General features: G+C 41.3%; 1 long non-coding RNA gene across 2 annotated transcripts; it reads right to left on the reverse strand.

The window, feature by feature from the left end:
• Positions 1–32,151: 32,151 nt before the first annotated feature.
• On the reverse strand, positions 32,152–54,991 carry LOC148542076 (uncharacterized). Of its 2 annotated transcripts, XR_015878253.1 has the most exons (5): positions 54,843–54,991; positions 51,851–51,909; positions 50,523–50,642; positions 35,854–35,967; positions 32,152–32,657 (listed from the first exon to the last, which is right to left on the reverse strand). It is a non-coding gene; the product is annotated as an uncharacterized LOC148542076 (long non-coding RNA). The 2 variants fall into 2 exon arrangements; XR_015878252.1 differs by lacking the exons at positions 32,152–32,657; positions 35,854–35,967 and having other exon boundaries at positions 50,373–50,642.
• Positions 54,992–64,238: the final 9,247 nt, after the last annotated feature.

The following is a 64,238-nucleotide window of genomic DNA, read 5'->3' on the forward strand; positions in this document are numbered from 1 at the left end:
CTGGGCGAGTAACAGCACCTGATAGGAAACTTGCCTGTCTTAAGGCAGTCTTTTCTCTATCTGTAGGACAATTAAGAGAGGATACAGATGGTATAGGCAATGTGGCGCTCCTAACCAGATGTGCCACATGTGCGTCCACTGACGGAGGAACTTCCCGTTTAGTGCACTGATCAAATGGAAAAGGGTATAAGGCTTTCACTTTTATTGTAATATGGAATTTCTTCCTCCTCTGAGGGGGATTCATGAGAGGAACCCTGTGTATCCCCCCCCCTCATCAGAAGATGTACCAGTGTGTGAGACCGACCGCCTTCTGGTCTTTGGCTGTACTGGCCTAGTCACCTGTCATGGCTGCTGAAAAGCTGCTAAGGATGAAGCATACATGTCCTTCCAGGATGGATGCATCGGGGGAAAAAACATAGTAGGTTGCAGTTGCTGAGGGGACCCCCACATTGCGGCCGGCCCAGGGGCCACCAATCTGTCTGCAACCTGTGCAATAATCTGGGAAAAGGAAGCCCAAGGGGGCTCCTGCCCAGAAGCTGATAGGTTTAACTGATGTGGTGACTCCTTAAAACAGTGGCCACATAATTCATCCTGTTTGAAATCCTGTGGGAATAACCCTGCTTTACAGGTCACACATGACACCAGCATAGGCGCTTGAGCCACCTGTCTTCAGCTTCTTTGGACATAACAATATCTCTATAGTGCTATGCAAAGTCTGAGTAAAAATGTGATAATGTTTCGCACCCAATATATCCCACACCTGTAGCAGAGGGTCAATGAGGAGAAAAGCTCTTTAGCAACTACCAATAGCCCAGGTAGTATATGGAGCTCTGTATGACCTGATCACTGCAGGAGAGGCATACAGGGAGACTGACCCAACCTCCTGAAAACTTAGCCATCGAGAGCACCTGAAAGTGGTCTCTGGCCAACTCATATAGAGGGAGGCTGGGAGGAGCAACCAGGATGTGGGAAGTTTGTAACTAAACCAGCGTCTGGGTCAGGGGAGGGCATACCTCCCCTTATGATGTATGGATGCACCTGGCACACTGACATGGCCGCCGCCATCAAGCCCCTGGCTGTCAGGATCCCTCATGTCCTGGTGGTCTAGTGCCGGAGACAGTTTACACATGGCTCTGCACTACAGCATCCTCCAGCGAGTCTCCACCGCCAGAGGCACGGACTGCCACATGGTTCCCTGCATCAGAGGCAACAGGGAACCCCTTATTTGCATCCGCGATGTTCCCGGATGCAGTCCTGGTCTGGTTAGGCCCCCCTAACCCTCCTTTAGGTGTGCCTGACCCTAACCTCCCCCCCAAGTGCCTACACCTAACCCTCCCTTCCCTGCAGCCTGAACCTAAGTCTCCCTGGTGGTTGCCTAATCCTAACCCCCCTTGCCCTAGCCTAACCCTCCTAGGGGGTGCCTAACCCTAAGTCCCCCCAAGAGCCCCTAACCTAACCCTCCCCTTCCCTCCCCCATGGCTGTCCGCGCCAAGCTTACCTTCGATCAGGATGCCGGGCATCGGGCTCTTGGCGTAGGTAAAATTACAGTTGTCGGGATTTTGATGCCTGTCATTAGACCCTTGCTGGGATTAGACAGTCTAAATGCCGACCATCGGCATCCCAACTGCATACCCACCAAACAGCAGAAAACTAACTGCCTGTAGCAAAGGGCGAGGTATGCATGAAGGGGGACCCAGGGCATCCTGGGAGCTGAAGCTTGTTAACTGTTTGGTGCCTGGATCACTCCAGCTACATACCCAAGGTAATTTATGTGGACCCTATGGACCCCGAAGAAGAAAAAATAGTTTTAAAAACCATAAGACACACACACCATATAAGTCAAATTTTATTACATACCTACCACACTCACACATACTTACCTACTGCCAGATGTTCGGTTCCCTTCTCCAAGTAGAATTGCAATGGGTTACCTGTTAAAAAAAATCCTATACTCACCTAAGTCCTTGCGCTGGTCTCCATAGCATCCACGGGTCTTGGCAAAATAACAAAATGTCACCCGGGCCAGTTCGTACTGTAGTGATGTATGTGTTACCACATACATCGCTACCCAGCTATTGACTGCACATCCCCAGGTCCGGCTCCAGGGGTCAGAGCACCATGTGCCAGCCCATCATATGGTGCCCTCTCATCGCGCGTGGGGAAGCAGCGCGCGCCCGAATTTGGGGGCATGGCCTAATTACCATAGGCCACACCCCTATGTGACGTTATTTGGAGGCGTGCCCGCATGACACGCCTCCAAATAACGTCAGGCTGGGGGTAAAGCCCAGCAATCCGTCACTGGCTGGGCTTCCCTCAACCCTCTTCCGTCAGTGAATGGATGCCGCGCGCATCCATTCACACTCCGGGGGTCCGGCACCACCACACAGCTGCGGCGGTGGGGGTCCCCAACCTCCCAATTAGACCACCCGGGGGCCAAAGTGGAGCAGCGGGACATTACTGTCCCGCTGAAATCGGGATGCTGGGGAAGGGTGCCACCCTCTAGGGGTGGCGCCCTTGTGCGACCGCACTGGTCGAACACCCCTAGAGCCGGCCCTGCACATCCCATGTGGAAACTGTTAGGAGCTGGATCCGCCAGCCAATCCGCAAACTGGGAAAGAGCCCTGGGCTTCAGCTTAAGCCTGAGGTGCACGGGAAAGGGGACACCTTAGTGCACTTGAGTGGAGGTTTCCACCTTACCTGAGATCCCTGGCTTGGGCTGAATGGCTTGGGGTGATAATGCTTTGGCCGGAGAGACTCACTGAAAGGGTATCCTGGCTGTGGCATTACACCCCAGCCAGATATGAGCCCAGCACTGGTTTTAAAAATAGGGAGAAACCTACACAATTTTTCCCAGCATTTTTGGAACCAGGACTGGCTGAGGCGCTCAGGGCTGGTTATGGGTTTTTTTTGGGTGGGGGGGCCCCTATGTCATTTTTTTTTCACAGTAACCCTTTTTTTACATTAAAAACACACAAGCAGCCTTCACATATGTCACAGATATGTGCATGCTTCTTGTTCAAAAGTGTTTGGCTGTGTTCACATACACCATTGAAAAAAAACACAATCTCAGCTAAACACGGCTCTTGGTAAATTTGTGTGTTTCAGAAGCCTAAAATCACCCAAGTTTCAGCGGTGTAAATAGAGTTTCTAATCGGCATAACTCGATCAGACACAATTCTTAGTAAATTTACCCCTTAGTACACAGCCTCCTACTTGAGAGATTAGGATACCTGCTATTGTGTTCACTCTGCTGTTTATATATATTTAGCTGTCCCCGCAAGGGGTTATTTTATTAAATAGTGAAACTATACAAATGTTTCCGCTTTTCCTTTTGAGAATTGTGAGAATTGATTATGTTGCATACTTACCTGGTCTTAATGAAATGTGAGAAGTTTGACCAGAGTGAAAGCAGCGGGACCATTTATCCTTGTAGTATCATGTTGGATTATCCTTGTAGTATCATGTTGGGGATCCTGGGTTGCCTCCAGGTGAGTTAGCTTTCACCTGGAGTTTATATGTTTCATACATCTCCTTCAATGTCTGACTAAAATGTTACAAACATTCTGAAGTGGACTGGTGGAAAAGTTGCCCATAGCAACCAATCAGCTTCCAGCTATCATTTTATAGAATGTAATTGATAAATTATTGGTTGCTATGGGCAACTTCTCCACTTGTATCAAACCTTATAAAGAGGATATCTCCCTCAAAGTTTTTCAAAGATAGCTGTTTTCCCAAGCAAATGTAGTGGTACCTACCAAGAGCCAGATTAAGACCCCATGTGGCCCTAGACAAGTTAAGTTTCAGATCCATCCTGCCCTCCAATGGTTTCTGCAAAAATCTCTTTTCTAGACAAACTAGCACCTTCCACTACCCATGAAAACATATTTATATGATATATGTTACTACTTACCACCTGGCAACAATCTCCGGCACAGCTAGTTCCAATGACATGCGGTGAGGTAAATGGCTGGGGAGGCACTGGCTAGTATCAGAGACAGATTTATACATACATATATGAACCTGAGGGCTCATGTGGGCATTATACAAAGATGCAGCAGTATATAGTGCTGGAAATTTGGTGAGTTTTTATCAGGGATGTGCGGAAAAGGGAGACCATTTTGGAGGCAAGTCATTTTTAATTGGGAAGGTAGTCATGTGACATATCATACATACAGATGATAATGATCTTGTATCTCCACAGCATAAACACGTTCCTTCAGAGTGACCCGCTCCGGGGACAGTGGCAGGTGGGGAGATTGACTGGGGCGATACACCTGTCAAACTGTAATGCAGGTGTCCTAAGGTGAGCTCAGGGAGGACAGAAAACTCCCTTGGAGCAGAAGGGCAAAATATATCACACAGAGTTCAATCTGGGGATCTTGGTGGCCACTGGATTGGACCTCTACTCTATGGCCAATTCACCTTTGGGCAAAAAATACACATCAAGATATTCCCTGACAATAAGTCCATAATGAGGTGGGGCACCATCTTGTTGGAAGAGATTAGGATATGACCCATCCTCTGATAATAATGAGGAAAAAATCTCTTCATCTAACAACCTCTTGTAATGTGCTGCTGTTATTGCTCCATCAATGAAGAATTGTCCCACAATATGGATTCCCCACAAACCACACCATACCAACTGTTTTGCTGAGCTTTCAACCATACAGGCATCCATCCAGTGAGGGCTTGTCTCTGACCAGTATCTGTGGTGCTGTTTGCCTCATCAATAAACAATACCTGGTGTGGAAAATGAGGGTTCTGTTGAAGTTATTGTGTTACCCAGTATGCAAACTCCACCCGATGGTCTGGGTCATCCTCAGTCAGGTTTTGCAACATTTGAATCTTGTAGGGGTGCCATTAAAGTGTAGACAAAATTCTTAAAATAGCCGTATGACTAACCCCACATTCATAATACAGATGAAGAGTGATACATTGTGGGCTCTTTGAAAATGATGCCAGCACAGCAGTTGGTGCTTCATCTGTAACAGTTATTGGACATCCAATTTTCAGTTTATCTGCAACTGACCTGGTTTCTTTGACTTTGGCAAAGAGATTAGCAATTGCACTGTGAGCAATGGGTGGCCTATTTGGGTGATGTTGGTTGAAATCATTTGCAATAGCACATGTGCTTTGTTCTCCAGATATCAAGACAATCTCAACACATTCTGTTTGTGTTAGTGCCATTGTCATTAATGTCACTACCTGCAAAAGAAAAGTTAGTTAAAACTAAATAAATAAAGATATACGTTAAACCGAAGAACACCTTTGCTTTCCTTATAAAATTCTGCATGTTTCATATGTCACAAGACTACCTTGCAAATTAAAAAATAAGAGTTGCATCCAAGATGGCCAACTTCAAGATGGCCACCATACTAATGACATACCATAAAATGTTTTCCCCACTCCCATATATGTGTTGACACTGGATTAATATTTCCTTACTCAATTCCTTTTTATGAAGGTATTTTTACACTTATGGACCACCCTGTATTATCTGTAAAATGCAAACGGCAGGCAGCCCTAGATGAGAGCCTGAAATACCTAGGGTAAGGGCAGTACACTAGTGGGCCAGTCTAACACTGGAGGAGACAGACATGTAAAGATTATGCATCAGGTAAAAGCTGTGCAGATATGCAAGAGAGCCAGACAGGGTATGTGCAAAATAATTAAGGATGTGCGTTGACCGCCGTGTTTTGGTTTTAGATCTGTATCTCCTTGTGTTTTAGATATGGATTTGGTATTGCCAAATCCAGCCCTTGCTTGTTTTTGTTTTGGATCTGTATTTTATTTAAAAAAATTATAAAATCTGCTAACATCACATACAGTAAATTGTTTTTTTTGTTCCTACAGTATTATTTACCTCAATAACATTAATTTCCACTTGTTTCCAGTCAAGTTTGACCACCTAACAATATTGTTTTCATCAGATTTAGGCCCAAAATTTGCACCAAGCTATTTGGCTGACTAAGCTAAGTGGCAGCAGTGGGCAGCACAAACACTTGGCAGTTCAACTTCCAACATGGCACATCAGGAAACAAATATTTTTATTATTCAAGAGGCCTAAGAGAGTTGGAGTATGTATGTAGTTGAAAGCAGGGAAATAAAGATTTGATTAGTAAAACATTTAATTTCCTTTTTAGATTCCGAAGCAAATTTATAAAAGGGAGGAGAGGCATTTACAAAAAAAAAATAGTTTACTCATACACATCAGTCCTTGCCCCAGAAGAATCCTTGAGCACTATGCCTGCTGCTGTGAGTGGATTTTCATCCCAGAAGGGGACCAGGAAGTCTACTAGTAGTGCTTTAAAAACAATTGTCTGTTAAACAATCCTTTGCAGGGACATTAAAAAACTTAATTAGTGGCCTCCAAAATGCCGTTGTACCCACTGTCCACTTAACCACAGATATGTGGACAAGCTGAACAGAGCAAATGCAAGATTTAAGGTTTGTCTTATGTTGTGTCTTTCTTGAGAATCCTTGAGAGCTATGCCTGCTGGTGCTACTGCTGGAAATGGATTTTCATCCCAGAATGGATGAAGTTGTTGTGACTTTCTTCCCAATGGACATAGACCTGAAGAGATGCAAAGAGCTGTTTGTAAGTAAATTGTCAGCTCAAGAGGCAGGTGATGCAGCGGTAGCTTCTCCTTCAGTTTCTCCAGCAAGTGCATCTGCCGAGAAAAAACTAAACTTTCCCCAAAAAAACCACTGGTGATGCAGATGAGTCAACACAACCAAGTTTTTTTTGTCTTGTGCCCAGGCATGTGAATGGGCTTTTCTTTGTCATGGGCAACAAAGGTTTCATCCACTGGTGCCTAATTTACACAAACAACATCCTCATCATCAACATCCTCATCATTAACATCCTTATTAGCATCAACTACACAAATATCCTGCTCATCCTGGTGCATTTCCACAGAAGCAACCTCGATTTCTATGTCAGCATGTTCACTTGTGCTTATTTCATCATGAGAGGAAGAAACACCAGTCATGAATAAAGGCTTTAGCCTTTCCTTGCCACTTCATGTGATGAAACTGGCATATTGCCAATTTTATGTCTTCTGCAGCTAACTTTTCCTTTGATGATTTCTTCTTTTCCACTGTAAAAGATTGGTTTTTGATTTTAGATGCCATGACTTAAGTCCTGTATGCCCTTGGGCATCGGCTTTAGTAGATGATGTAGATGGACTAGTATCGTCATGACTGGTGGCACTGGCAGCAGCTCCAGCATTAGTATGTGATTCCTGCTCTCCTCTCAAGACTCAACTGATCGTTCTGCATATCAACAAACACAAATGAAGTGGGGTACAGCACACACACATCAATTTGTACCAATTTTAAATATTAAACTGCGGTATCAATGACCTACAGTGTCACAAGATTTTTTATGAATAAGAAAAGAATAACACAATGCGCTTTCACTTACAGTGTCACAAGATTACTTATTTATGAATAAGAATAACACACTGCACTACCACTAATAGTGTCACAATACGTGGACAATAAACTGCGCTCTGGCCCACAGTATCACCAAACAATAATAGCGCAGCTAAGTTGCTAACGTGCACACACACACACATACAAAAAAAGCACTTTTCTTTTTTTGGACACTAGAGAAGAGCACTTCTGTATGAGGCAGCAGCCCCTTGATGAACAACACAGACAGCACCCCTTTTTTATGGACAACAAAGCACCCCTGCTGGGTGCAGACAGACCACCTGCAGAGTCACAAATATGTGAATGATAAACTGTGGCAGTGTCACCATACAATAATAGAGCAGCTAAGTTGCTAACATACACACACAAAAAAAAGAAGAAAAAAGTACTTTTATTTTTTTTACACTTGGGAAGAGCACCCCAATTGACAGAGCACCCCCTTGGACAACACAGTACCCCTTTATGGACTGCAGCCCTAGCCTCGTGGACAGGACAAAAACACAGCAGCAGCCACAGTTAATTGACAGGACAAGTGACACAGTAGCTGCAGCACCCACTGCTAGCTTCTCTCTCTTGATTAGAATCCAAAACCCGTGAGAATCTGACAGCGGGAGGATGACACGTTTTGCCTTGTTTTCGGATCCGAGTCAGGAAGGAAAACCAGAGCCTAGCTCGGTTCTCACCTCGGATCTGTTAGTTTGGGTGGGTCCGGTTCTCTAGCTTGGTTCTCGCCTCGGATCTGTTATGTGGGTGGGTCCGGTTCGGGGGAGCGGGAGGTTTGTGAAATAAAAATAGGAGCCTCTTGCAAGAAGCGGGAGGGTTGGCAAGTATTGCATTAACCCCAAGAGGTCGGTCTCAAGAGAACTGGATCCCTCCAAAAAGAAGCTCAGCGAAGAGAGATCAAGAGACAGCTCTGTTGAGGGGCCATGATGAGTCTTGCAAGATGCATGAAAATGAAGACACAAAACTAGTTGTAAATGGAAAAGGGGTCTGTCCCAGGAGAACTGGATTCCACCAGACAGGAGCTCAAGGGAATCCTGTGTTAATAAATAAGCATCTCCTCTGACCATGCAGTCATTCTCTCTGTGCTACTCAGGTGACTTTGCTCTTCCTTTATTTCTCTGATGCGTATTTATAGGCATACATGCGAATGGTCTACAGTCACAATGTAGATAGTGACTAAGCAGACAGGAAAAAGCTGACACCGGGATCAAGATGCAGTTGAGAAGCTAGTTAAGAGTATTTTAACTGTACAGACATAATAACTTTAAACATGCTCCTAAAGAGGCATACTGCCCACACGGTTCAAATGCTTTAGGTAGCATTTTAACCATGTGGGGATCACAGCACCATTTATCATGTGTCCCCTCAAAGATGGTATTTACATAATGTAACCCCTGGTTATGTTGTAATGTTGGTGTTAAGCTGGGGACACACTATATGATCTATTGTCTTATAGTTTGTTCCAATGTGGATCGGAATGATATATCGCACACATTGTATCATGTGTATACCCAATCCATTGTTATCTGCCATAATTCATTGCATCGTCCCATCTGCTGTACTGCACATCAGATGAGACAATGCAATGAACGATGTGGTGCACATTGTGTAGTGTGAAGACAATCGCATGACTACAAGATAGATTGGTCCAATCTTTTTTCTGAAAACATCACCTGAAGTACCAGTGATCTACATGATGATTGCATAGTGTGTAGAGGGGAAATGACTAATTGGATACAACCCTCCAACATAGTACATCGTGCCATTGTTCGGAAGATTGCATCGTGTGTACACTCTATATCTGGTGTTCTGTGATTTAGTAAAATTGGAATGACAGGCACATCATTTGTAACATTGTATAGTGTATATCCAGCTTTTGAAAAACTAAGAATATTTGTTAATTTACAAAAGTAAGGATAGGATTATAAGGTAAACTTCATAAAAAAATGTGATGTATATATGTAAGTAATAATATGAAATGTTTATACACCGATCAGCCATACCATTAAAACCACTGACAGGTGAAGTGAATAATATTGATTATCTCATTACAATGGTAACTGTCAAGGGTTGGGATATATCAGGCAGCAAGTGAACACTTGAAGTTGATGTGTTGGAAGCAGGATAAATGGGCAAGTGTAAGGATCTGAGTGACTTTGACAAAGGCCAAATTGTGATGACTAAACAACTGGGTCAAAGCATCTCCAAAATAGCAGGTCTTGTGAGATGTTCCTGGTATGCAGTGGTTAGCACCTACTACCAAAAGTGATCCAAGGAAGGACAACCGGTAAACCAGCGACAGGGTCATGATGCGTGATGGGAGTGAAAGCTAGCCTTTCTGGTTCTATCCCACAGAAGAGCTACTGTAGCACAAATTGCTAAAAAAAAAGTTAATGCTGGCTATGATAGAAAGATGTCAGAACACACATTGCATCGCAGCTTGCTGGGTATGAGACTATGTAGCCGCAGACCGGTCAAAGTTCCCATGCTGATCCCAGTCCACTGCCGAAAGCATCTACTATGGGCACTTGAGCATCAGAATTGGTCCATGGAGCAATGGAGGAAGGTGGCTTGAACTGATGAATCATGTTTTCAATTACATCATGTGGACAGCCGACTGCATGTACGTCTATTACCTGGAAAAGAAATGGCACCAACAAGCACTATGAGAAGAGGAGGCAGTGTGATGCTCTGGGCAATTTTCTGCTGGGAATCCTTGAGTCCTGTCATTTATGTGGATATTACTTTGATGTGTACAACCTACATAAACGTTGCAGACCAAGCAAACCCCTTCATGGCAATGGTATTTCTTAATAGCAGTGGCCTTTTTCAGCAGGATAATGCGCCCCTACCACACTGCAAAAATTGTTCAGGAATGGTTTGAGGAAAATAACAAAGAGTACTGTACATGGAGGGTCATTCAGACCCACTCGCGAGCGGCAGTACGCTCGCAAGTGGGTCGATGTTCCCCACTGCACATGCGCACGACGGAGGGAGCTCCGTCGTGCGCATGCGCGAGACCCGGGGAGCGACGGGCTTTCCATCGCTCCGGGTCTCGCACCAAAGGGGGCATGCTGTCGATGTTGATTGACAGCACGCCCCCTTTGGTGGGTGTGCCGGGGGCGTGCCTGCCAGACGGAGTACTGTCTGAAGCAGGCCCCACTGACATCACTAGTGATGTCAGTGGGAGTGATTTTGGCACTGACAGAGCCAATATCACTCCAGGGCTTGTGGCAGGGAGACCCTACCGCAGGTCCGATGGTCGCGATGGTCTTGACCATCTTTTTGGCCGCTCGCATATGCTGTGGGTGGTCACCCACAGCTATACGAGCGGCCAGGAGGCCGCTCCATTTTCATGGAGGAGGGCCCTGATTCAGAGCGAGCGCTCTGGTCAGAGCGTCCGGCTCTGAATCAGGCCCATGGTGTTGACTTGGCCTCAAAATTCCACATATCCCAATTAGATCAAGCATCTGTGGGATGTTCTGTAAAACTAAATATGAGCTATGGAGGCCCCGCCTTGCAATGACCAGGACTTAAAGGATCTGATGCCAACATCCTGGTGCCAGATATCCCAGGACACCTTCGGAGGTCTTGTGGAGTCCATGTCTCGATGGGTTAGAGCTGTTCTGGCAGCACAAAGGGGACCTACACAATATTAGGCAGGTGGTTTTAATGTTATTGCTGATGGGTGTATATTTTGATGTATAAAATCGGCTATGCAGGATTTGGTACATGAGATTAGATTTATCACATTTTGGAAATTAGTGACGAACAGATAATTGTTAATTATGATACGTAGCAGAGTTTTTATTTTTATAATTTAAGCTACCCAAGAAGGTACTTTGCTATTGACACACAGGGCCTGATTCAGACCCGGTCACTATTTACGGCCGCTCGCTGTCAAAAAGGGGCCGTCTATGCAAATCATGTGCTCATCTTTGCGGTGTAAGGACGCCTCTATGTCTAAGCGAGCGACGGCATATTGCGCTCGCAAGTGTCTAAAGACGCCTCCTTGCCACTCGCAACACACGTCATCGAAGGATTAATCGGTATCACATGAGAGCCATCGGGGCTGCTCGCAGCGCTTGAGGTAGCCTTACCCTCCCGGAAGCACTGCGAGCAGTTCAGGGTAAAAAACAGCCAAGTGACGTGTTCAATGACCCTACTTTGCTAATTATGCACACCCATTAAACTCCATTCTGACGGTGAGACACACGTGCATTCACACATCCACTCCCCCATTCACAAGCACCTTCCCCTGTTACCACCCACTAACCGCGCTGTCACTCCTTCAACTGGGCAGTCTTTTCAGGACGAGCAGGCAAAATCCTATCGCTCGTACTAGTTTGTGCACGCGCACTGCGACTTATACACATGCGCAGACAGACGACCATCACTGAGACCGAGCGAGCGCAACTGAGTGTCTGGATCTGAATCAGGCCCACAGTTCTCATGTCAATACTGCCATGGTTGTCAGTACTGCCACCCCACCCACACACACACACATAGTTACGCTACCAATAGTTACATTATTATTATTTTCATTGACTTGTAAGGTGAAACAGTACTGGACAGTGAAAAATATGCATACATAAACCAGCTACATACAAGCTGAAAGCAGAGGTGAAAACAAAGAGTAGGAAGGAGCCTGTTTTTGACAGCTTGCAATCTAGGGCCATATTCAATTAGGCTGCGAAAAGTCATTTTCGCATGTTTCAATTATCCCCGTATTCAATTTCAAAGATTTTTCGCCTGTGCGAAAAGTCTTTAAAAAAAAACGGGGATAAGTTTTACATGGCGAAAAAAACGGCAGAATTGGGTTTTAGGGGTGCTGGCTTTAAAAACAAATAGCCTGCACCCCTGGGAATAGCCCCTAAAAACGAACTGTGTCAAAAAAAAATTTTACAAAAAAATAAGGACACCCCAAAAACATTTTAATGTAGGGATTAAAAAAAAAATATGGGGCACACATTTTTAAATAACAAAATTAATTCAGGGGGATTCCCAATTATGCGGCAGGTGTTTAAAATAATGCGGGTGGTAGTGGCAGGTGCATTGTTGAAGAATTTTCAAAATGCACTTTAGGGACTTAAAAATATGCTTACCCCCAAATTTGATAGATTTTTTTTTTGAAAAATAACTATTCCTAAGTGCTATTTTTCACCACTTCTTCATAGCCGCAAATATGCACCTGCTGCGGCTATTACAAATCCCGACTTCCTTCAGCAGGTAAAAATGGGGGTACCCATAGTGATCCCCCATGTCTAGACATCTCTATGGGGGTCCCTTGCACATTTCCCAAAAATTCTAATTTTTTTTGCAGATCCTGGTTTCACCGTGTCCCGTTTTCGCTCATTTCTATTTGAATACGGGGATAAAGCGGGCACACGCCTGTTACTTCCCAGAAAAGCTCCGATGTGTAGCGAAAAGTCCAACATGGACTTTTCGCTCCCTAATTGAATATGGCCCCTAGTGGGAAAAGGGAAGAACCAAGACAAATGGAGTATTTTCAGAGTGCAGATCTGGACTTTAGTAAGAGTGTACCAGTGCTATTTCCATCCATGCAACATGCTCTGCATGTACATGCCCTGTACTGTACAGGTGAGGGTTCAGTGCCTTAAGGGTTCATATTGTGGATATTTTAATTTTGAATGAAAATATCCCTACTATGTATTAAACTTAACAGGCAGGGACAGTGGTCTGAGGATGGCAAAAACCAGCGGGCCCAAACTGCGAAAAGCTATGCTTTTCAGAGTTTAGTACATATGGGACAGATCGTAGTTCCCACTGATAATAATGGGGATCACGAAATGCACTGATAGTTAGTCTTTTGCAGGAGATTTCTGTGAAATCTCCTGCATTAGATTGCTAGTACATAATACATAAAATTATGCATAAACTGTGGTTGAATTTTGGAGGAAGTGGGGAAACTTTACTACCATAAACCGTTCCTTCTGGAATTTTCAAAAACTCTGCGTAATACACAGGACTCTCTGGGGCACATTCAATTGGGCACGAGGTTTAGTGAGGTAAAAACCTCACGCTCAATATTGGATTACAGTACGTATGCGCACTCCCGATACCCGCAGTAACCAGTTAAAAAAAAGTGGTCAAGTGGTTGCGGGGTTTTCAGCTTTGAAATCCCAGCACTGTATAAACAAAAAAAATGAAAAAAAATTACAATTACCTGCCCGGGGTCTCCGCGTTTCCTGGTGGCATGCCCTCTATCTTGTCACTGGGGAGGGGGCTGCAGGTAGTCCCGTGGGCTGCTGGGAGATGTAGTTCTCCCAGTGCCCATTATGGGGGGCATACTTACACTAAGGGGGCACACACTCACTCATACACACTTACAAACATTCACAAACACACACTGAATACTAACCGCTGCTGCAGGTGACCCGGCTTCCGACGCTGGATGCAAAAGACACCACTTTGGAAAATTAGTAATTAAGGACTAATTGGAAACTTCCAAATTGCTTAACTAGTCCTCAGTGCGGGGTGCCGCCAAGGTTCCCAGAGCAAGTCTGGCTGATTTTTCCTAAAAATAACAATTTTAGGAAAAATCAGACTTGCTCTGGAGGTGCTCCTGGCACTCAAAATAGCAAAAACCCCGCACCTGCAGGAAAAACTGCGGGATTTTTGCTATTCTCGCCCCCAACTGAATATGCCCCCGAGTACCTGTAAAATGTTGTCAGTACTACACAGCAGGTAAGTTTTTACAATTTCCTGTATACAGTATTTGAGGAAGCATAAGTAGTTAAATTATAATAGTGTTTAAACCACAGATAATTTGATTATGTATGACAAAGTATTCAAATGATGAACAGTTAACAGTTTGATGTAAAATGGGTATATCTCCCAAATTGGGAATGTTTCATTTCCTGATCATGAATGGGAATAATTGTAAAAACATTCAGATTTGTCAAAGGGACAGAGAGCATTATCCCCTGCTATGTTGCAGTTGCAAATGCAGGATTTCTAGAGGGGGATTTCCAAAGGCTTGAGTTTAGAGTGAGTGTGGCCAGTCCATGAATAGGACATAATTAGCATTTAACCAGTTTTAATATGCGTCATACAAAGTGTAGTATATGTCAAAATTCCACCATATACAGGACCAGTGAACACAGTAAGTCATTAGATGCAGCAGTAGGGCTATCCTGTCTGAGCTGAATGTTTATTTCACATGTGGGCACCATTCCAGAGCATAGGAGCAAACGGGAATCTGGGGGAATAGCAGAAGAGCATAGAACTGCCCTGGACATAGATGTACATATTGGTCTCCTTATGCACTGGAAACAGTATTAATAACAGTGCATGTTTTCCAGATCTCCTAGTTGGTGTACATGTGTATTCATTAGTGGCTGACACATGTGGTGCTAATTATTTCATTTGTGATACTGAGAACATGCAGCACTAGTAAAATTGTATTATACAGTATACTATTTCTATTGTGGTCCTGGTGTGAGCTGGGGGGGTTTCCAGGCAACCAGAACCCCCCTGCGTTTGCCTATGATGTTGTATGCTTATACGAATATAAGAAGCTCTGTGAGCTCAAAAAGTATAAGAACTGCTTGACCTACAAAAGCGTATTATCTTATATGTTGTGTTCTTAGCTACTGTAACTAAAAACTTGTCTTTGTAAAGATACATATTTAGAGCTAAATATCTACTTGCTTCAAGAAGCCTGCATCCTGTGACCACATGTATAGCACACATATTGCTATTCAATTCTCTGGCTGTTCTGGGTTGAGCCCAATTTCTCCAAGCTCAAGCCCTCTGCCTTTTACCTAATGCAGAATGGTCCATAGTACGTGGCTAGATGGGAATTATCCATCATCAACCAGGAGCTGTTGCAGAAGCATGACCCACATACCCATAAATTAACAAAAAAAACACATCTGAGAACAGCTGGCAGTGGTAGGATTCTGGATGAAGAGGTTTCAGGTGCTGGTATAGGAGTCTTGGTGGTGGCAATGTGTTACCTGCCCATGATGCAGTGGGAGGTGTCAGTAACAGGCAGTTACTGATACTGAGAAGGAATCTCTATAATGTAACAATAATGAAGTTAGCCCACTTAGGTTACTCAAAGTATAGCAACCTCCTTCTTGTATGACATACTTGTGATAGGCTACCAGAGTGAGATTGTCCAGTCACAGTGCTGTTTTATTATTGCTAGCCTTGGCATACTTGGATTCATGCTCTATTTGATACTGCATTTACATATGTGGTAGATTAGTATCATCTTATAATTTTGTTTGTGGGGTCATATTTATGTACAGGTTGAGTCTCCCATATCCGAACATTCCGAAATATGGAATTTATTTGGCATGACTGAGATAGTGAAACCTTTGATTTTTGATGGTTCAATGTACACAAACTTTGTCTAAGGCACAAATTATTAAAAATATTGTATAAAATGACCTTCAGGCTGTGTGTTTAAGGTGTATATGAACACGGCCGGCGCTAGGCTGTGCTGCTCTCAGTGCCGTCCTGTGTTGCCGCCCCTTCCCTCCTCCACTTCCTCCCCGAGCCTAAATATAGTCTATAGCGCTGGGAGGGAGGTGGGCGTTTCCTGCACCCTCCGGAAACAGTAGCGCTCTGGGCGATGGACCGGCTTACCCGTGCCTGGAGCCGCTACTGTATATGAAACAAATTAATTTCATGTATGTACACAAACTTTGTTTGAACCACAAAATTATTGAATATATTGTATAAAATTACCTGCAGGCTGTGCGTATAAGGTGTATATAACACAAATGCATTCTGTGTGTATATTGGGGTCCTATTCCCAAGATATTTAATTATGGTATGCAATTATTCCAAAATACGGAATATTCCGTTATCCAAAATACCCTTGGTCCCAAGCATTTTGGATATGGGAGACTCAACCTGTAGTATGTTTACATCACCTAAGCAACAGCCACCTTGGTTAGTAGTGCCGGCAATCTGAAATGTGGATTGCGCTGTTGAGGTGAGCTTTGGTTTTCCAGTTCTGCCTTCCTGGGCACTTATATGACATGTTGTGATTGTAGCCACATTGCTTCAGGTGTCGGGTTTCGCAGGAGATATTTGGATGCTTTAAATTGTTCACATTGTCCTTGATGAAAATGACTTCATGTCGTTAAACCGCTGGAATTAAAAGAATTGCATTTTTCTGCTTACCTGGGTCTCACAGTGCCACTCCCTCTCATCTTGTTCTGTTGTGAAGAGTGTGTATAAATGCACTGGGAGACACTACTTGTGCTAAATATAAACCGGTCGCTCAGATTTAAAACAACCTAACACCAAAACAGATTTACTATAAAAGAGATATATGAAAAATCTTAAGTGTTCTCTATCCATTCCTCAACAATTTTTTTACACAGTATTCTCTTATACCCAGTTTAAACATATGAAGCAAAAAAAATCTCATAGTGTAATAAGTAAATACTCCAATGCAGTGGTTCACAAACTTTTTTGAATCACGGTGCCCTAGAGTATAGCATTGTTTTCATGGCACGCCTAAGCCAAGTTTGTTATAGAGAAATTCAGAAAAAAAATGTAGTAAAGTGAAGTCAATTATGCTTACCCGTCCTCCATAGGTTCAGTTATGTGATGGGAACAGGTTTGCACTTCTGTTTGTCCATATATTTACATTACATTGACCATCAATAATTTCATTTGGTGCTGAACCACGAACCTGAGGCACCCCAGGGTGCCATGGCGCACAGTTTGGGAACCACTGCTCCCATATAAATGAATCAAGGACTTAATTTTGACATAACATCAGATCATCTTATACACACACATTCCGCAGCACATATCCTAACCCACTGCTCCATGCTCCTTCCTCACTATCTACCCCATCTGTGTTGCCTCTGTCTGCCCCTCCCTTTTAGAATGTAAGCTCTCACAAGCAGGGCCCTCATCCCTCATGTGCTTCTCCTCCCCCTACTTATAGTATAATTTACTCCGAACTCCCCACAACAGCACCTAACACTTGGTTGCTTATGTCCTGCTGCTTGTGGTATGCAGCTACGTCTATATACCATGTCCTTGTCCTGCATTGTATTGCACGGCTAATAACTGTTTTTCTTGTGTGCTCATTTATGTACTGTGTAAGACGCTGCAGAACCTTTGTGGCGCCATATAAAAGGATAAGGATAATAATAACAATAACATTAATAATGTTAACACCGCTTGGGGCGCATCACACTCTTAGAGGTATATTTACTAACGTGAGTTTTAAGAAGTGGAGATGTTGTCCATAACAACCAGATTCTAACTATTAAATGGAAAAATAGGGATACAATTTTTTTTTACATTTAATAAGCACAACATGAGTATTCTTAGTCGCTTTTGGTATTATGCTTACAGAAAAGATGCTTGTTTTTATTGCATTTAGATATCCAAATGTCCTCAGCATTTTATTCCCATTCAATTAGATGCGAAAAATCCCGTACTTTTCGCATGCCGGACTTTTTGCCGACTTCGCTGGTTTTTCGATGCGAAAAAGTATCACGCACATCCCCGCTTTTCACCGTATTCAATTCCAAAGACGCAAAAATGGGACCCGGCGAAACGCAAACAGGCGAAAAGTGCTGTCATATTTTGGGAAATCAGCCTGACACCCCCCCAAAAGATGCACTAACATTGGAAATCATGGTAGATGCCCCCGAATATCTCTGCTGAAGCTATTTTGGGTACTCATATGCTCTCATTAGCTGCTAATTCGTGTCTTTGCACAAGTGGTGAAGATTAGCATTTAGCATTTTTTTTGGGTGGAAATAATTAGTCCCAGCAAATTTGGTATACATGAAAATGGGTGCAAGCATGGTTAAAAATTGCAAAAGCAAGGTCTTAAAAAGCGTTAAAAACGCACCTTCAGCAAGTACCTGCAATCAAAAAAACACCTCCCATTCTTGCAGACACCCCTCCCCCCAAAGTCTATTTCACTAGTTTTTACGTTTGTACCCCAACTTTGTAGTTTTTCAAAGTCATTTTTTGGTGTGTTAATTTTTTTAAAGAAATTTCTGACATAGTTTACCTTTGGGGACCTGTCCTAAGGGTGCAGGGTGGTTTCTCCACCGTTGCACCCCAAAACTGCAATTCTGCAGTTTTTTCCGACAGCTATTCATTCGCGAAACTTTTCCGCCGGGTAAATTTCATTTTCGCACTGGCGAAAAGTCGCAACAATTGAATATGGGATAAGTTTCTGCTGGTGAAATGACGTCACTGGCGCAACTTCTTCGCAAAAAACGGCTTTTCGCCGCTAATTGAATATGACCCTAAGTGTTTTTTTTTAACATCCACCCATAGTGTTTAGAATTGGTAGGGAAGAGAGAAAAACTGCTCTAGTGCATTATCCTTATTTCTAATTTTCATAAAACACTTTATTGGTTACACCTACAAAAAGCACATAGATACAAGGCAAATCACACACACTTGTTTTTAATATGATACACTCAAAAGAGAGGTTAATTCTTCCCAACAGATCACAGATCTTTCAGGCATAAAAGGAAGAAAGTCACTGATGGGGCTCCGGAGAATCGTACAGATCCCCTCTTCCCCAGTGCGCTAGTAGTCCATTTATCCTGTTTGCTTGATGCCATGGAAGTCTGATCTACTAACATAAGGATCAAGTGGGAAGCCGCTTCACACATTGTTTTCAGCTCCAAGACGCAACTATCATTAGTATCACCACTTGTCCCATCACATGCTAGGCACAAGAGGTCCATCTGAAACAGGCTTTCCTTCTCCATACGCAAAACTCAGAATTACACGGAACTCGCGCTATATGCCCATGACACTCTCACAAGACATAACAGGATGTGGAAATGCAAAAATGCATAAATTTGCTTTTGCACATGTGCTATTAAAACTTGCTATTTGCATCCATGAAGAGAGATACACCCTGCTCAGCCCCATAAAATGTAATATGCAAGGTTTTACATAAATCGAATCTCAAATTATTTGAAAAGATTTGATATCACTACGCAGTTATACGGCATAAAAGGCCTCCTCCCCTTATTTTGTGTTCTTACATGTTACAATATTGCCTGCACAAAAGAACCTGCATTGCTATTGATATGTTAGTGTTCTTTTTATGCACTACACTACTTCAAAGTTGACATTTACAGCAGACAGAGGAATGACACCAGATTCACACATGCAATACGATAGCCTTGGAATGCTCTACTTTAAAACAAACATAAGAGGACAAGCTGTATAAAAGCAGCATCTCTCAAGACACAGGAATACTTTTTGTGTCCAGTAGGCAGTAAATGTGCTCACTCTAGTTATTGTGCTTTTAACAGCTGGACATTGTGAAAAGTAGTTGAAACAAAAAATAAATACAGGTACAAAATGTAAATGTAATTAGACTGAAGGTGAACATATAGTGCAGATGGTAGAAGTCAAACTGTGCAACATGGTTTGTTTCAGGGATGGTTGCAAATTACATTCACTTGCTGCTATACAGTAGTTAATCATTTATTCAATATACAAAAACAAGATGTGCTTCTTCAAAGTTTACCAGTTTTAATAATAATGTTATTTATATAGCACTTTTCTCACAATAGGACTCAATTGCTTTACACTGCATTTAAAACACAAAATAAGCTTAACAGAAAAGAGACACATTAGTGAAATGCCTGAGTAAACAGGGAAGTCTTGAGTCTGTTTTTGAAGAAGTCAAGAGAGGGAGCTTTTAGATTTGCGGCTCAAACTCTATGGAACTCTCTTCCTTGCACAGTAAAGCTGGCCATACACCAGACCAACTTTCCTCCAACCATCCAACTAGTTGGTTGGTTGGAATGAAAATCCGGTAATGTATGGGAGCAAATTACAATCACCCATTTGCTCCCAAACACCAGAAAACACAAAAAGAGGTAATTCAGGCAAGTTGGTTAAATCTGTTTGATTTAAACAAATTGTCTGAACAGCAGCTTCCGTCCGTTTTCCAGGGTTTGGGAGCAAATTGCTGATTGTCATTTGCTCCCATGCATTACCGGGTTTTCATTCCAACCAACTAGTTGGATGGTTGAAAGAAAGTTGGTCTGGTATATGGGCAGCTTTACTGTGCAAAGAAGAGAGTTCCATAGTCGGAGCCGCAAATCTAAAAGCTCCCACACATGAATTCAGAGAGATTCTAGGTACTGCCAATAGTCCTTCATCTACAGATAGCAGTAATCGATCAGGCAGTAAGGAATCAGAAGCTGCTACAGGTACCTTGTGCCCTGGGAATGTAGGGATTTGAGTCAGTAAGCCAATTTGAAATGGATTCACTATCTTACAGACAGCCAGTGAAGGGAGTAGAGAATGGGTTTTATGTGGCTGGAACAGGGCTGGTAGGTTAATTGCCTGGCAGCTGCATTTTGTATTAGCTGCAAGTGGTGCAATTAATTTGCTGGGAGACCCTGGTAGAGAGCATTGCAGTAGTCTAAGCGTGATAATACAAATTCATGTACGACTTTAGGCAGAACTTCTGAAAGAATTAAGTGTTTGATTCTGGCTATGTTCCTCCAATGAAAGAATGAGAATTTGATGTCAAGCCACTATCTAAGACAGCACCAAGATCCCATGCATGTTAAGCGTTTTGTAATGCTGAACCCCAAGCATAAGTCCAGTTTGCTGCAGCCTTGTCCTTTAATGGTGAGCACCAATCATAAAGGACCTCTGTTTAATCAGGATTCAGTTGCAGTCAACTGGCACTTATGCACTCCTGGTACTCAGCTAGGCAGCCATTTAGGGTTGCCATTGGGTTTTCAGTACCCTGAACAAAGGACAGGTACAGGTTGTGTATCATCTGCATAGAGTGGTAGACCAGGCCATGACGTATGATTATTTCACCCAGTGGTAGCATGTATACTGCAAAAAGCATTGGAGATAGTATAGAACCTTGTGGAACATTGCATGGCAGTGGCACTTGTGACTAGGAGTATGTTCCAGAAGAAACTCTCTGGGACCTGGTGATAAATGATTTGAACTAGCTAATGACTGTGGCATCCAGTCCACAGAAACGTTTTAGGCGCTCAATTAGAATCCCATGGTCCATGGTATCAAATGCTGCAGATCCAGAAGGATTAAGATTGAATAGTCACCTCTGCCTCTTACCATCAGAATATCATTAAGCACATGTACCAGGGCTGTTTCTGTGATGTGTCTTCTACCAAATCCTGACTAGAATAGATCATAAATATTATGTGTTGACAGGCGGGTTTCCAGTTGAGTTGCGACCACTTTCTCAATAATCTTACCTAGAAAAGGAAGGTTTCATACCAGTCTATAGTTGGTCATGCAGTCCGGATCCACATTAGGTTTATTAAGGCTAGGTCTAACAATTGCTTCCTTTAATGGTGCAGTAATCATTTCTGTCTGCAAAGAGCATTGAACTATTTATGCAAATACAGGGCCAATTATGTTCATACATCCTATTAGAAGGTTGGTTGTGATATCTCACAGGTGGTGGGACGCAGCATTCAGATAATTTCAGCAATGTCTTTTGAAAACCTTTATTTTCAATATCACTAGTTACTGTGTGAGCAAGTAGACTAAGGGTTAAAGTTATTGGACGTGGGTCTCTTCCCATGCATTTTTCTTAGTAACCATTTTTGGAAGCAATCCTAATAATTGGTAATTAACGACACAGGAAAGATAGATTGTAACCAGGCAGATAGAAACAATTACGAATATAAAGGATATAATAGATTACAGGTTAGTCATATACCTGAAGAAAAAAAAGATAGAAGTGGATTTAGGTGTAAAAAAACAGGGCAAGATTAACAATAGGGTGAATGGGACTAATCTCTGAATTGTCTAGCGGAGGGCAAGGCCACGATGACACTACCGCGCAATCATGCCCCCCTCTGCCCCAGATAACGCGTTACATCCCAGCAATGCCCCCTCCGATGCTGCGCCATGCCTCCCCGCTGTGCCAGTCTGGCTGCCCCCTCCCGTAGGGGGCAGCCAGAATGTCAGCAACTATGCTTTACAGTGAGTTTTAATTTCTGCCACAAGTTTTATCGATTCCTGCAACTAAGAGCTCTGGTGCTTACGCAATATTTTAGTTTTTAGGAATGAACTCCGTTTTTAAAAAATTTTTTTGATCTTTTCAACTTGATCTGTTCCGTATCATCAAATGCTTAACGTATTGAATGTATATGAAACTGTATACATGTGTATCACCCCACCAAAATAAAAAGTGTTCCAAGCACCAGCATTCATAGCCTGGGATAATTGCTCAAACTGCAGGGGAGACAAATAGCAGGAGGTTTCCCATGCAAAAGCTGTATCCAACATGAAGCTAGGACAGGCTGGACTGGTCACACTTGAATAACAAAACCTGCAACATGTGGTACATAATTATAGCAAATAGTTACCCATTACACAGTATTTAATATATTTTTCAAGGAACTGTATTTTGCCTCATTGTTTTTTGAGGTTTTGCTATGGTATTAAAAAGGTCATTGCTGGGCTACTCAGGGTCATTTATTTTTGTCATTTGAAGTACAGTGCATCCGGAAAGTATTCACAGCGCTTCACTTTTTCCACATTTTTTTATGTTACAGTCTTATTCCGAAACCGAATAAATTTATTTTTGTCCTCAAAATTCTACACACAATACCCCATAATGACAATGTGTACAAAGTTTTTTAATTAAAAAAAAAACCTAAGAAATCACATGTACATAAGTATTCACAGCCTTTGCCATGAAGTTCAAAATTGAGCTCAGGTGCATCCTGTTTCCACTGATCATCCTTGAGATGTTCCTACAGCTTAATTGGAGTCTACCTGTGTTAATTTCAGTTGTTTGGACATGATTTTGAAAGGCATACACCTGTGTCTATATAAGGTCCCACACTTGACAGTGCATGTCAGAGCACAAACCAAGCATGAAGTCCAAGGAATTGTCTGTAGACCTCAGAGACAGGATTGTCTCAAGACACAAATCTGGGGAATGTTACAGAACAATATCTGCTGCTTTGAAGGTCCCAATGAGCACAGTGGCCTCCATCATCTGTAAATGGATGAAGTTCAGAACCACCAGGACTTTTGCTAGAGTTGGCCGGCCGATTAAACTGAGCGATCGTGGGAGAAGGGCCCTAGTCAGGGAGGTGACCAAGAACCCGATGGTCACTCTGTCAGTGCTACAGCATTCCTCTGTGGAGAGAGAACCTTCCAGAAGGACAACCATCTCTGCAGCAATCCACCAATCAGGCCTGTATGGTAGAGTGGCCAGACGGAAGCCACTCCTTAGTAAAATGCACATGGCAGCCCGCCTGGAGTTTGCCAAAATGCACCTGAATGACACTCAGACTAGGAGAAACAAAATTCTTTGGTCTGATGAGAAAAAGATTGAACTCTTTGGCGTGAATGCCAGGCGTTATGTTTGGAGAAAGCCAGGCACTGCTCATCACCATGCCAATACCATCCCTACAGTGAAGCATGGTGCAGTGGGGATGTTTTTCAGCGGCATGAACTGGGAGACTAGTCAGGATACAGGGAAAGATGAATGCAGCAATGTACAGAGACGTCCTAGATGAAAACCTGCTCCAGAGCGCGCTTGACCTCAGACTGGGGCGACGGTTCATCTTTCAGCAGGACAACGACCCTAAGCATGCAGCCAAGATATCAAAGGAGTGGCTTTAGGACAACTCTGTGAATGTCCTTGAGTGGCCCAGCCAGAGCCCAGACTTGAATCCAATTGAACATCTCTGGAGAGATCTGTAAATGCCTGTGCACCGACGCTTCCCATCCAACCTGATGGAGCTTGAGAGGTACTGCAAAGAGTAACGGGCAATACTACCCAAAGATAGGTGTGCCAAGCTTGTGGCATCATATTCAAAAAGACTTGAGGCTGTAATTGCTGCCAAAGGTGCATCAACAAAGTATTGAGCAAAGGCTGTGAATACTTACTGTACATGTGATTTCTTAGTTTTTTTTTAATTAAATTTGCAAAAATCGCAAAAAAACCCCAAAAACAAATAAACTTTACACATTGTCATTATGGGGTATTGTGTGTAGAATTTTGAGGACAAAAAATTTGTTTTTGTTCCATTGTGGAATAAGGCTGTAACATAACAAAATGTGGAAAAAGTGAAGCGCTGTGAATACTTTACGGATGCACTGTAACTCCAGTGGTGTTACTGCAGTGAGTTGTATAGTAGGGAATATCAGGATTTTGTCTATAAATGTTTACCTTTCATATTCTCATAAATCCTGACAAGATTGTTAGAACCTACTGCCGGAAAGAATTGCTATAATGTGAAACCACCATGCTTCAAAGGTGGGGGATATGGTGTCAAATTTGTGCCATACATACCATTTCACAACAAGGCCATAAAAGGACCACTTTAAAAAGACAGTAGGAAAACACTTTCTACCATATCTTCGAAGTTACGGGGTAAAATGTATTAGAATGAGAGATTCAGGCATCGACACCTGGTTAGTATGCCCATTTTTTGCTGTTTTTTTTATCATGGCAAAAATTTTAAATTTAAACTATTGCCACTTTTAAAAAACACCAAAATGGGCGGACTCAGAAATGTGCCAAAACCTGCATCTCTCATGCAATTACATTTCCCCTATGGTCTTCCTTTGTCAGCACAGGTTCTCTCTCTCTCTCTCTGTGACCATGTTTATGGAAGGCATTGCAGATTGTTGACCTGTATACAGTATTTTCTATTGCAGCCACTGACCACTGTAGCAAAATCAAAATGTATTTACTTTTCAGTAGCTACATTGGAAAGTTTCCTCTTTGTTCAACAAAAAAGTTAGAAGTATAGCCTGGTATAGGCAGCATGTTTTTAGTTTAATTCTATTTCCACTTCTGTACAATGATCTACTCTAAGCTCGGAGGGAAATTCATTGCACATATAATAGACTTATATCCTTGCCCAGATCTCAGACTTGTTTTTTTAATAAATTTTAAAAGAAGGTCTCTACCATTTACCATTCTCAGGGGTCTATTCATCATCACTTAATTTTCACCTGCAATTGTAGAAATGAGGTGTTCGGGCCATTCATCAAGAAGATAAGGCAGGATATATCACAGATATACTAGTATGGGGACAGAATTCACGAAGCTCCGAAAATACAATATTGTCGGAGCTTGACTGCGGGAGCATTCGCCATCTTCAGACCTGTAGGTCACACATGCGCACTGGTCTCATTGCTCCGAAAGGAGCAGTGAAGCCGACTAAAGACAGCTGGTTTTCTGATCAGCTGCCTATGCCCTGGAGCAATGATGAATTGCGAGTTAAGATAATTATTGGGGTTCGGACCCTGATAATTAACATAATGAATAGACCCTTCAGTCAGAATGATTTACAAAATTAATTGAACACTATTTAATGAATTGTGTAACTGTTAATGTGTGTGCAAATTTGAGTTAAGGTGCCCACACATTAAGCGTTCAGGTCACGATCCGATATCGTGTCCGATTTCTCCCCCTGCAGTCGTGGGCACGATTTGGTGTTAAAAACAATCCAAATTGACCCACGATCTATCGTGCATCCTATACTATTCCAGTGCATCATAAGATTTTCAGATCTTGCCTGTAACAGGCAAGACCTGAAGATGTGATGTACGACCAGTGGGTACGCGCATCGGCATCGTGATTAGGACATATTTTACACGATCTGTCGTCCCGATGCGTCAGGAATCGGGCCCGATCGTGTAAAATATTGCCTAGTATGTGGGCACCTTTAGAGGTGATAAGGGATATGAATACTTTGTTTTTAACTATTTGTTTTACGAAAATATTCAGAATCTTGACACCTAAATATATTATATTTTTAAGTTACTAAAATATTCAACAGGAAGAATTATGTAGGAAGGTCCGATCCAGACTGTTGGTTATGCACGTCACATCTGGATATTTAGAAACATTGCAAGATCCGCATTACTTATTTTTTTTCTAAGGAACTCTAATTTCAGCCCACTGCTAAGTGTTATGCAAGTTTACATCAATGCATAGGTTCTATTTAATAATTCTTCCTATAAATATAGTATTAAGGTTAGATTTAATTAGGAAAGACAAACTGGAACACGTGCTTTATTATAAACTGTATTCTAATTTACGTGCAAGAGACACATAAGGTAAAACATGAGTGGTGGTCCTCAATCTTTCACCACAAACCATTATGGATGCCCATTACAATAAAAAAATAACTCACACAGACATATTTTATGATGAACTGAATAGAAGGTAATCTAAAAGGTGCACACACACACGGGATGACCGTCAGCAATAATTATAATCGCAGAATGATCTCCCGGATGTGCTGGATGATCGATATCGATCATCCAGCACACCACCAACGACGGCCAACGATCGTGGGTCCCTAGAGTAACCTGGTCGATATCGACCAGATGGCCTGCATGCATGGGCAATGGACGATATCGTTATCGTCCATGCGTGTCCGCGAATCGTATGTCATTGGTGGGTTGGAAGTGACCAAAAAATGCACGATCTGAATGATAACATCGATATCATTCATATCGGGCATTTTATTCGTCCCGTGTGTACACACCATTAGTATCAATTAGCATAATACATACAATGCTCTGCAGAGGGATAGTGCCATAATCCAGTTCTAATATCTGAAATAAATTGTAAGTGTATTTTAAGCCATTTTCTTTATATGCATCTCAAGGTTTGTAATCCAACAAATCAAACAAGCAAAAGACTACATACAACTTAAATAAATGCGCTCATGTTTATTTATAATTGCAACATTGTGACTTTTTTTTTTTTTTTTTTTTACAGGTGTTCACTAAAACATTTCCATGAGCACAGAACTAAGTAAGGGGAGTGTCTAGACACTGCTAATCCACCTTGTTCACTTCCTGTCAGCTGCTGTCAAAGACAGAGAGTGTAAACAGCCTTCTCCCAGCTTTCTGTATTTCACAGCTGAGAGTGTAGGATGTTTACATTATCTGACACTCTGAAGGAAAGACTTTTAGCCGTCTGGAAACATATGTAGACTGCAGATCGTAAAAGATTACAAAAAATATAATAATCATTTATATATACACACAAGATATATATACACAGGTTGAGTCTCCCATATCCAGAATGCTTGGGACCAGGAGTATTTTGGATAATGGAATATTCTGTATTTTGGAATATTTGCATATCATAATGAAATATCTTGGGAATGGGACCCCAATATACACACAGAATGCATTTATGTATTATATACACCTCATACACACAGCCTGCAGGTAATTTTATACAATATTTTCAATAATTTTGTGGCTCAAGCAAAGTTTGCGTACAGAAATGAAATTCATTTATGTTTCATATACACCTTATACACACAGCCTGAAGGTAATTTTATACAATGTTTTTAATAATTTGTGCCTTAGACAAAGTTTGTGCACATTGAACCATCAGAAAGCAAAGGTTTCATTATGTCAATCATGCCAAAATTATTCCGTATTTCGGAATATTTGGATATGGGAGACTCAACCTGTATAATAAATAAATATATATATATATATATATATATATATACATACACATACACATATATATATATATATATATATACATATACACACACACGATTAAATAGAGTTATCATTATGAGGACTAATGGGCTTCAGCTACAGTTTTTAGATTAAATAAACAATTTACAACGTAGACCTAGCAATTACTTAATACTACATGGTGCTATTCATCACCTCTTCAATAATCAAGGCTTTTTCTTCTTTTAGGTACCATAATTAAGAGGGGAAAAAAAAAAAAGGGAAACATTCGGCTTGTCGACATTCAGAATGTTGACAAGCATTATTGGGACACAGGATCGCAGACACAATGATGTCGGCAAGTGTGAAATGCTACTTATGCATTGTAGGGAGCTGGCAGTACAACAGTCAACATGATGGCAATTGATCACTGACTGTTGTGCTGCCAGCGGGTGTAAAATGCTGTCACACTTGCCAGCGTCACAGTGTCTGCGTTTTAGTGTCTCCATAAGGCTTGTCGACATTCGAATTGTGAACAAGCCAGCTAGTTCCCCAAAAAACAACCTACTGTACTGTAGATTAAGGTTAAAATCACCATGATTATTACGAACAACAATACAAATTGAATGCTGTGTGCAAAAATCAATAGATACTACGGGCCTGATTCAGCAACGTACACAAGAGTGATTACGGATGTAGTCGAGCGATTGTTTGCCATTGCGCATGCATACAAGCCACACTGCCCGTGCGCAGGAATCCATTGCAAAGTGAATGACGGGCTGTCAGCGTTTGAGGCTGGTGACAGGGGAGTGGTCAGAAAAACACAGACGTGCCTGTCCGTTTGAAGGCCGTTTCATGGGCGTGCATAAATTAGCCACTGCGATTGAATAAGTAGCTTGAGTACTCACTGCGTGCGACGAGTCTTGCATTATCTGGAGCTGGTCAGACCTGCTGTAAATGCTGCGTGACAGGCCAATGCAGGTCAATGGTACAAATGTATATGCAGAAAAGGGAGGTTGGACGCATATGCGAAAGTAGCAGTAGTTGTCCCTATGCCGGCTGTGCTTTGGCAAGCATTAGCATATTTTCACAGCTGCATTCCGTATGAAATCGCAGCTGCGATAGCAATAGTTTACGCTGCTGAATCAGGCCCTAAATTCACTAGGCATTTTCAGTAGGTTGAATATAAAGAATAATGTGGACATTGCAAGTGTCTCTCAATAAAAGGACAAAATTACATACAGTATCATGTGAACACTGAAAATACATCAGGAAAGGACAATGGTCATGATAGGATAGTTAAAACAGAAAACGTAAATGGCAATATTAATGAAAGGGCTGTAGCTGGGAAAGGATCGGAAGGTAAAATGGTTCTTATCAATCACAATTTATCCTCTACAGTTGTGCAGTATTGGGTATGTAAGGACACTCACTACAAAGTCATCAGGAAACACTGTCTGCTTAACACAGTTATACGGATACAATATATTCAGAAATCTTATGGGAGTCATGGTGTTGGTTGGAATACAGCCAGCAAATAGAATTGATTAGACACGTATAGTCTGTATTCAAAGAATGGTCCAATATATAGCACAATAGAAAAAGTATTGCAGTTCAAAACTGTATAACCAAGGGGTTGATGTATCAAGCCTTGGAGAGAGATAAAGTGGACAGCAATAAAGTACCAAGCAATCGGCTCCTGTCATTTTTCAAACACAGCCTGTAGAGTGACAGTTAGGAGCTGACTGATTAGTACTTTATATCTCTCTCCCCAAACCTTAGTACATCTCCCCATATATTCCAATAAGGATATTTTGCCAAAGGAGCCCCAACTCATTTATATTCTGGTTATGTTATCTAGCTCATGTCTATATTCCCTTATTAACACATCATTGAACAGTATTGCATATATAAAACAATTACTAAAGGGATGTGATACACATTTCCATTTAGTGGACCTATATGCCTGGATGGGATAGCAGAATTATTAACATAAATCATAATATTGTTTACCTCTAACAAACACTATTTGTTCTATCCAGGCCTCCGACAGGGTGCCAGCTGCATAGTACTGCTTAAAAAAATAAACATTCACAGATTAAAAATAATTGCACAAAATTGTTTGCCATATATTAGATATTCATTTCAGTCCAAATAGAATATTTCATTTTAAACTGTGTTGGCATTTGCAACTTGTGGCACATATGCATAAACTACTTTTCAAATTTAAGTGCTCCACATTAAAAAAAGAAAAAGCAAAACAAACACATACTTAGAAAAGGTTAAAGAAAACAAAACAAAACAAAAATTAAAACCACCAACTACTCATTTAGATATAATGTTAATGAAACATTGTAGCAGTAATTCATGGTTTGTTTTTTAGTTATAAGAAATCGGGTGTGTGTATTAGTACTAAATGCTTAATTACAGCAGATGACGGGAATGTTTTCCTTTCACATGTTCGGATCAGATACATTTGTTATGTGGAGAATATTCTATTATACACAACATTGAGCCTGCTTCAGAGACAGTCGCCAATGCCGTCGCAGCTGTGATCCCGTATGCAGATGTGGAAATGTTGCAGCCGCTGGGAATTGTATTGAGCCGCCCACCTGTGGCATCTCAGATCCACCACTTACGTATAAAGACGCAACCATCGGTGGGGCATCAGTCAATCATTGAACTTATGAGTAACCCTATGGTTACTCAGAATGGACATCGGAACAGAGATGCCAGAGCCTTTGCAACAGAGCACAGAATCGCAATCGAAGGTGGTGACATGCCCCAAAAATTGTTGCAACATGCCTGCAATTAAGTTGCCATGCCCCATTGCCAACCAACAAACTCCCTGCCTTTTAATCACATTGCGAATGAATCCTCACTGCGACATTCATCGATGGACTATTGCAGCACCTGCACAGTGTGACTTATACACTTGCGCAGTTGGAAAAAAAAAATTCCCATTTACGAAAACATCGGCATTGTGACGTCTCTGAATCAGGCCTATTGGCGCTAACATATTAGCATAGCATCTGGCAAGATATACAGTTTATCCTATTATTTTATTGTCACTTGTACAGTGGTCCCAATACTATTACTAGAATACAGTACTTGTTCCATTGTGAAGAGAAGCATTTTGTTACTACAGCACTTTCAGCAGTTTTATTTTTAAATACAGTTTGTTAAAGAATGAACAATGGACATTACCCAATGAATGTCTACCACTAGTTTAATTTCCCAATATTAAAATTGTTATGATTTGCATGTTGGCAGAAGACCTAGACCAAATATGTAGATTTTTAAAAAAAATTGTGTTTAATTAAACATTGCAAATGTAAAGGTGCGTATCCACTACTAGACAGAGAAACGAGAGCACGATTACAACATTGTAATCATACTGTCGTTTCTCAGTCTGTGATGTGCCTACAGTGGACGTTCAGTCGTTCAGTGTAGGCACATCCATCATCCCCGTACATGCTGAACCGGACTTGATCGTCAGGTTGACCAGCATGTACGGGCAATGATAGATGTCGAAAACGGGCAGCGGGCGCGCGCATCGCTGGTCGTTTCCGACATAAGTGTGCCCGATACATGCCCGATTTGCAAGCGATTGAAGGATAACGACGTCGTTATCGTTCAATCGCCTACAAATATCGCTAAATGGATAGGCACCAGGACTTGCAGACAGACAAAATATAATGTGACGCTGTTATGCAATTAACGCTTTTAATTAACGTTTTACAAACTGTTAAAATACAGATCTACTTTAAGGGAGCATGGAACTTGATACAAACCTTCAGATCATGGACAAATGCAATGTTCTGTCTCAATGCCCAAACTTACCACTTAGAAGTGTTCGTATATATTAAGGTTTACAAAGCTATTCCACATTTTCTCGATACATCTAGAGATGCATTACAGCATCACAAGAATGGATTTATTATTAGCATGTACTGACTGCGCATATCAATTCCTGTAGTCTACAATTACAGCTGCTAGTCAAACGCTACAGGACTCTGGTAGAGGAATACAAAGTGATCTATACAAGATTAGAGCTATAAGGGGACATGAGATGGGGCATCAAACTTAATAGATATTCTTTGTACACTTTTTACTGTCATACAAAAAAAGAGGATTCATTATGGATGCAGCACTGCTGTCTTTTGGACAAGTACAATAACACAAGTAACTGAGCTTTTAACAGACTCAAACAAAATTAAACACACAGCAAATATGTAACAGATATTAATAGTCAGATTCTAATGCCATAAGGGCCATGCATATATGATTCCCCATCTACAAAATATGCAGCATAATACTTGTGGCATTCTTCCATAAGGATTTACTCACAGATGCTTAGATGGATTGGACATGTGACTTCACAAGACAGGAATCTTTGATGCAATGGCATATGTATCTTAACACAGTACTAGCATGTAACCGTATACCACTTGAAACAGTAACCTACATTTCAACAACATCACCCACTGTAATTACAGCAATTCAGATAAATATATATGGTTATGGATGGATGAACAGATTTATGTTAGGAAGTAGTCATGAGTATTACAGTACAAACTTCTAGAAATAAATAATATACATTTACTTGGCATTACAATGCATATCCATCTTAATAAACACTATCTGCAAGGAAGTTATAATTTGTCAGAGGAGGAAGGACTGAATATATATTTGGGGTTATTGAGCCATTATTCACCAGAATATTAGGTCAGGTTTTGGCAAACAGGGATGAAGGTCATCACCTGCAAACAAAAAGCACAGCATGGTAAATGTCACATATGTATACACAACAGATAAGTATATACATCAGTCTCTCTTTTAGCCCCCTGAACAGCTCCACATACAAAATACTACCCTGTGCAGTTGCTTTTCTGGCCACAAGGCAGTATCAAGGCATTATGCTACGCTTTGTAATATTTAAACACAGCATAGCTGCTCCAAGCCTACAGTCCCAGCATTATATATGCAAGATTACCAACTGTTAGCACTTCCAAAATAACTAAAAGATAGGTAAATAAATATAAAGAGGGGCTGCTAGATGTGAAGCAGACACGTAGCATGGGCAATTGGTGTTCACAAAAAGGGTTTGGGAATAGGCAGGCAATAAAAAAAACTAGACATGAGAAAGCAAGAGATAAAGAGCCTCACACATTCAGTATATTATCATCATCATCATCATTTATTTATTTATATGGCGCCGCAAGTGTTCCGCAGCACCTTACAAAGTACATGAACAAATAAGTAACCAGTGACTTACAATACAAAGCAGGACATGGACATGTATAATAAACATTGCTATATTAGCGACCTTTACTCCCACATAAGCAGCCGAGTGTTGGTTGCCCTACTGGGGTGCAAAAGATAAATGAAATTACAGTAGGGAGAAGCACAAGAGGGTAGAAGGCCATGCTCGAAAGAGCTTACATTCTTTAAGAGAGGCGTAAGGGAGTATATGATTAGAAGTACTTTGTAAATGTAAGAAGTGTGGATAACCTGAAAACAGAAGATCATAAAAAAGACCAAATGCCTCCACTGTGTGGATTGCTGGAGAGTTGAACAAGGAACAGTTTGGTTGTCCAACTGATAAATGTCACAGCCCCATACTGGAAGCTGTCCAAAAACAGCTTTGTACAGAGGATGTAGCTTTTGTGAATGCAAATAATCTGGAATAAGTGCTTTTACAGCTATTAGCCCATTTCCTTCATTAGAAAGGCGTCTTCCAACTGAGTCAATGAACAAAACAGCTAACACATCGCTTGTTCTGGGTTGTGTGTACAGAGGCCACTTTAACATAAAAAAATATGGGCAAATAGAAAGAAAAAAAAAAAAAAAAAAAAACACAATTTGCACCTTGTGGGGCTGAAATAACCCTGCTCCTCAGTTACACACTTATGCTAAAGATCCCTTTAGAGTAGCAACTATCAGTGGCGAAACACAAACACATATGCGCAGTGGACTAAACCTGCAAGAGTTGGAAACCCATATTTACCATTTTATATAATATTTATCCTTGTACCATTATTTTTGTTAACATACCGTATATAGTCGAGTATAAGCCGTGTTTTTCAGCACAAAAAATGTGCTGAAAAAGTACCCCCTCGGCTTATACTCGAGTCAAGTGTAGCGCTGACCGGACGGAGTTCGGTCAACGCTACACACTGCCAAACACACAGCCGCCGGAGCTGGCAGCTGCGTGTTTGGTGTAATCAGCAGCCACTGAGAGTCTGTCAGACTCTCAGCGGCTGCTGCTGCTCCCACTGCGGGAGCCATCTTCCGGCTCCCGCAGTGTGTGATGGGAGACACGTCGTCATGACGACGTCTCTCCCATGCAAAGCGGCCGGAGGAGCGGACAGCGGCGGGACCAGGAGCGGGAGTTTCAGGTAAGTGATTTTTTTATTTTATTCTTGTCACGTCTCTCTCTACTGGGGGGGGGGGGGGCTACAGGGGGCGATTACTACAGGGGGCACTAAAAGGAGTTATTACCACTGGGGGTACTACCAGGGGGGATTACTACTGGAGGCACTGAAAGGGGGGATTACCACTGGGGGCACTACCAGGGGGGGGATTACTACTGGAGGCACTGAAAGGGGGGTTTACCACTGGGGGAACAACCAGGGGGAATTAATACTGGGGGCACTACCAGCTGCTGCCATTTCCCACACTGGGCTTATACTCGAGTCAATAAGTTTTCCCAGTTTTTTGTGGTAAAAGTAGGTACCTCGGCTTATATTCGGGTCGGCTTATACTCGAGTATATACGGTTAAGACACTGGCACAAATGCAGAGTTGAATGCAATCTGGCTTTAATTGTTTCTGCATTGTGTGCATTGAACTGTGTATAATCAGCCATATGCAAAGGTGTAAGCATCTGTGATGTCGAACCGCCCCTATCTGTATGCTTTTTTTAATATAAATCATTATCATGCGTAATGATGCTTATGAACAACTCTGAATAGCCTGCAATTCTGTCAACACGTCATCTCTGAACCCCTCTCATTACAGCCTAGTTACGACTCTTCAGTAGTAAGCGGAGATGCATTTGGTTTGCATATACGACTCTGCCTGTCCTTGCGTTCACATTATTCCAACACATGCACAGAACAAAAACAAAAATCAGATACACTCCAGCAAATGGACTTGATTTCAACTCTACATCAGCCCAGTTTCTGTGGAACTACTTAGGGTGTTCCAACTTTACAAATGGTAAAATTATAAATATATATTATATCTTACAGCAGACTTGTATAGAGAGTAATGCTCTATCCAGTATCTTCCTCTTCATATGTATATATGGTTGTTTTCCCTGGTAGAAGCAGGTAAAGAGTGGAGTTGGTCGTGATATACAAGATACACCTCTCTTTTCTAAGTTTTTAAAAGTCAACAGGATTAACTATAGGGGTTATCCCCCAAATTATCTACAAACCTGTCACTTATGTGGTGAAACAAGGCAGAGGAAACTTACTTTTTATTGAACTACATTAATGACTTATCATTTTATTTCATATTTATATGTAGATAGAATACTAATGCAAGTTTTATTGAATGTGATACACCTTACAATAGATGCCCATATATATATATATACACACACACACACACACACACACACACATACATACACGCTGTATATATATATATATATATATTTTTTTTTTTTCGTACACACCTTATGGGGATTAAGGAGTTTAAAGTAGAAAAACAAAAGAAAACCACAAAACTATTTCTTCTTAGGTGACTGTTTTTTACTACATAAGTATACACCATTCATATAACTATATGTAACATGGAATTGAACCACCACCTTTGCACCACTGTACCCAAATCCATCTCCCCTATAACCATGACATTCTTCACAGCTTTACGTTTCTTCAACTATCATTAAATAAATTTCGATGTGTATATATGACAGATATGACTTGCTTATAGCTACTATTTTTACCATGCTGCTCTTCTTCAGAAATCTCGATTTGACCATGAATTCTGCTGCCACACCACTCTGTACGTCCAAGTCCATCCAGTACCTCCACTGCAATCAGTAGAACGTTCTTCCAACCTATGTGGAGGAGATCAGGTTTGTAGCACACACTAGCTCAGAGCATAGGCACCTTTTACCGCCCACTACAATTCACACACAAGACTTTCACATTTATTAAAAAACCATCTCGATGTTCCCTTATTTTGTTGATTACTTTAAGCCAGAATTGAGATTAAATGGTAGAAAAATGGAAAAAAAAAAAAAAAAGTTTATTTCATTAACAGTAGCAAACAGATTGGACTTTGATGTGACTTTCACACAGCACAGATGTGTCCATACATTAAGACAGCATGAATACATTTTTTCACCTCTGCACACACTTGTAGCTTGAGGAATAGTCTCCTGCACCTAAAATGTGGACTAAGGGGCAATCCAGAAGCATAAGTACGAAAAAAAGGCACTTTGTAGTAGGCCACAAGTGCACTTCATATATGACCTCCACAGTCTTGCAAAACAGAGGCCAGAACACATGTTAGGAGTATTACTAATAGGAACAGATAAGTTAAAATTTAACTTTTTCTTTCTAGAGGCTTTATCTTATCTCAAATCAATTCAGAGAAGGGATAATAAAATGATATGCACTTTACAAAACCAAAGCAAATCTTAGAAGTGAACTGGAGGGTAAATTGTACTAGGATAAACTTGAATGGTTTGTCACAAAACACTGGTTTATTTATCAGAGACCAAGTAGCCCCACAGACTGTCACCTAAATCCCCTTCCTATACATAACACCTGTACACAGTATATTCAGTAACTATGTCAGTCATGTCACAGAGTGTAATACAGTATATGATATATTGTATATTATAATTAGCATTAAACAAAACACAGCATGAAGTGACAATCCTTAAAATGTGAAATGTATTCGTGGAAGCAGAATTAACAAAATATGCAACCGAAAGAAGGTATCCAATCCCCCCTCCCCCAAAAAAGGAGGATTACTGTGGCTCTTGATCAGGACCTGGAATGTCAAAAAGGCATACTCAAGCTAAACCAAATACACTTATACCTTTGGAAATAATGGATTCTTAGTTCCCAAACCGTCTCATACCAACATTAGGAACCTTGCAAGGTATGAAATCTGCTAATCTGCCTCAAAAAGGACTACAGTCTTCAACATTACTGTATTGTAACAATACGAAACTGTGTAAAGGTACACAAGGCATCAGATTCTGCAGCTACTAATATATATATCTCTATCTCCAAAGTGACCGTTATAGGACTGTATAAATCAAAGGTCAATCTACAACTGTAGAGCAAATTAATGGTTTCTCATATGTAAATATAACATGTCTAGCTGGCTTCTTATTTTGAGAGAATGTAATGTAGAACATAAGGAAACAAATATAAAAGCTAAAATATTTTATATAAATTTACTTTTAAATATTTACAGAAAAGAAAATGTACCAAACTACCACAATCTAAATACAGTTATTTAAGTAGCATCTACAACTTTTATTTGCTGCAGCCATACAATACCAAGGCACCAGAGCAGGGGGGAATTAAAGGTGCACTATTATAGAATTGTATTTTTAATTGCAATGTTTACTTGCACATTCACCGAGGCGTGTACTACATACCACACAGGACTGAATATAGCGTAATCAAAGTAGAGGGCCATGTCCAATGCTTTGCTCTTTCTACATCAAAAAGATCTACAAGGAACAGCTTGTTTTGTGTCTTATATGTTGCATTAGTGGTATACATTCTGAAAACACAGATAATATGACTGTCCAAATAAAGAGATACACAGATGTAGTGGAGTTTCAGCTGGTTTGTGTCACTGGAACATGCACGCAGTCTTGTTATCATTTACAAAGCATGACAAACTATATGCAGAGACGTGCTGGTTTTACAGTTTAAATTTCAGATCACAATCAAACATAAATTAAATATCCAGAACCTCTATATATGTTTATATGTTGGAGTGATAGGAAACATTTAGGATATTGGATATTCAAAAGTTATTGAAGCCTGTGACAGTTGGCAGCTGCAAACATCCGACTGAAAGCCTATCATCTGCTTTACAGCTTCCAGTCGAGGATGTTTACAGCCGCTTACGATCAACAGATAAACCTGTAGGGTTTGTAAAAGATAACCCATAAACTATGGTTTTTGGGTTCTTATCTGACTGCAGACAAGGACATAAATAATATGCAGAATAGATTCCATGTTGCACATTTCTAAAAAGAAAAAATTTTTTTCTTCACTTGCAAATAGTAAATATGATTATTTACAATGAACAAGGTCATGCTAGCAAATATATTAAAGTGGCCTAAGGAACTACATAGTCTAGGGTCAAGTCATAATAAGAACAAAGCAAACTTTATCAAAGCTGTACGACTCTACATTCCAGACATTCCTTACACTTGGCCTCAATATTCAACTTCAAGAAAAAAAAAAAAAAACACACACCACACTATTCAACAGATCCAATACTGAGTACTTTATGGCATCTATTGTACAGTGTATTTACATCTACCAAAGGCAAAATATTAAGAATGGTCCAGATTACAAAGCATAATGGTACAATTTAAAGTTATTACACAAAATAGTAAAATATATATATATATATATATATATATATATATATATATATATACACATATACATATATACATATATACACACACACACACACACACACACATACATACATAAACACACACAATAAACTTAAGGTAAAAAGGTGTAAATGCAGTTTCTGTGCCTGACCCACGCTTCCACAAAATAAAAGGAAACATACAACAGGTGCCATCCAGGTCAACAAAGACTAATTGAATCATTTAAGTTTTTATTTTGTTTCGTTACATCAGACTGTCATCAGGGATGATAACAGTTCATGTCATCATATGGGCAGGGTAATCAAAGGATGATGTCACTTTGATGGGGGTGCGACGATTTAGAAGGGGGGGGCATCTCCAGCATTGACTCAGAGGTATCTTAAGGGTCATGATATTGGATGGTTTCCTGTCTACTCGGTAATGAGCCTTGTGTAAGAATTAAGGTAATGTCCAAGCCAGAGTGAAATTTTAAAAATATATAAATTAAATATTATTACATTAACAACATCATGGTATCCTGAAGTGATTTGAACTCCTATGGTGGACACTAAATATATTTATTCAAAATAAAAGGTAATACACCAAATGGTATCCTGGAATATACTAGTCCTTTGACTGAAAACTATAAACATTAAAAAGGAGATGAGAAAATATCTCCGGTAGTATACAGAATGTAAAAATAACTAAATAAAATATTTAGCAAGACATTTTAGTATAATATATAGAAAATGGTACATGTGGATGAAAAGTAAAAAAAAAAAAAAAAAAGCATAAAATAAAAACTTACAATGTCACTTGTGCTAAGCGTTTTGTGGTTAGCTTTGTTTCATGAAGATGCAATCATTGTTCACAGAGGTAGGCATGCATCATCAACAGGTGTCCGCACACCTTAAAATGGAGAACTACAAGCAATATTGGAAGCTCATAAGGTCTTCCTCTAATTCATAAGTCAGAGTAATTATGATATATTATGTATTATATTCAGTAATATGTTGCTGTATAACAGATTTTATTCCTAACAAAATGCACCATACTTTCACTCGTATGCAGTATTTTTCCATGTTAGGAGCGTGAGGCTTCTCGGACAGTGTAGAGAGTAAGATTGACAGTAATGTACTGCATTGATTATTTGATCCATGTATAAGGGTTGGGCCAGTGATGTTACAGCAGCTCAAACTTCTTCAATTTCAGCTTTTTAATCTTTATCAGATCCCATAATGATACAGACCTAAAACATCATCATCATCTATTTATTTATTTATAGGGCACCATAAAATTATGCAGCTCTTTACAGAGTGGCAGTACAATAAAGGATAAATATAACACAGGTAGCATATGTTACAACAAGGGGAAAACAATACAAATGGCTTCACAAAAGGCAATTCACAAGGAAAACATGGGTACAAGAGTGTATTGTTGGGTAAAGACATAGCAGAGGACATAGAAGGAGAAGTAAAACAGCAAAAAGAAAAAAAAAACCTGCATGTTTGGTGGCGAGTAGATAAGAGGAAGGAAAGCCCCACTTATGAGAGCTTACATTCTAAATGTGAGAGGCTGAAGTAGAGCCATGAGAGTGTGACAGGATGGTAAGGGAAGGGTTAGGCAGGGCTTGGTAGGCTTTGATGAACAAGTGAGCTATTAGGGAAAAGAAAGGAGAGCATTCCATGAATGGAAACAGGGGGGGTTAGAAGTGCAGGAGGTGGAAGTGAGAATTATCAGAGGGTGAAGTGGTGGTCAATGGACAGAACGTAGAGTAGGTAGGTGTTGTGGATGGAGAGGAAGTTGGAGATGTAGGGAGGGAGAAGAGGACAACAGCTTTCAACATGAAGGTGAGGAGCTTTCATTGGATTCTCAGAGATAGGTAGCCATTGTAGGGATTGGCAAATAGGGGAGCCAAATGCAGAGAAATAGGAGAAGAGTATTGGTGAATAAGATTTTAGGACTTAAATGTTTAGATATAATCTGAACCCATTAGAAACCAACCACTATCATACTTTATAGCACACATACTAACAGCGTTTAGGGGGAGATGTATCAGACCTAAAGAGGACAGATATAGAAGCTGCCCATAAAAACCAATCAGCTTGTAGCTACACATTTATAGAATGTACTTGGTAAATTATAGCTAAATGCCGATTGATTGCTATGGGCAACTTCTCCACTTGCCTTCTTTAGACAATTTGATACATCTCACCCTTAACTGTAAATATACAGTATATTTCTAGGCTATTTCATATATCCAATGAGTCTTTGAACATGTAGCACTTTAAAAAATAGATCACCAATCAAAGCTAAAAAATAAAAAGAAGTGCAAAAGCAATGAATATAAAAAACAAAATGCAGCTTCCTGTGATTACAGAGTTTGTCCTTTATGACAGCAATGGTCATATGCCACACTCCTTTCTCCTTGTATTGTTTATGCAAATGAAAGTTCAGGTTGTGTGATACAAGCAGACAGAAGTGTGGGGTGGAATAGTTACAGCCAAGGCGGAATCAATGCACTAAGTACAATTCTGTTTACAGAAGTTCATTGAATTCCACTGAAAAATTAAATTTCTTTAAAATGAGTAAATCTGATAATATTTCAAATGAATTTTAAAGGGGTAAATTAATACAAAAGCTGCAAACAGCACACTAATGACAACAACCTAGGTGTAATACATTCATGAGATGTTTTAAGGTCAGCATCCCGGCGGCGGAATCCCAACAGCATAGGGATCCCGGCACCAGTATCCCAAAGGTATGTATCGGAGGATAGGTTTAGGGTGCGGGGAAGGATGAGGTTAGGCACTGGATGGGTGGGGAGGGTTAGGTTTAGGCACTAGGGGGTGGGTACAAGGTTAAGTTTAGGGACTAGAGGGAGGGTTAGGCACTAAGGGGGGAGGGTTAGATTTAGGGTGCGGGGAAGGTGAGGTTAGGCACTGGAGGGGGGGGGTTAGGGTACAGGGAGGTTAGGTTTAGGCACTAGGGGGTGGGTATAAGTTTAGGTTTAGGCACCAGAGAGGGTTAGGGTAAAGGTTAGTTGTACTATACTTACCTAATGCTTTCGGGATCTTCATTGTCGGGATGCCGCTGTCTGTGTTCTGACCAGCGGCATCCCGACCCCCGGTATCTCATACCCATCCCGTTTTAGGATATACGTTAATTGGATTTCTTACTTCGTGCTTCGACTGGAGTCGAAAGGGAAAGGTTTGGGCATAACAAAATAAAGCCATTGAAAGAAAACTACTGACCTACCAAGCATGTGAGCAAGTAGAAATCTGTAGAATACTTTCCATTGTATTCCTGCACTATGAGATGCAGCAGCTGCTATGTCTGGCAGTGTGGTTCAACTTATGGCTTTAGGTAACCGGTGGGGGTTGGTGGCCTAGTGAGTCTCTTATTTTGGGACATAACTAAAGCAGATGTTCACTTAAGAAAGCCTCCCTTCCCCCATAATAAATGATTCAGGACCATCTTTGTAGTGTCTAATCACAGTGCACCTTATTAAAAGAAATTAATAGCTGAAGTATTTTGGATGAAATTATTTTTGTAAACATTGTGTGGGAATACCCCAATTTAAGTTTCTTTCAACAAAGTGCAAAATTTACAAGGCCATTTTTTCAGGAGACATACAACTAAATACATTCTAAGTATTGCTAGTTATGCCAAATAAAGGATTTCCAGAAAAGCTATAACTTTAAAAAAAAAAAAAAAAAAAGGAGTTGAGCGAACAAACTGGAGATAAAAAAAAAAAAAAAAAAAAAGATGAAATATGGAGACTTTGGGAGCAATATAAAAGATGGATCTCGTTAGAGTCAAAGAACTGCATAAAATTATTACTTCTATAATAAGGTTATTTGACAAATTTAAAAAAGAAATACATGAATACAAGAATGTGTCTACATACATCTAACCTCTTTGTGCTTTAACCAATTCATCTAGTCACGCCAAGCTGTGGTGCAACTCGGCAGCGGAGTGTCTTTTCATGCAACTTTTTACCTAGCGTCTCATTCTTTTCGTATGCAGATACACCCGCAGTCGCACATAGAATATAGGCTTGCCGCATATTTTAATCAGCAGTGCGAATAAGACGCATCAGAAGGTGAAGTCACACGAAAAGATGCTCTGCACTACTGAGTCATGTGGTGCTCACCCGTTGTGTAACGCGACTTGTAGCGCACAGAGGATATATATATGTGGACACATCTATAAGGGTCATCATTTAATGTTGCATTAAAATCTGGAGGTAAACAATTTTTTTAATAAACTGTCAACTTATTCAGTGATTTTTATTTTCATACACAGACATGATTACCAAACGTATGCATCCAACTACAGTCACTTTGAGGAGCAGTGCAGTGTTATTTCATGCGGACAGGCGTGCCACGCAGTGCACAGAAAGACAGGTTCTCTAGTTTTTTCTTCTCCTGTTACAACGCTCCACACAGTGACAGCATGTACATTGTTCTGTGCATATTTTTAGGGTGCAATGAACTCTGTGCAACATTTAAACTATTTTTTCCAAATTTTATTTATCTGGTAATTAAAGAATTTGAAAAGTTTATTTTTGCCGTTCGTAAACCCAAAGGTCACAAAGGTGAAAGGCACAAAACATAGAAACAAACCACCATACAATGTACTGCACATTGAATCCCTTTGTGAATGGACTGTGGCTCTCCAGCATGCAGTCATGTTTCTTTACAATCCTTGCAGACAGTAGTTGTGCACCCCTGGATCAGGAGCTGCAAACGATGTCAGGGGGCATAAAGAGGATAGTTGATAGTGAAGGATAGTCATGAACTTGCACCAGTGCCCACCTATAGTATTTTCAACCAATGTAATAGATATGAGGAAATGGAGAGTTTTTTAAATGGGACATTGACAGAAGTGGATGATCAAATATTATTTATACAGTAGTAATGCAGTTATTGTGACTTACATTCAACGATAAATAAAAAAGTACAAGTTTAGTTAAGGGGGCCAAAACTGACATTTGCACCAGATTCCCAGGTCTTAAATTGTACTTTCTTGTTAGCAAAATAAAGTATTTATCCTGGACACATTGAAAGAAACTAGCCTTAACAGTGGCTTACTAATGGACAATTGATTCATATTAAAGAAGCAAGCTCTGTGAATCATTGAATATTTTAACCCTAAACTTTCCTTGTGTTCAGCTGACTGAATGCATCAGAACTAAATGAGAGGACAGAACACTATTGTGTCCAGGTCGGTTGTTGGACTTACCCAAGTCTACAATATCCAATTACAGTATGACTTATTTTTTATTGTGCCCAAGTTCCATTTTAGATCAGTTATCCCAATAGGTTTATTTCCCTTTAAAAGCAAGTTAAGCATGCATCTGATAGGTCACTATATTTAGCAAATTGTTATCTCCTTTTCATTACCTCCATGGAGGTCAAACAATGATAGCTACAAGTCTTATATGCTGGGTACACACTGGACGATATATTGGCCGATCAATTGATTGGCCAATATATCTGCTGCCCTCGGCCAGTGTGTACCAGCAATATGTCTGTGAACGTCGTTCACAGACATATCGCATTGGCTGTGCTGCACAGCCGACGGACAAATATGTCTGCAGACATACATCGGCAAGTGTGTACAGGCGGTCTGCAGACTGCCCATACACAGCAGCGGCAGCCACGGGGAGGATGGGGGGGAAACACCTCCCCGACCCACAGCTGCCGGATAGAGGATGGCCGTTCAGTGTGTATGAATAACCATCATCTACAGATATTTGCAGATCACTAACTCTGCAGATATATCTGTCAGGTGTGTACCCACCTATAGTTCTCAACATGTCATGTGATGGCAGAGGGGAGAAGGAGGAAGGTGTGGTCACAGTGCACAGAGCAGACACAAAACACATTGCCTGACTGCCAGACACAGTGGCTCTCAGATTCACAGCAGTTCAAAGAGGCATTCCAAAGCCTCCCTGCACACCATGTTCCATATGACTGTTGCTGCCATGGTATTTCATGAGACTTTGGAAAATTTGAGGAATACTCAATCATTCAGAGCATTCTAGGGGAAAAAAAATGTATATACAAAGCTGATTCTTATAGCCAACCTCAGCGATTTTTTTTTTTTTTTTTTTTTAAAAACCCTAAATAATGTCTTCTTTATGGGATTAGCATTTTAACAACTATCAAAAAGACAAAACAATCCCCAAAATACACAAAAGACTTCCAGAAACGAAAGTGCAGAAGGACATACAGAAAGTTAAGCGTGTACAGTAGATTCAAAGAAAACAACCTTCTGCATATTTGCCATAGATCTCAAACATCAAGTATGACAACCATTACACAAAGAATCTAAGAAATGTTCTAGTCTAGGTAAAACATTAACAAGCAATACAGCTATATTTGCACTAAGTAAACACATACATTTGTTTTAAAACAGTGTACAATTAATTGATATATTATAAGTAGAATATGCAGTTATCTGCAATACAATAGAGGTTACAAAGATCTTTCCACAGATACTACTCAAGTGAAAAGGTTTGCACTTATATGTGTGATTGTTATAAACATTTCAATAAAGCAGACCCATTGCTTTATAAAATGTGTGATCTTATACCATGGAAAACTGTTAGTATGGCATAGACCAAATTGTCACTTAAATAGCTTAACGGGAAAACAAACCTCAGCCATAAGATTGTTTGTAAAAGTATCATTGCTTAGTGATGCTGGTTGGTAGGCAGGTCTCAAGTTTCCAGAAACTGATAAAACAGGTTTTAGTAAGTAATTAAGGTAACAAATGTGCTTGGCAGGATAATCATTGTATTAAAAAAAAAAAAGTTAACTATCAGTTGAACGACAATGTAAAAACACTAACTTTCTGAATCAAAAAAGGGGAAGAAGAGGTTAAAGTGCACAGAGAAGCAAGCTAAAAAAAAAAAGTGTTCAATTGAATGTTCAGTTGCTATGGGGCAACTCATAACCTTCAAAAACCTCAAGGTTGTTCACTTTCAAAAAAAACAAAGAGGAAGGACAAAATTCCAGCTTAAGTACTCTTGAGTATTTCCATTGCTTCCCTACTCTTTCAGCCACACCCTAGAAAACAATTAATGACAGGAAGAGATCCAGATTTAACATTTTGCAACAAGACAGCTTCAGGCAGAAGAAAAACTTCCCTAATTTCTTGCTCAATAAGAGTCCATTATAGATCTCATTTGATATTCTGAGCACGGCTGGAAAAACTAAACAAACAAAAAAAAAACCCGATCAGTCAAGCATAGGTTTAACACTTGAGTATGATTAACAAAACAAGCTTTCAAAAGGTCAGTTAAATGCCTACAAAGTTCTAGGGAAAGGAATAAATATAATAATCCTGTTGGCGTCGTGATGGGGGTATAATACTGGGTTTTAGGAAAGTATTGGGCAGCGGTGCAGTGATCACTTGTTGACCATTAAGGCACCTTCATACCAAGTGTGTGATTTAATTTACCGCCTTTTAAATGCTTAACCAAGAATACTACTTTCCAGAGTAATAGAACAGCTGCAATGGTATTAAGAAAAAAAAATCTAAAAAAAAATAAAATAAAATAGAGGCATTTAACTGTAAACTGGATATAAATAGACTAATTTTTCCAAAACTATAGTATGAACACTATGAAAATATATTTTCTACTCCAAAAACAGAAAGGGCTAGAGTTAAGGTGCGTATCCACTACGTGGCCTTACTGAGTGATTGTACGATTATGACATCGTAATTGTGCAATCACTCAGTAATCGGCCGCAAATCGGGCATTTAAATGTCAAAAATGACCAGTGATGCGCGTCCCCCCTGGTCGTTTTTGACATCTATCATCGCCCGTACATGCTGGTCAACCTGACCGTCACGTCAGGTTCAGCATGTACGGACGGGGATGATGGATGTGCCTACGACTGAACGTTCAGTGTAGGCACATCACAGACTGCGAAACGACAGCATGATTACAATGTCGTAATCGTGCTCTCGTTTCTCCGTCTATTAGTGGATACGCACCTTTACTTAGTTGACGATCCTCTACGGTTTTGGCCCCAAAATGTAACAGAATATTACATGAAAATCCAGGTGTGTTTTGAATTATCGTTTTCAAAATTTGGGGTAAAAACCACAGAGAATTGGCTGCTTGCAAAGCCGCCACTTAGTAAATCTAGTCCAAAGATTCTCTGTGAGCTTCATATATTAATATCCTATGAAAACCATTTAAACATAAAGAGTAGGGGTGCCCAAACTGCAATTAACACATGCTAATCTCTACTTGCACCAACATATGGATAAACTGCAAAAACGAGAAAATGTGCCTTCTAAGAGCTCAATCCTATTAGGTGTGAGTTTTTTCAGGAAACTTGCAGACATCACACAGATGTGCGCACCCGAGAAATGCAAGGTCCAATTAGAAATGGAAATTTGCCGCAGTCAAGACGAGGGTGTATGACCCTTCTACAAAATGCAAACTGGGAGACGTGCATGAAAAAGTGGGTAAACCATCACGGGCCCCCAAAAAATTAGAACTCAGATAGCAGTAACATATAGAAGGCCGATAGTGGCCATAAGGAAAGTACTGGAGATTTTTAAAAGGTGTTAAATGGCTGATTTGTGCGCTTTTTCTTAATGACTGAAATATGATAGCAAGCGTTTTCCACCAAAGAAAGTCTTTACAGACATTTGGGGTATAGAAAAATGTCAGTATAGTAATTTTTTAGTGTTTATTTCAACTTCTTACAAAATGTTATAAAGACACTTACCTCATCTGCAAGTTCAAAAAAACTCTTTCCCATCAATACATCACCTCCGCAAACCTGTCCCACATCATTTACACCTTCACAAACCTGTCCCACATCATTTACACCTCATGCTGATTCATTTGATATGTGACACTTGTATATCTATGTGCGACTAAAGCTGCATACACACGTAAAGATTTTCTGTCCAACCATCCAACTAGTTGATTGGTTGGAATGAAAATCTGGTAACGTATGGGAGTAACTGATGATCAGCAATTTGCTCCTAAATGCCAGAAAACAGATGAAGATGGTCGTCAGACAAGTTTGTTAAATGTTTTATCTAAACAATTTGTTCAAACAGTTTTTGTCCATTTTCCGGCATTTTGGAGCAAATTGCTGATCATCAGTTACTCCCATACGTTACCAGATTTTCATTCCAACAAATCAACTAGTTGGATGGTTGGACAGAAAATCTTTACGTGTGTATGCAAAGTCTCTGAATCAGAATACGAAGTGCCCCGATGCAGCGACCACAACTTATTTTCACACTAACTTCCATTTACAAACTCAGTTGCACACTGATATACTGTCATATCAAATTAATCAGCAGTCTTCTAGTCGCATTGTGACTAAAGACGCATTTTTGACAAAAAAAAAAAAAAAAGGAGGCCCGATGCTAGCAGAGTTGCACAGGACCAGGCGGCTCACTCACACCAGGCATATCGCGCTGCATAGCATATTGAGGCTAGATCAGCAAGGACACCTGTAATTCCGTAAAAAGTATAGTTTATCTACTATAAATTTTAATCCAAAAATATAAGCCTGGATAGATTATGCAATACAAAATACAATAAAATAGCACATTATATGGTTGGTACAGTGCTAAGCATTACTGCCTCACAGTACTAAGATCTCATCAATTCCCACCAAAAGCGATATCTGTGAGTATTTTTTATGTTCTCCGAATCTTTGCATGGGTTTACTCCTACACTCCAAAAATGTACTGCTAGGTTACAGGGATTCTGCCAAAAAGAGGAGTCTAGTGTGATATGGAATCTAGGGGGGGAAAGAAAGTGGAGATAGGTGAAGTACCAACCAATCAGCTCCTATCATTTTTCAAACAGTCAGTTTGTAAGCTCCACTGGGACATGGTCTGATGTAAATGACAAACTAGCCTATGTAAAGTGCTGCGGAAGGTGTGTGCACTATATTAATAATAAAAAAAATAAGTTATTAAAGGTCAAATAATTACTTTTGATCAAGTAAGCTGACATGTAGCAAAACAAATTCACCTGAGAAAACTGCAGAAGTATACTGGACATAATGCAGTGCACATTGTACAGTCCTGATATATAACACAAACATAAACCAAGTGGTTAATAAGATATTTCCACTTCACTAAACAGGCATGAGTGTTATTCAAGGACAAGTAAAGGACGTCACAAATGTTGCCATAACATCACCACTGACTATCACATACACAATACTGAAAATGAAAATTACGTAGGGAGATTGCCAAATGAAGACAAGGTTGTCAGTGACAGTGTAAATAGCAGTATTTGCAGTCATGTACTTGTAAAAAGGTGTATTCAAATGAAACTGCTGCAGAACAGGTCTTTTTGTACTTTTTCATACGGAAGGAATTTTGAAGTTTCCCCAATGTTCCTACTACAAAATGCTTATCTCTAAAGCCCAAGATCTTATCTAGTTCATACTGCTGTTATAAGAAGAGTGTGCACATATCTACTTTTTCAGAATCTGTGGTGCATCCCCAATTACAGTAAAATACATAAACTATCTTAGTTTTCATTTAAATAGATTTCTTCTCATACGAGAATCTAGTAACACTAATTTCAAAAGTATACTGAAGTGAAAAAAAAATCATGCGTCGACCTTTTGACCCTGTCGACCATTTGTGTGTCTACCTTTTGTCCCAGTCGATCTATTGACTGTCTAACATCTGGGGTCTATAAAGACACTGTCAACCTTTTTACTGTCTCTCTCTTAATCCACACCCGTTTATTTAAGCTTTTGCAGTAGGATATCTCATATATTGTTTTACTCCAAAATGTGCTACAACTTGTCAGATAATTTCAGCCCAAGAACATATATTCTACACTGTAAGCTCCCACGAGCAGGGTCCTCCACTATGCTTGTTTCCAGTACGGTCCCACTCACCGTCAGCGACTCTGATGATCCTCTCTGTCCGTGAGGGCACTGGGTCATTGGATGCTACTGTTTGTAACAGTAGGGGTCTAGTTATAAAAGGAATAAGATGCTTTTCTCCAGCTTTTTAGCTGGAGAAAGCATTTTCGTTTCTCCTTATATACCATTTAGAAAACTACAGAACAATCACAAATTCTCAGACTTTCCATTGGGCTTCTCATATACCTGCAGCCCAATAGCAATGTTTAAAAAATAATGGTATTATGTCTACCAATACTCTTCCAGAACTGGAGAAAAGTAGCGAAAATACTGTTTCTCCCACAGTGCATCACTCCCGCAGAATACATTTTGAACACGCGTACTGGGCGACAAACATATGTTGAGTTCTTTCGAAAAAAAAAAGTACAACGCAAACAAATTTTCGGCGGTAGAACAGGTGATTTTTGCAAGCCCTGTCCTGATAGGTATGAATATGGTGGCAACAGTTGTGTGAAACACAGTAAAAATTACAAAAATGTTGTTCATTATTTTGCAATTCTTACTAAACAGACCACATTATTGTATAATTTTTTCACCCCTCCGTTTAAATCTTTTTATATCGTATAGTTTGTTTATACCTAAACAATTTCCCATTTAAATATAAGGTTGTAAGAATAATATTATAGAGATGACAAGGAGCACACAATTACTGACAGTTAGCACAAGAATAGTTTATCTTCAGCTGTGAAGCCTTACTAGCAAGTCAGTCATTGGTTCCAAGTTAAACATTTATCGGGAAAAAAATTGCATTTGCTGAAGTGAGCTATAGACATATTGCACTTGCCTAAATGAGGCAGCAATACACCACTCACATACATACTGCATAGAGTTAGTGAAACAATACAGAAAGAAACCATGTATTATCTCCACTTTAGGCTTTCGCCCTATCATTTGTCTAAAATAAGCTCATTCCATCTGTAGTTTGAAACTTCCACAAAGAAAGAAAAATCATATTACCTTTAAATCATAATTTATTTCATTCATTAGGTTTAGAGCTTAAAAATTGATTAATAGCCACTAGCTATTTAACATTCTGGCAGGTGTAAAGGCATATATCCGATTTTCTCTGTGTGCTAGGATATTTACCTGATAATCTTCTATATAACCACCAATGTTTATTCACCAATATAGTAATTGAAAGAAAAAAAAAAACAGTTCTGTTGATTGAAGTCTCAATTCAGCTGCCTGCATGAGCTTTGACGGATACTAGGGATGGAAAGGAAACTAATTTTAGCAAAACACATCCGGTCATCAGTCAAACATCTGGATTTTCTTTAGAGAAAAAGGTCAAAGCAAGATTTAATCTGAAAAACCGTAACCAAGTTGCAATTTCTAAATCTATTTAATCACAGTCACTGAACTATACTGCTTAACGCAAGAAAGATTTAACACTGCACCAAGCCAGATATAAATTCAAAAAGGTAAATGGTTTTATCTCCTAGGAAAAAAAATTAAAATAAAAAAATAAAAATAGATGATCAACTGGCACTGTACAACGTCGTCTGAAAAGGTTGAGCATAAGTTCAGTTTCCATGAAATATAAGGGTACAAATTGTTCTGCTCAGAGGACTAATATTTTTTGCTTACTGTGGCTCAAATAATATTTTGAAATATGTTGACTAAAAGTAATGCATCTAGTAAAAAAAAAAATAATAATTAAAAAAACAGAACAAAAAAAAAAACAGGTTTTAAAAAGCAGCAACTTTTGAACACCAAATCTCCAACATGAGGGTACCCTTGTTTAGTGTTCAAGAAGTCTAGAAAACAGGTTTTTAAACTATTTAATACAAATATATCAAGAGATTTTTTTCACACCGCATTCCAGATAAAAAGCGACATGAGAACAGAGCTCTGAAAATACTGCAGATATAGGGATCATTGCTCCCTGTCTGCAATTCACATATTAAATGCAGGTCAGGCCAGAACACCATGTATTCCCAATACTTTTGCTCTGAACCATGGTAGCATAAGTCACTGGAATCATTGACACTTGTGGTGCAGTATTTGTGGAGCAGATCTCTCACACTGTATACCACCATTGCTGCGCTACACAACTTCCATTCACAAATGAGACATTTTCAACATTCTTTGAACAAAAAAATGCATGCTACAAAATGTGCTAGATCTGGCTACAAAAAAACAAAAACAGTGATTTGACCATATATGACACTTTAACGTACTTGGGGGCATATGTATCAAAGCTTGATGTGAGATAAAAATTGTGAGATATACATCACCAATCAATCAGCTTCTAACTTACATTTTGCAGGCTGTGTTTAAGAAATGATAGCTTGGATCTGATTGGTTGGTGATATATATCTCACATCAAGCTTTGATACATATGCCCCTAGATTAGTAATAAACCTTACTTTATGAACAGTAATGTTAATACAATGTATATAAAATTAACTTACACTTAATATTTTCCTGAACACTTTTTGCAAGCAAGCAGTACATCTTGGTCTAGAATTGGCTGCCCAAATTGAACAAATCATTTAGGACTACATTTTACTTGTTAATTGATGACCCAATGCACAGACATCTGTCTACATGATCTACCCGCATGTACAATTCTATGGAGTTATGCTGTATCACACGGATTATACCCCTACTCATGATCATCAGACACATGCATGAATCAGGATCAATGATCCTATAGCCAGAAGTATCTTCAGAGCAGTTAGCTCATAATATGGTTCATCGGGAATGCAAGTCAGTGCTTATTCGATAACAAACCCCAAGTAGGCATTTATGCAGAACTATAGAATTTCGTATGAATTTTCTAATAATTCCGAGATTGTAAAGCAACATGAATATGACATGGAAAAATTACATATTATGAGTAATTAAGCCTAAACGTGTGTTTTTTTGCTTTACACCAATTCCATGAAAATTATAGACTTATTTTAGAGAATCTCAAATACCCTTGAATTGCAACATTTTAAAAATTAACTAAGTAGTATTGATTTCTATATGTAATATTAAAATCTCTTAAGGCCCCCATACATCAGAGATGGATTGCAGCAATCGTGCAATTTGCAATCAATTGTGTATAAAAATCTTTCCCTTTTCAATCGATTGCAGATTGCCACAATCGATTGAAAAGGGAAAGATTTTTATACACAATCGATTGCAAATTGCACGATTGCTGCAATCAATCTCTGATGTATGGAGGCCTTTAGACAACAGCTGACATTGAAGTAAGAAGGTCAGAGCGCACAAATTTCTGACACAATCTAGATCAGGATTTATTCCAAAACTTCTCTGTTCACTACTTTAGGAAGAATTCAATTAACATTATAGGGATGTAGCTCCTGGGTTAAGTGCCAAAGCTATTAAGTTGCTCACGCAATTCATTGCATTGCCTCCTGAGTGGGCTAACTTGTGCCTCAGAGCAATTCGAGGTCTTACGGCATGCAAAAAACAGTATCACGTGGTAAACTGCATCTTCCAGCCTGGAAGATGCAGTTTACCATGACTAAGCCTCAGCTAAGAATGGGATGTAGTCAGCATCCAGGTGGTCGGGATGCCAACAGTGGTCCAAATCCCGATAGCAGTTGGAATCCCGGCTCCAGAATCCCGACCGCTGACAACCCGTTGGAAGTATTAGGGTTAGGCACTATGGGGAGAGTTAGAGTTAGGCTGAGGAAACGGTGGGTTAGGGGGAGGGCTATGGGTTAGGATACTTGCCTATTCCTGTTGGGACGCTGCTGTCGGTAATCTGACTGCAGGCATCTCGACCGCCGGGATCCCGTACCCAACCCCTGTGCATTAGTTGCAATAAATTTACGTGTTATGTGCCGGGAGCGATGCAGTCAACTGAATAGCTCTGGGCAACTAACCCGGGAGTTCCATCACTGCATTGCTAATTTAATTCCCCCACTGTGTGTTATACGACTGTGGTTGTCATGGTAGTCATATGAGACTGTGGAAACACTGCAGAATTTTACATTAAAAGGCAACCTGAAGAAACACACAAAAGTAAATGGTAATTATCAAGATCCTCCCTATGGCCTGCTAGAGTGATTAAGGTTTAAACAAAAAAGAAACACACCTAGTTTTGTTTATGGTATTGTGGATTTAAGGACGTTGCATAGTTAGGACTAATAATCAGTGCTTATCAGTACAGATGTAACACTAATAGGTAAAACTGGACATGAAAATCAAACCTTTTAAAATATATAGACAAATATAAATGTAGGAGTGCTGTTCTAATGCTAGCTAGTATTCTGTTCTGTGGCTGGACATAAGATTATTAATTCAAGTAGAGACATAGTTCAAATAATTTCAAAACAAATTAAAAGTTACGTGAACTTTGAATCCTGACTGGAAACTTTTCTGTTGTTTATTGCTACTTTTTGCTGTCAATATTTGCCTATTACATAAAGTAATAGTGTATCAGCAAATTATATATATATTATGAACTAATACAGAAGTAACTACACAGACACGTTCCAGTTGTAATCCTAATATACAGACTGAATAAATGCAGTAACCTTCCAGGCTGGGTGCAGCCAGGGTGCAAGGAAGGGGGGAGAGGGTTACAAAACATCATAGTAGGACCAGAGGAGAGTCCAGGCTGCAGCAGGCAGCGATCAATGTGACGAGGGGAGCAGCCAGCGGGGGGCGCTGCACTCTGTGTCACTAGACACTGGGGGAGGGGGCAGGAGATTACTCCCATCGCTTGTTGTCTCGGAGACAAGTTCTGAGAATGTATTAATACAGTACTAGCCTAGCATCAGGATATAGAAGACAATGCTACCCCTTTGCTTTGCCCTTGAGCCATTAGTGAGTGACAGCTCTGCCCGCCCACAGCGCTTTCCCCAGCAGGTTACGCTGACTCTCTGCTAACATGTAAATCGGAGACAAGATTTCTGTTCTGTCGGAAGTTTCAGTAAAGGAGAAAGTTATCAGCCCGGCTGCAGAGGTGCCGTGTGTCTGGCAGCAGACAGGAAGGTCACTTACCAGTACACCAGTGAGGGCACAGGGGAGAGCATACCATGACTCAGTGCCAGCCCCCCTGTGGGGAGCACTGAGAGGGTCACTGTCACCAGAGATCAGAGGGGAGCGCTGCGCAGAATAAGCGGCTTCCTGTGGGATTCTGCTGCTTCTCTCGCCATATTCCCTACTGGAACCCGGGCAGTCCGTCCCTCCCTCCCCCTGTAACCCTCCCTCCGCCGGGCATATCTCTGTCACACACAGCTGGTGGCAGCAGGCGTGACACGCCCCCTACACAGTGACCATCTCTATGGGGGGACTTGCAGAGGGGTAATAACACTGTGCCCTTGCCGGATCCCCTGCTGCAGTGCATGTACAGACCCTCGTCCTGCCCCGGCAGCAGCCCAGGTACGCTGCACGGGAGGTCACTGTGCCAGGCGGGGGCTGACACACAGTAATAAAGGATACAACGACCTCTCCGGAGACCTTTCCCGTCCGCACAGCTACTCTCAGCCGCAGCATTATAGCTCCGAGTATCCGGCTCCGCTCGCAAAGCGCCGCCATGTGATGTGACCCCATGTCCCCCTACACTGCTGTCAATGAACTTCAGTCCGGAATAACACACCCCCCAACATAGGACGGTCTTCAAGACGCAGGGAGCCAGTAGGCAACCTGGGCGGTACCAATGCCTGCACAGAGGGGGAGGGGATTTCCCAAGCTTTGTCCTAGTACTGAATTACTGATAGAGAAGAAACACTAGTTGTTCTTGGTGAAGTTGTGGAGGTGCGGCTCTCTCCTGTCAGTGAGGGAAATCACAGCAAGGCCCCCTGCCTGCAGCTACACACTACCCTCTGCATAATGTAGGTCTTACATTACCTGAAACGAAGGGCAAAAAAGTGAAACGTTAATTAGACGCCGAGCGATGTAAGGCCAGAAAAAAATCCCTACGACCTTCTCTAACACGTCCAACCCGAAGGCTGCATCCATTACTTTATTTATTCGTCATTTTTACTTTCCACAGTGTTTCTGTAGTCGTTCTGTCTGATGATGCCCTTGCTGCCCTGCTTGTGCACAGCTAATCTGATCCCCTCTAGCTCAGGTCAGCACTGTGCTGCAAAAAATACTGTATGTCACTCTTCTGTCATAGCTGGGCTCCATGATGCAGGTAGTTAACTGTTACTTGCAAATTAAATACAATGCATGATCTGCAGGATATACTAGTGATTGGCAACCAGATATACTTCACGAGGAATCGGTATGATTTACCGGAGCATGGAATGCCAATGGTCAGAAGACCGACAGCGGCATCCCGATGTTGAAGATCCCGATGGGCCAGTAATAATCCTTTTACACCAAAATCCCGGGTCCGACCCTGGAATTTGAACACTGGTCAATCCCGGGTCGAACTCGGCTTCAGACCCCGTTTACACTGCAACTCGACCCGGGTTATTCCCGGGTTTGCCCCGTTTACACTGAACCCGGGTAATCCCTGCTTTTCTCTATAGAAGTCATTAAAAATGGTCTGTTTTAAGATCTGACAAAGATGGTCATACAAGGAAACAAAAAGAGGGGTGGGGACTGCTTACAGCATTGCTACAGGTTGCTGTTCTGGCTGTGGCAGGCTGTGTATCAGCCTGCGTTTGTGGCTGCTGGTCAGGCTACTGTGGTGCAGGAGGTTAGGCAGGCAAGCGATGGCTCCATGTGCGTCTCTCTGCAGGGCTCTGACAAATTACATCATCTGCCGGTGCCCCAGAAGCTCCAATCAGCATCTTTTGGAGCTAGCCGGGTCAAATAAGCAGGGTAGCACCCGTTTGCACTGCCTCATGACCCAGGAACAACCCATTTTCAACCCTGCTCTCAACCCGAGTAAGATTGCCCGGATCGACCTGGCAATAACCCGGGTTATTTGTTTGGTGTAAAAGGGGTACTAGTAGCATAACCTTCCCCTTCTCCCCCCCTAACCTCCACCCAGTGGTGCCTAAATCTAACCCCCCCTTCCCACACTCTAAACCTAACCCTCCTCATGTGGTGCCTAACCTCCCTGTGGTGGTCCCTAAACCTAACCCTATCCCCGACCTAACACTAACCGTAACACTCATACTTACCTTCAGGTTGCCGGCGGTCGGCATGCCGATGTCGTTATCTTGACCCCTTCGGGATGCCGGCGTCGGCATTCTGACGTCCGGCAACATGACTGGATCCCCTTCACGGACCACATGTGCCCCTCTTAAGCCTTAGTAAGGGTCACGCATTGAGCTTATTTTCAAGACTACAAAAAGCAGCAGCAGAGTGATCAGGGCACCTCCACATCACTCTTCCCAAAATGCCCCACATGTTCCTCACTTGCTCCAAAATTCCAACAAATGTCACTCAGACCCCTTGTGCCACACAATGCCCTTATATGCACTCAGGCCCCCATATGCCATAAAATGTTCATCACACAACCTCAGATCCCACATATACCGAAAACCCCTCTCACATGCCACTCAGACAGGTTCAGATTTTTGAAGTATGGCGTGCTCTCCTACTGCATGCCCAGCATGTTATTAGCAGTCTACCTTTGTCAACATATGTGCTATCTGCTCAGAGGAAAAGTGTGCTTTGATACGCCTCTGAACCAGAAATCCCTGTCAGGATCCTGACTAGTTCTTTTCATTTGTTCTGTCTTGTGACCCCTGCCATCTGATCTGCGGATCTTCATGTTCTAATTTGCCTGGTAGATCTGTTCAACATGCAGTCTGCAACACTTCCACTGTGTGCATTTAGACTGTGCTATTCCCTCCAAGTTGATTATCCACCCGAGTCTCCTTCAGTCTGTGAATTCAAAGTCTTGATTGGAATAGCAGGTGTAGCCCAAACAGAGGTTTTTGGCTTTGAACTACAGAGAATGTAGATACAATTGCTCTCTGTGCATGCTGTTCCCTCTACACGTCCACCGCATGCTCCTCGCCAGAATTCCCTCCTAAACTGTGTATGGGTGCAGCCATGTTGGATCCAGTCACCTGACCTTCCTCTACCACTCAGAACACTGCCACCAGACTACCTGACTGCATCAGCCAGTCCCTGCCTGACCCAGGGTATAAGTATCCTGCACTGTAAGCATTCAGTGTCTGAACAAATAGTTACTTCCTGCCAGGGCCGGCTCTAGGGTTGTTCGACCAGTGCGGTCGAACAGGGGCGCTACCCATAGAGGGCGCCCCCTCCCCAAGATCCCGATTTCAGTAGTGTCCCGCCAAGCGCCCAAATTCAGTCACGTACGGCTACTCCATGCGCGATTGCAGGGCGCTGCTTACCGGGCCAGCACAGGGTGCTCAGACCCCTGGAGCCGGCCCTGCTTCCTGCAGTATAACAGGTTATACTGTTGCACTCTCCCAGCGTGCTAGTTACTATTCTAGGTCCCTGTGGTTCCAAGCCTAGCTCTGCAAGTATTCCTGCCGGTCTCAGTCCGGCTCTGCAAGTTCTCCTGCTGGTCTCAATCCCACTCTGCAAGTTCTCCTGCCTGTCCCAGTCTGGTTCTGCAAGTTACTCCTGCCGGTCCCAGTCCGGTTCTGCAAGTTTCTCCTGCCGGTCCCAGTCCGGTTCTGCAAGTTATTACTGCCGGTACCAGTCCAGTTCTGCAAATTATTCCTGCTGGTCCCAGCCCGGCTCTGCAAGTTCTCCTGCTGGTCCCTGTCTGGTTCTGCAAGTTATTCCTGCCAGTTCCAGCCCAGCTCTGCAAGTGTTCCTGACGGTCCACTCTGGTTCAGCCTGACCATTGTCATTACTCATCACTTATCCTGACCGACTCTACAAGTCACTCCAGTCAGACCAGCCGGGTACCTCCTGGCTGCATCTCAGCTATCCATTGCTGTCATTCATCACCAAAGGCAGTTCTCACTGCTATCCAAATCTCTATGAGAAAGAGCTATATATTGCCTCCACGGTTCCTGCTGTGATCATCTGCTGCTGATCCCGCCCTGACGCCTGAAACAGGTAATTCTGTGACACCAGCTGTGCCAGTCCCAATGTCCCATGAGGCACAGTACCGATTGAGATGCATGGTATCTAAAGTGTGTTGGAAATTTGCTGGTCTTTCATGAGTGTTGACTGGCAGGAGGCTATTCAGACGCATGGATATGGTTTACCTTATGGGAGTGTCACGGGCGTGTCCCTAAACTGATTGTGAACCCAGTCACTTAAACACTCACACTGGAAGCTTTACTCTGACAGAAACTATACACCTAGATGGGGGTTTGCACAAGTTTCAATGGTGCTACCAATGGTTGTGTGTAAAGATGCACCAAGCAGTATTTCAGCATCTAAAGATGCTCAAAGTGGGCGTCTCAGTCCTTGCACATTCAGAGACATGACTGTACACCAGGCAAAGGTGGATCTACTGTGAAACTAATGAAGCTTATGTTTCAGGGCCCTTAACCCCGGAGGGGCCCTGAAGCAATTTTTTTTTTAATTTGTGAATTTTTCAACAAAATCAATGGAGTTTTTCAAGTGTGTGTTATTAAAATAAGGTTATTTTAGTGATAGAATCATAAGCCAATGGGTTGAAGTACTTCATATTGACCCAGAAACCCCCTCTGATCAGTACTGGCCGGCAGACATTCTGGGCGGGATGCAGGAAAGGTAGAGATGCGGTCAAACCCAGATAATGTGGGTTTGACCGCATTTCTCATATGCACCAAGCCCCGAATGTGATGCACATTGGGGCTTGGTTGCGGTAGGCAATGCCATCTTCCGAATGGCGTTACGCTACAGAAGCCTATGGGTTTCTATCGAGAGAGTGCTGAGATCTCTCCCAGCACCCTCTGCAGCATGCTTAGAAGGATGCCAGAGGGGCATCTGGTCATAGACCCAGAAGTCACTCCATCTCAAAGGGCCGCTCTTACCGAGAAAGCGGTCCTTTGCGTGTTCGTCATGCATACGGACGTTACCAATGCCAGCATGAATGCAAAGAGTGGTGGGATGCATCACATCCCCAATGCGATGCGTCATGCATCCTGCCCTCTATCCACAGCTCCGACCAGAGGATGGCTCTTATGAGCCGGCAGGCCTGTCAGTGTCACTGCTGAGTGCAGTACAGCCAGGTGCCACTAGATGCTCCCATCTCCATTTGTGCTGTACCAACTGCCTGAAGTTGGCCCTGCAGTGCAGACCACAAAATGAAAGCTGAGTTGACAGGAATGGCATGCAGCTCAGAGGCGGGAGCATTCAGCGTTGCAGAAAAGAACTGACTCGGAGATTCCAGAGATCCCACTCAGGAGGATCAATAGCTGGGATTCTACAGAGGAAGTGAGTACGTTTTGGTTTTGTATGTGATCTATCTACAGTCTCTCTCTCTCTCTGGGATAGTTTGTACATCTATCTACAGTGTCTTTCTCTGGGGGGTTTCTACATCTATCGACAGTGTTTTTCTCTGGGGGGGGTTCTACATCTATCTACAGTGTCTCTCTCTGGAGGGTTTCTACATCTATGTACTGTATCTATCTACAGTCTCCCACTCTCTGATTTCTACATATATTTTTATATATATCTACATTCTCTCACTCTCATAGGGCAACATCCAGCAAGGCCCTTTGGACCTTGTTGGATGTTGTCCTATTGTTGCAAATGGGCCCCCATAACCATTCAAGCTTCAGAGCCGCAAAAATGTAGATCCGTCACTGACACCAGGGAGGGGCATGTAATGGTATTAGCATAAAGTTGCATATGCAAGACCGGCAAAAAGACGCACATATGGGCAGTGCAGCATCTTATTCAGAATCAAGCCCATAGCATGGCTTTACCCTAGATGAGGGAGCACTTGATGAGCTTGTGTCTTACGTGTCATTATAGCTACTATTCTTAGTCAAAATCCATCAAAAGCTAGTTTATCAATTACATGATGTATTTTCTCTGGTTCAATTAAATGCAAAAAATAGGAATCTGCCAATTGCACATGTAAATTGTCAGGTATATACACATTTGGTATAAAGAGTAGTCAGTGAAAACATAAATTTTACTTTCTACACAGTGGTTTCATAAACTTGCTACTCAAAAATAAAATTATAGATTACAAGTTATTTTCACCTCATGTTTCCCCTATAACTTTCTGTAAGTGGTGTTGGTGTAATGTGTGGTAAGAGGGTGATATTGGTATAGTGTTGTGAAAGGGGTGGGGTGGCATTGGTATAATGTGTAGAAAAAGGGGGATGGTATTGGTAAAATGTGTGGTTAAACAGGTGGGGGTGGTATTGGTGTATTATGTGGTGAGAGAAATTTGGGTGGTAGTAGTGTGATGAGAGGGTGGGGGTGGTATTAGTGCAATGTGTGGTGAGAAGGGTGTGGGTAGTATTGGTGCAATATCTTGTGAGGGGCTGTGGTTGTATTGGTGTAATGTGTGCTTAGAGGGGAGGGGCTGCAATTGGTGTAATGTGCAGAGAGAGGGGGTGGTATTGGTGTAATTTAACTGAATGGGAGTATTGCTGTAATAAGAGAGGCAGATTTGGTATAGATCAGTGTTGGGTAACCTTGACACTCCAGCTGTTATGGAACTACATAACCCAGCATGCACTGCTACAGTTTTGCTATTAGGGCATGCTAAAACTGTGGCAGGGCATGCTGGGATATATAGTTCCACAACAGCTGGTGTGTCAAGGTTAGCCAACACTGGTATAGATGAAATGTGTGGTGAGAAGGGTGGGTGTGGTATTGGCATTGTGTGGGGGGCGAGGAATGGGTATGGTATTGGTGTAATGACTGGTAAGAAGGGAGGGGGTGGAATTGGTGTAATGTATAGAGAGATGGGTAGTATTGGTGTAATTTGTGTGCAAGGGGAGTATTGGCCTAATGTGTGGGGACAGGGGTGGTATATATAGGTGAAATGAGTGGTGAGGGTGGTATTAGTGAAATGTGTGGAAATAGGGATGGGGTTGCTATTGGTGATATGTGGTAAGAGGGGTGACAGTGGTAGTAGTGTGATGTGTGAAGAGAGGGGTGGGGATGGCGTAGGTGAAATGTGTGGTGAGAAGGGTGGGGTGGTATTTGCATAATGTGTAGTGAGAGGAATGACAGTATGGGTTGGTAGGGGGTGGAAGTGGTTTTGGTTTAATATGTGAATAGAGGGGAGGGGTGGAAATGGTGTAATGTGTGGGGAGAGGGGTGTGGATGGTTTAGGTGAAATGTGAATAGATGAGTAAGGTTTTATAGACCTTAAGTGTAGGGAGAAAGTTGGGGTGGTATTGGTGTAATGTGTGGTGAAATGGAATGGAGTGGTATTAGTTAACTGTGTGGAGAGAGGTGGTGGAGATGCTGGTTTATTGTATGAGTAGAGGGGTGGGGTTGGTATTAGTGTAATGTAGGGGAAGAGGGGTGGGCTTGGTATTGGTGCAATTTGTGGGGAAATGGCTAAGGGTAGTATTGGTGTAATGTGTGAGAAGAGGGGAAACTGGTGTTTATTGTGGGGAGAGAGGTAGGGGTTGTATTAGTGAAATGTATGGGGAGAGTGGGATTGTTGTAATGTGTGGGGAGAGTGGGATTGTTGTAATGTGTGGGGAGAAGGATGGGAGTGGTATTGGTGTAATGAGTGGGGAGAGGTGGATTAGATGTAATGAAAGTGGCATAATAATGTGGATACTGGGTAGAATATCAGGGCATCTGTTGCCATGAATGGCATATAGGAACCCCTGGCAGAATTGATGACATATGGAGACCACAGTGGCATAAAATGGCTGGGACACCATTATTTATACTAGCTGTGGTAACCGGTGTTGCCACGTTGAAGAATGGACCTTGAAGTACATCTGCAGCTTTAATTTTTTACATTGCAGACCAACATTGGAGTCCATGGCATATGGAAATGTGCTTGGAGGAAATTAGTAACTGTCAGTGCAGGTGCAGTGTGACAGTTGAGCCTCCAACTAACTGCTCTTCTGCTGGAGCTCTGCCTGCCCCCCCCCCTGGCACATATCAGCCTGTGCCTTCAGATCAGTGCAGTTTTAGGCACTGGAAGACATCCTGAGCGAACTTGCTTGAACAAAAATGTCAAAAAAATTTAAAATCAGAGACTCGACAGCCTACTTGGTGGGCACCATGTAGACCTCCATGACTCTGACAAACTTCAAACATAGCCAAAAACCTAATCCTGGTCAAACTACAACACCATGCCAAATTTGGAGGAGCTAGGTACAAAACTCTGGCCATGCATATAGGACAAACAGACAGACACACCTTGTCGCTTATTATATAGATGATGAGCAACCGTATACCAATATTGGCTCTGGCTATTATAGGATGCAAAGTGTTAGCCCTTAAAGGTGTTTACCAGAGCCCATGGTGAAACAGGATGGACTTGGCTGCTTGACTGACCAGGTTGCAGCACCTATAGTAAGTTATTCGCTAGAAGTAACAAACAATGCAACATGTTAAATGCAACACAATGCAAGATGACAAGTAAGAACCAGAAGAGCACACTAACAAACAACCCTATCAAAAGTGCCTAACAGAAGCTAAACTAATTTAAGACTTATCTACTTGCTCTAATCTGCCTAACCAAAGCACAACTGATTTGAGACTTATGCTGGGTACACACCAACAGATATATTGGCCGATCAATTGATCGGCCAATATATCGTATGTGTGTCGGCCAGTGTGTACCAGCGATATGTCTGTGAACAACATCATTCACAGATATATCGCGTCGGCTGTGCTAATACTTAACTGGTGGCTAATGAGATAAACCTGCACCTGAGTATGTAACTCGCATCTCAGCAGTGCGCCTCTAAATGTAACCCCCCTTCTACCACTCTAAAGGGACACCAGGTTACTATCTCCCATTTCGCTAGTCTAATGTACCCACCTATATCCTCCCAATAAGTGGTACTTATAATGTTATCAGTGCCTCCACCCAAGTATACTTATATTATGTGGGCCTATTTGGGAAAACCCAGTTATGTAATATGGAACGGTAAGCTATTAAGTAAAAATATTGTCTTCATTTGAACAAACACAAAAGGTTATGCATTTTTCAACCATGTTTATATGACGTGTCAAATTGATGTTGTTTAAATTAATAGAAATTAGACAAAATATATTCTCTATTATGTTAAAATGATCTAAACATACATTTTCTTTAGTTAATGACTTAGGTTTACATAACATAAACAATTACTAACATTATATTACAGAATACATACTCCAGTATATATTTTTTCTTGTTACAACTTTAAGAGCAACACAGGATACCATGTATATAACCTTAGTTGGGTATAAGTTCATCAGTCTCTGCATACATAAGCCAACCATAGTCCAGTTATATTTGTTACTGAAGGCCACAGCTAGATATTACTTTGTAGGTAAATTGCTGATAACCTGAATTAATGGTAATACAATTGATTCCAATTCTGACTGATATTTAATATCCATTTGCAAAAAGAGTGGTAATTGTTGCAATTCTTCTTGTGTTATTTGCTCACACTATAATAATCCTGGTTATGATTACTCAGGCACTCTAAGGCATGTAGTCTAACATGTCTGTCACCGGATTTATTTGTATGAAGCCATAAGAATATAGATTAATTCTGTGGCTTTTAACAGTCTTCTCTGACTCTATAGAATAGATGCTCCCCCACATCTCTCTCTCTCTAGGCGGTCAAAATAGTAAGCCTTGAATGCAGCAAGGCTTTATATAGTACTAGTGTCTCTCCTTTACTGCAACAATAAGCTACCTGGGTAGTCTTTGAGTGCTGCTGTAGTATATTCCCCTTTACCTCCTATGTCCATCACACCCTTGTCTACATGAGCTGTTTAGCCTGCTTGTAGCTGGGGACTTAGATGAAGGCTTGGGCTTCCTATTGAGTGTAAGAGCGGCAGCTACTCATTCCAGCACAGCGCAGC

The sequence above is a fragment of the Taudactylus pleione genome, unplaced genomic scaffold (assembly GCF_031769625.1).
Source record: "Taudactylus pleione unplaced genomic scaffold, aTauple2 ptg000015l, whole genome shotgun sequence".
Classification (NCBI taxonomy): Eukaryota; Metazoa; Chordata; class Amphibia; order Anura; family Myobatrachidae; genus Taudactylus; species Taudactylus pleione.